Source organism: Salvia hispanica, chromosome 6 (assembly GCF_023119035.1).
Source record: "Salvia hispanica cultivar TCC Black 2014 chromosome 6, UniMelb_Shisp_WGS_1.0, whole genome shotgun sequence".
NCBI lineage: Eukaryota > Viridiplantae > Streptophyta > Magnoliopsida > Lamiales > Lamiaceae > Salvia > Salvia hispanica.
This window is the reverse complement of record NC_062970.1, coordinates 46,729,435-46,798,988: the sequence shown is the minus strand read 5'-3', so window position 1 is coordinate 46,798,988 and position 69,554 is coordinate 46,729,435. Positions and strand designations below refer to the sequence as shown.

General features: G+C 36.1%; 9 protein-coding genes across 15 annotated transcripts; 5 read left to right on the top strand and 4 right to left on the bottom strand.

The window, feature by feature from the left end:
- Positions 1-5,543: 5,543 nt before the first annotated feature.
- On the top strand, positions 5,544-8,699 carry LOC125192994 (UDP-glycosyltransferase 82A1). The gene is made up of 2 exons (XM_048090687.1): positions 5,544-6,096; positions 7,628-8,699. Exons 1-2 carry the CDS (start codon positions 5,637-5,639, stop codon positions 8,500-8,502), a joined length of 1,335 nt encoding a protein of 444 aa, XP_047946644.1. The 5' UTR covers positions 5,544-5,636; the 3' UTR covers positions 8,503-8,699.
- An 826-nt stretch (positions 8,700-9,525) lies between these two features.
- LOC125193087 (OVARIAN TUMOR DOMAIN-containing deubiquitinating enzyme 11-like) lies at positions 9,526-13,177 on the top strand. Of its 2 annotated transcripts, none has more exons than XM_048090815.1 (10): positions 9,526-9,713; positions 9,960-10,158; positions 10,921-10,994; positions 11,366-11,420; positions 11,541-11,615; positions 11,792-11,865; positions 11,957-12,005; positions 12,071-12,155; positions 12,767-12,823; positions 12,938-13,177. In XM_048090815.1, the coding sequence occupies exons 2-10, from the start codon at positions 9,982-9,984 to the stop codon at positions 12,979-12,981; spliced, it is 690 nt and encodes a 229-aa protein (XP_047946772.1). In that variant the 5' UTR covers positions 9,526-9,713; positions 9,960-9,981; the 3' UTR covers positions 12,982-13,177. The 2 variants fall into 2 exon arrangements, with proteins under 2 accessions (XP_047946772.1, XP_047946773.1); XM_048090816.1 differs by lacking the exon at positions 9,526-9,713 and adding an exon at positions 9,732-9,834 and having other exon boundaries at positions 9,961-10,158.
- A 2,790-nt stretch (positions 13,178-15,967) lies between these two features.
- LOC125193977 (protein PAT1 homolog 1-like) lies at positions 15,968-20,075 on the top strand. The gene is made up of 5 exons (XM_048091952.1): positions 15,968-16,221; positions 16,314-16,480; positions 16,678-16,734; positions 16,856-16,931; positions 17,384-20,075. Exons 1-5 carry the CDS (start codon positions 16,158-16,160, stop codon positions 19,465-19,467), a joined length of 2,448 nt encoding a protein of 815 aa, XP_047947909.1. The 5' UTR covers positions 15,968-16,157; the 3' UTR covers positions 19,468-20,075.
- Positions 20,076-21,955: 1,880 nt separating this feature from the next.
- Positions 21,956-24,731, top strand: LOC125194140 (transcription factor PHYTOCHROME INTERACTING FACTOR-LIKE 13-like). 3 transcript variants are annotated; one of them, XM_048092192.1, is made up of 9 exons: positions 22,000-22,085; positions 22,483-22,528; positions 22,782-22,874; positions 22,963-23,464; positions 23,542-23,634; positions 23,725-23,790; positions 23,871-23,936; positions 24,002-24,298; positions 24,478-24,731. In XM_048092192.1, exons 3-9 carry the CDS (start codon positions 22,798-22,800, stop codon positions 24,550-24,552), a joined length of 1,176 nt encoding a protein of 391 aa, XP_047948149.1. In that variant the 5' UTR covers positions 22,000-22,085; positions 22,483-22,528; positions 22,782-22,797; the 3' UTR covers positions 24,553-24,731. The 3 variants fall into 3 exon arrangements, with proteins under 3 accessions (XP_047948150.1, XP_047948148.1, XP_047948149.1); XM_048092193.1 differs by lacking the exon at positions 22,483-22,528 and having other exon boundaries at positions 21,956-22,085; XM_048092191.1 differs by having other exon boundaries at positions 21,998-22,528.
- Positions 24,724-28,299, bottom strand: LOC125194139 (polyamine oxidase 2-like). Its single transcript, XM_048092189.1, has 10 exons — positions 27,815-28,299; positions 27,355-27,470; positions 27,195-27,283; positions 27,000-27,113; positions 26,737-26,824; positions 26,529-26,614; positions 26,346-26,448; positions 26,027-26,124; positions 25,503-25,932; positions 24,724-25,312 (listed from the first exon to the last, which is right to left on the bottom strand). Exons 1-10 carry the CDS (start codon positions 27,849-27,851, stop codon positions 25,004-25,006), a joined length of 1,470 nt encoding a protein of 489 aa, XP_047948146.1. The 5' UTR covers positions 27,852-28,299; the 3' UTR covers positions 24,724-25,003.
- Positions 28,300-31,219: 2,920 nt separating this feature from the next.
- On the bottom strand, positions 31,220-36,555 carry LOC125194446 (auxin response factor 6-like). Its single transcript, XM_048092670.1, has 14 exons — positions 36,016-36,555; positions 35,807-35,919; positions 35,116-35,214; positions 34,966-35,022; positions 34,721-34,879; positions 34,553-34,637; positions 34,304-34,394; positions 33,950-34,114; positions 33,757-33,879; positions 33,598-33,673; positions 33,357-33,504; positions 32,151-33,268; positions 31,876-32,066; positions 31,220-31,612 (listed from the first exon to the last, which is right to left on the bottom strand). The coding sequence occupies exons 1-14, from the start codon at positions 36,071-36,073 to the stop codon at positions 31,408-31,410; spliced, it is 2,688 nt and encodes an 895-aa protein (XP_047948627.1). The 5' UTR covers positions 36,074-36,555; the 3' UTR covers positions 31,220-31,407.
- A 2,000-nt stretch (positions 36,556-38,555) lies between these two features.
- Positions 38,556-39,563, bottom strand: LOC125195577 (disease resistance RPP8-like protein 3). The gene is made up of 2 exons (XM_048093714.1): positions 39,311-39,563; positions 38,556-39,061 (listed from the first exon to the last, which is right to left on the bottom strand). The coding sequence occupies exons 1-2, from the start codon at positions 39,561-39,563 to the stop codon at positions 38,556-38,558; spliced, it is 759 nt and encodes a 252-aa protein (XP_047949671.1).
- A 4,881-nt stretch (positions 39,564-44,444) lies between these two features.
- Positions 44,445-49,546, top strand: LOC125194035 (late blight resistance protein R1-A-like). Its single transcript, XM_048092035.1, has 4 exons — positions 44,445-44,957; positions 46,801-49,050; positions 49,134-49,164; positions 49,254-49,546. The coding sequence occupies exons 1-2, from the start codon at positions 44,535-44,537 to the stop codon at positions 49,024-49,026; spliced, it is 2,649 nt and encodes an 882-aa protein (XP_047947992.1). The 5' UTR covers positions 44,445-44,534; the 3' UTR covers positions 49,027-49,050; positions 49,134-49,164; positions 49,254-49,546.
- Positions 49,547-50,604: 1,058 nt separating this feature from the next.
- Positions 50,605-65,866, bottom strand: LOC125194154 (putative late blight resistance protein homolog R1B-12). 4 transcript variants are annotated; one of them, XM_048092215.1, is made up of 5 exons: positions 64,713-65,866; positions 64,021-64,606; positions 62,878-63,608; positions 50,975-51,133; positions 50,605-50,887 (listed from the first exon to the last, which is right to left on the bottom strand). In XM_048092215.1, exons 1-4 carry the CDS (start codon positions 65,803-65,805, stop codon positions 50,976-50,978), a joined length of 2,568 nt encoding a protein of 855 aa, XP_047948172.1. In that variant the 5' UTR covers positions 65,806-65,866; the 3' UTR covers positions 50,605-50,887; position 50,975. The 4 variants fall into 4 exon arrangements, with proteins under 4 accessions (XP_047948172.1, XP_047948173.1, XP_047948170.1 ...); XM_048092216.1 differs by lacking the exons at positions 62,878-63,608; positions 64,021-64,606; positions 64,713-65,866 and adding exons at positions 52,256-52,835; positions 52,911-54,024 and having other exon boundaries at positions 50,605-50,895; positions 50,975-51,873; XM_048092213.1 differs by lacking the exons at positions 50,605-50,887; positions 50,975-51,133 and adding an exon at positions 62,373-62,639 and having other exon boundaries at positions 62,719-63,608.
- Between the last annotated feature and the right edge of the window lie 3,688 nt (positions 65,867-69,554).

Below are 69,554 nucleotides of genomic sequence, written 5' to 3'. Positions count from 1 at the left end.
GTGTAAATATTTCTTCTCAAATATCCACAAGGTTGATTTATTGTTTCTAAATTAAGCTTTGTTAACCAATGAGATTAGAGTGGTTGGCCTGGCCAATCACAAAATTTGAATTTCTAGCATATTGATATAGTAGTTATGATTTTAATAACTCCCTTTGAATTTTCTAGAAATGTCATTTGACCAAGAATATAGAGTTTATCTTAAAAAGTACTCCTACTCATTTATATATTTTGACTTCAATAGCCTTATACACACACACTATTCTGCAACATTAAGTGGGGGTAAAATAGTAACTCGCCTATATAGCATATATAATAACTTCATATGTAAAATTTTAAACTATGTGGTTGAAAACTATGTCAAATACAGTGTCAAAATTAAAGTCTTATACTCTACTATAAAATCAAACTTTTACGTCACTTTCAAGAATTGATTTAGTACCTCAAATTGATGACGAATATCTCAAAGTATATAAAATTTAAAGGTTACTTTATTATAAATTAAGTCGTGTTCAAAATATTGCACGCAATTATACTAGAATTGGACAAGTGTAATGCAAATTAAAAAATAACACGAGTTCAATCTAAAGTGCAACGTAATTTGTTTTAAGAAATCTTATCTTTGTTTTTAATATATAAATTTATATATAGAGACACTCAAATATTATGTTACATATTTTATATAACCACCCCTCGCGTTCAATTCACGTTTAATGTCATTTCTTTTGTTATATACATTTATTTTGATTATAATACCTCAAAATTTATTATTCATGTCAATTATCATACAAATTAATTAAAACACAAAGATCGTTATTCATTTCTCTATAATTTTGAATAAAATACATAAAATACTAAATTATAGTTTTATATAATTTATAATTTTATTGATGTCAATAATAATTTTTGTAAGTAGAATAAAAAATAAGATAAATAGGAGTAAATATGAATTAATAAATAAGAATAGTGTTTACAAATGAAATACTAGTGCAATAATTGAATTGGTCAAGTGATGAATCCAAAATAAATTGCATACATTTAACAAGCCCCAGTTTGGGGTTTGTATAACATTTGGGCTTATGCAAATGGAGCCCAAAATTAGTCAGAATAGAGAGTCCATTGATCCAACCAAGATATATACACTTTATTATGTTCTAACATTATAATTATAAAATATAAATAATGATGAATAGAAATCCAAATCATATGAGACATTAATCATTATATTCAATTTCTTGATGCTCCAATGTAGAAGAGGATAACTAATAACAACAAATCAAAAAATTGTAATCATTTACCAAGAATTTCCAAATTATAACATTGTCATTTACATTGAAAATAAAATTTATCATTTTAATATTTTTCAAGGGACAATGTCACATTCTTCTAAAATAAAATGATAGGTACAAAATATTAGAGTTGCCACTAGTAGAACTTTATTATATAGTATATTCTTGACAGAAGGCGGTACACAACAACATTTAATTTAAAAAATCATAGCATAACTATCACACCTCTAATTAAAAATTAATTTCCATAATTAAATATATAAATTTTATGTAATTTTTTATTTCTCAAGTGCACTGGTATTGATATTCCAGCCAATCACATGTGAAGGAGATCATTAAGATCAATATAGTTAATCATTGTCAGATTATCACAATCTCAACAGCCAATTACATCCAATCTTTTTTGATTATTTATCTTAAATCTGAGTCATCTGACGTTACGTTAATAATTAATTAAAAAATTTCTCCAAAAAGAGCTGTAACTCCAAAAGCTAATTAATAATATTGCTAGTAAAAACAAGAATTAAAATATATCATAGTATTAAACTTTGGTGGCAATGTGCCTAAACAATTCACCTTTTTTACCTTTTCATAATGTGTGACTACATAGTTTGATAAAGTGGTGAACTAAAATAACTTGATTCATTTGTATATGCAAATATAATATATTTCACATGCTACACATGAATTTGGTATATACCTTATCCCTTTTTCTTTATTTAGTGACTTCAAATACTCCTACGTATTACTCCCTATGTTACACAGTAATAAAGGCATTTCATTTTTTGCACTCATTTTGAAAAAATGATATTAAACAATTAAAGTGGAGAGAGTCTAAAATTAGAAAGAGAGTAATATAGAGAAGAGTCTTATCTACAATATTCTCTCTTTTACTTTACATTTTTTCACTTTAACAATTTATAATTATTTTTTAAAAATAAGTACGCAAAATAAAATGTCTCTATTATTATGGAACGAAGGGAGTACATTATTTTATTGAAATTTATCTAATGACGTTTGCAAGATAAAATTTCCATACTCTTTTCAATTTATTTAGAAACTAATACTACTACTTGAAGACTCATATATACTTCTCATATAGAACTATATAAATTTAGAAAGCACTGATAAAATTTTTAAAAAAAATCAAAATCAATTTTATTTTATTTTTTAAAAATTGCTTTCTCATTTAATTTAACCACACTATCATATAGTAGCTCATATAGCCACTATAGCTAGAAGTAGACTCTTCCTAGCAAATCCAAGTGTTACAACATCAAGTTGAATAATTTGATTAATAGTAATAGTAGTTTATGTATGCCCAATTTCTATCTTATCTACAAGTTCCCAAAAAGTGACAATTTTCAGTTGCTTCTCCACTTGCCATCATCTCATGAAAATATACATACACGTATATAATCTACATATAATATTGATGGAACTTTATTAAATCTTTATTCATGTTAGTTCCCATGATTGACAACATCATCCACCATTCACTTTCTAACTAACAAATCAAAAAAATAATTGGATATTTTTTCTTTCAAGATTCTCATTTCATCCAATGATATCACACTTCATGGATCTCGTTTCCTTTTAAATAATAGTCTTACTCGAACTCCAGCTCGAAATTAATAGAAAATAAACAATTAATTCGAATTCAATTAAAGTTTACTATTACAAGAATTGGTTGTTGATTAGTGTTATACCATGTGTTACATAAATATATACATTCTTATTAACACATTCGAAGTTACGAAAATTAATTAAGCTAAATGGTGGACTTTAATGTTCAATTTTGTCAAGAATGATACACGATCACATTAGAAAATTACAAGGAATCGTTCATTGGAATATTTATTTAAATCTAACGTAAAACTCTTTTGACTCGTTAGTTAGAAAGAATTATAGAATTATATCGTGCAAAGTGCAAACGTGAAATATTAATATCAACTTAAAAAACAATATTACAAATTTATAAATAATTTAAATTTTTTTTGCCCGCATGCAATTTTTTTTTTTTGATTAGTCAAAATGCTCGAGCCAAGAGAGGCGAGCTGTGGGTACAAACAGAAACAAAAACAACGGTAAACAGCAGGACAAAGAGCAACAAGTTCCTCCCCAAATAAAGAAAGAAAATAAAAACTACGGCAAGCAAAAGGTACCAAAAAACCACTATCAAGAAAGCCACGAAAAGCTTACCACCTAGCCTCAGGTTGACACGAACCTGTCCACTTCCGGACTTCCTTCAAATTATCAAGAGTTTGTCCGGACGAGAAGGGAAAATCGTGACAATATTATTCACATTATTTATAGTAGTGTAGTAATATCGGGGTAATGCTTTTAAAATTATCATGATATGTAAATACATCAATCACACACATAATTCTAAACAAATCAAAATCTTAATCCATTTCATTGCACATTCACAAAAATAATAAATAATAAAAATATCTCATAGTAATTGAGGATTAGAATGATACACGTCTAGAAGTATCAAAATGAGAGGTGCATATGCAAGTGTAGTTATTATAATGACTATTAATCAAGTGGTGAGATTACAAATCTTAGTAAAGTGAGACAACTAAAAAAAAGTGATTAACCTCTATATTATGTAAAGTTCAACCTAACACATGCATGAATCTATTTAGCGGCAAGAATCCTTTAAACATGAGGGGATCTGAAAATTAATTTTGTGATAATATTTAACATTATAAAGGTGAATTGATTAATGTAATTAATTTCAACCATACCTCATGAATTCCAAAATTGTGCACTATGAATTTGGTCTTCAAAATGAGCGAATGTGTAACTAACATTAGTTACAAATTATAAAAAACATTTAAATTGAAGAAATTGACTAAAAAATAGTAAATCTAATCGTTCGAACATTTCATCAAAAGTGTGCGATGATACCAAACACATTGTCAATGGGGCCTATTGTGTGAACTTACACTATGTACTACCACAATACAACGACTTAAGAAGCATATTTTAAGTAATACGATATTTCTCTTCTCTTCAACCTATAATAAGCATATTTTAAGTAATACGATATTTCTCTTCTCTTCAACCTATAATTCGAAGGTTCAAGTCATTATAGAGATAAATGAAGAATTATTGTTGATCAATAAAAATAAAATAAAATAAAACCTAGTCGGAGTAATATAAATTACCACCATCACAAAATGATTAGTGTATTATTAGTTGAAGGTGGGGAAAATTAAAAGAAGAGAAAAAAAGTTAGAGATAGTCTTGAAAAAATGGAAATGAACTAATTGTCGTGGACAAACCAATATAAAATTTATTGATTATGAATGAAGATAAGACTAGAAATCTCTTAAATAGATGGGCCATATTACTAGCAATTTATAGTTAAGATCATAAATGCCAAGTGGCCAATATAACTTTCTTCTTCAAGGTATCCACCGATGATGTTATTCTTCGTCCATAAAAAATAGTTTAATTTTTTATTTTTAAAAAAAAATAGTAGTTTTTTTTTTATTAGAAAATTTCTCTTTTATACTTTATTCACTTTTTTTCATCTCTCTCATACTTTACTCATTTTTTCCTTTTCCCTTTCTTATTTTACTAATTTCTCATTAAAACTCGTATCATACACAAATAAAACTATTTTTGTGAACGGTCGGAGGGAGTATTAACTAATTCATTAGCTGATTTATATAGCTTCAAAAGAAGAGAATAAACTACTATTAAGAATGAATGAGTTTCTTTTTCCACTCGACACATTTTAGAAATGAGTCACTCACCCTTAAAAGACCTTATAAGGGGGATGATTATCCCTACTTTTATAGGTGAGCTAGGATCGTTACCAAGTCGATGTGGTACAAGATTTTAAGAGTTTTAACACGCCCCCTCACGCCTGAGCCAGAATGACACATCGAACTTCCATCATGTGGGTAGACAAGAGAAGAAATAAAGAGATAAACTCCATCATCGACTTGGACCTGCTCTGATACCATATTAGAAATGAGTCACTCACCCCTTAAAAGGTTTTATAAAGGGGAGGATTATCCATACTTTTATAGGTAAGCTAGGCAGATCAATATGGGACAAGATTTTAAGAGTTTTAACGAACACGATCAATGATGAATTTGCGTCATCCACCTTAAATTATTGAACACATATATACATACATAAATAAATAAATAAATAGAAATTCCACAAAAGTAACACTGACACATGCATGTGTGTGTGATCATCTATATATATATATACGTAGTATGAGAATGATTCTACATCTGCAAGAACTCAATAACTCATCAACCACCTCAAACCCCCACCCAAGCCCAATTTGGTAATTTTGTCTCTCTGAAATCTTAAAAAGATGATAGAGAAGAAGAGTATAATTCTGATTCCATATCCAGCCCAAGGCCACGTCACTCCCATGCTCAAGCTCGCCGCCGTCATCGCCGCCCTCGGCCGCCTCCGCCCGGTGCTCCTCACGCCGGACTTCATCCACCGCCGCATCTCCCCGCAGATCCGCCCGGGAGACGGCGTACTCTGCCTGCCGCTCCCCGACGGCCTGGGCGACGGCGCCGCGCCCGATTTCTTCTCCATGGAGAGGGCCATGGAGGAGACCATGCCGCCGGCCCTCGAGCGGCTGCTCGGGGAGATGGGCGGCGCCGTCGCCTGCGTCGTGGCCGACCTCCTGGCCTCGTGGGCCGTGGAGGTGGCCAGGCGGTGCGGCGTGCAGGCGGCCGGCTTCTGGCCGGCCATGCACGCCACTTACCGCCTCGTGGCCGCCATTCCGGACTTGGTCCGGACGGGGGTCATATCCGAAAATGGTACGTTTTTATTTATTTATTTATTTATTTTGAAAAAAGTATTTTGTTGGAATTTTATGGTGATGAATTTATGTGTTGTACGATATTTATTGCATGTATAACATGTGTGAGAGAATTAAATACTACTAGGAGTACATTTTTTTTTATCATTTTTCGAGTGAAATAATATTACTTGGTATTAACACAAAATATCTTAATTTGATGATAATTTTTTGAAGATACATTCTAAGTGACACGAGGAGTTTTAGTGTTGGATAAGTATTGGTTTATCGATTTTTTTTGACACATAAAAGTAAAAGTTAGCAATTTTTTATTGTAAATATTGAATGAATGAAATAACTATTTTTCAAAAGTCGAAACGACACGTGTGATAAATGAAAATAAAACCATGTATATGAATGAAGAGATACTATTTTATTTTATAATCTAGTTTGACGGATAGAAACAGCTTTAACTTCTAAAAGTATATGTATATTTAGTTATGAGGTGCACTTTGGTTCTGTCAAAAATCAAAGCAAATCTCAGTCTTTAGATCCTTAGATTGGATGATTGTGATAATAATATCCGAGCTACAATATTATATTAAAAGCGTTATATTATTAGCCAAGCTACATTATTAGACTACACAATATATATTATTAGCTGAACTACATTATTAGACTACACCATCTATATTATTGGAAGATACTTAATCTAACGGTTATATCACAAGATCCAATGACTGATATTTGCTTTGATTTTTGACAGAATTTCACTTATTAATCTGATCGCGTCCCTTTAATCGTGTGAATATAGATACTACATAAAACTGTATTCTGTATGATAATTACAACTTAATTGTAAACTCCATATCTTTCAAATTTCTAAATAATAGGTTGAAACTTGAATCAGCTTGCATTTCTTCAACACTATTAATAAATATTAAAAAAGCACAGTGTTTATACCAAATCTCATTACCAAATTACCAATTGATCAAAGAGATCATGATCATATAACATGTGCTAGATGCACCACGTGATCAATCATGCTTTTTTTTAAAAAAAAATCAATCATAAATGTCTTGATTGCTCAACTAAGAAACATAATTGACATCATAATCTTCTAAACCTGAAAGTCATACTATAATAAAAAGTCTATTATCTGAACAGTTGATTTAATCTTCCCGATCCATCGATTGAAATAATTTCTCTTATTCTATATATATTCTGCTATTTTTGAATCATTAAGATTCTATATACATGTTGACCACGTATTCATGCGTATGAATATACCTATAAAATTATATTATTGAGTGAAGTACTCTGCACAACTCATTTACTTTAATTATTATATTCAAAAGAATTGAAGAAAAAGATCTAGCTAGATTCTGACCAGCAAAATTCTAGGCGAAATATGCGTATTGCAATTGAGTTCTTTGAGATTTAACAATAAATTTAATCAATATATGCATATGCTCGAAATTATTCATTTTTAGTCAAATATAATTTTATTGCACTATGCATTTAGAATTACATAGATTATGATGTGGCAGGTTGTCCAAGAAATCCTAGTGATCCCATTTCTTTGTCTTCCCACGAGCCTACATTGACTACAAGTGACCTACCATGGCTTATTGGTTCTTCAAAGGCTCGGATTTCAAGATTCAAGTTTTGGACTCGAACTATTGAACGATCCAAAACTCTCCAATACCTTCTAATTAACACATTTTCAGATGAATCTGAAACCGCAACACAACAATCGATTAAATTCGACATTCAAGACGTGCCCCAAATTCTCGAAATTGGGCCTTTGATCATGCAAGCTGCGACGACTCACGCTACCACTTTCTGGGAAGAGGACACTAGTTGCTTGGACTGGCTAGACGAGCAACATGTGGGTTCGGTCATGTACATTTCTTTCGGGAGCTGGGTGAGCCCAATTGGCGAAACTAAGGTACAATCTCTAGCATCGACGCTCGAGGCGTTGAGGAGGCCATTCATTTGGGTACTAGGGCCCACGTGGCGTCGGGGGTTGCCCGAAGGGTACACCGAGAGAGTGGCTTCCTACGGGAGGATCGTTGAGTGGGCCCCACAGGTTGAGGTGTTGCGACATCCTGCTGTCGGTTGTTATTTGACACACTGTGGATGGAACTCGACTATGGAAGCCATACAGTGCAAGAAGCCTCTCTTGTGCTATCCTATCGCGGGCGATCAACTTTTGAATTGTGTTTATATCACGGACAAGTGGAAAATTGGAGTCAAGATTGAAAGATTTGGAATTGAAGAGGTCAAGAATGGGATTAGAAAAGTGGAAGATGAGAAATTTAGGGGGAGAATTGAGAAGCTAAATGACAAATTATTTGGAAAGGAAGGGAGCTCCAAAGCAATGACAAATTTGTCTACATTCATTAAAGATCTCAATACATAAGTTAAAGTACCTATTGTAATTATATAATTGTACTATAATAAATGTATATTTAAAGGGTCTAGTTGTACACTTGTACTAATGTGTTTTGATTTTTGACCCATTTTGTAATTTTATGTCGATGTTCTTCGATTTAATGCAAAAGTTAAAGGATGTACTATAATTTTTCTTCATAAAATAGATTAGAGTTATTCATAACATATTACTCATTTTATAAAATAGATTAGATTCATTCATAACATATTACTCATTTTGTCAAACCCCCAAAGTTCAAAATTGAGGCAAATGTTTCTCTCCAATGTAAGTGGCTAAAACTTAAAACTCAATGCAATTATCTTTAGAGCATCTCCACCGGCGGACGTCGCGGAAGTCCGATCGGACGTCCGCCATTGTGGCGTCAGTCGGATGTCACGGTAGGACGTCCGAGTTAAAATTTAATTTTTTTTAAAAAAACTCTATAAATATGGTCGGACGAGGAGGAGTGAGAGCCGAGGGTTGTATTTCTCGACTTTTTATGATTATGTAATTTTAACTTAATTATGTTTTTTTTTTAAGTATTATGTAATTTTTTTAATGAAGTTTTCAAATTTTCCAATATTTCGTGTCGACATTTTAATTCTGTAAATTTTAATTCCGTAAATTAAATAATTGTGAATTTATTTTATTGCGGGAAATCCTAGTGGAAGTCCTACATTGGGCAGTGGGATGAGAAGTACTATTTTTTTATAGGTTATTTATTCAGTGCTTCTGAATTAATATACTAAATAGCTGAATTATTTTAAACTGAAATTTGAATTTAAAATCATAAATGTATACCAGACATAAGAAAGTTTACATTTTTAACACTTCTATTGGAAATTGAAGTGAATAAATAGAGTCCATTTTAATGTGACAATTAAATTCTACTTGATCGAAAATTTCGCAAGTGGATAAGAATAAATGCAAAAATTTACGTCAGAAACATTTTTTAGCCGCAGACTTTTCTCGAACATATGCACAGAATCATAATTAACACTGAAATTTAGGTGTGAGCAGTGAGACTTTATTGAATCACACAAGTCAAGAACATGAACTTCAAGAAGACACGCTTTATTCCTTTGTTTGTTTACTAAAATCCAAATCCATTTTTTTTTACTTTCCCTTACCTTCACTCCAAACAAAGTAATCGAAAGGAAAAGAAAGAAAAGAAAGGAAATTGAAGAGTGTTTTCTTTGGTAAAGACTCCTCCTTGAATCAAAGTTCACTTCTTTCTTGCTCTCTAGCTCAATTTTATCAAATTCATGCTTATGGAGCTTCTGATTATGCTTATTCTTGAATCTTACATCAAGATTTCATGTGGGTTTTCGATTTTGCTACTCTGGTGAATTGGTGATTTAGTGATTTAGGGGCTGAGTTTGTGAATTTGATTTGGTTGTTGGCTCTATTTGAATGGCTATTTTGGCGTTTGTTTTGATGTTGCAGTGGTGAATTTGGAATAGTAGTATGGGTGATGTCTATAGAAATGCAAATGCAAGTGCGAGCTCGAGCTCGAGTTTGAATAGTAGCTCACATGATACAGAGGATGATCACACCATTGCTGAGATATTGGCTGAGGAGGAGAAATTAAGCTATGATAATCACAAGCTTGGCAAACGGCTCTCTCATTTGGACTCGATTCCGGTGTGTATGATCACTGGTTTGGTTGTTGGTTTCGAGTTTTTGGGCGTTTCTTGAATCTTGTTTGTGTGTTTGACTCATTTCTGTTGTAATTGAAGTATGCATTCTTGATTTGGTGGTTTATGGGGATTTGGGAGTGGCTTAAATTCTTGGACTCGAACCTAGTGTTTGTTTAGCTTGTGTAGTTCTGCATTTCGGCTAGTTTTCGTTGCAATGTCTACTGATAGGTATGTATGTTTGTGCGGGAAGTGGAGTAGGAGTGGTGTGTGCAATTGTTTCTCGTGGCTAACTATGATTTGCTAGCAATGATATTCTGGTTTTCGTGAAGTGGATGGTGGTGTCTCGATATTGTTAAACTGGGATTCTTGAAATCGTTGCTCTGTATTATGCGTTTGTGTAGCTAAATTCTTGAGTTGAGAATTAGTCATCGGGAGTGGCTTAAGTTCTTGGACTCGAACCTAGTGTTTTTACAGCTTGTGTGGATCTGCATTTTGGCTAATTGTCGTTGCAACGAGTACTGATAGGTAAGTATTATGTTAGTGTGGGAAGTGCAGTAGGACTGTAGGAGTGGTGTTTGCATTGTTTCTCGGCTAACTATGATTTGATTGCAATGGTATGTCTCGTGTTCGTGAAGATGATAGTGGTGCCCCGGCATTGTTATACTGGGATTCTTGAAATCGTTGCTATGTATTATGCAATGCTTAAGTTGAGAATAAGTCATCGGGATAACCATGTGTCCGCTTACTTTGCTTGTTGTATTGGCAGCACACTCCTCGGGTCATTGGTGATATACCCGATCCAAATGATGCGACCTTAGACCATGAGAGGCTAGCTCAAAGGTTTTACTTCATCTCAACACTTGTACTATATTCTTACATCATTTAGTGGTAGGAGCCTTGAAAGTTAAGTACCCCAACTTCTACATTCTTGAATTTCTTCGACTTTCCAAACGAAGGAACCAAAAGAGTAAAATTCATAATATTCTTCGCTTCCTGCACCATCTATGCTCGATTCATACCAAATGTCAGATATCACACTTTCAGATGATGATGATATCTATATCTGTCATTTTCTAGATACTAGCGTATATGAAAGTCTCGATAATGAAATAATCAACTTGAACCCGAGGAAATGCTTATGATGTAACCACTTGGACTTCCTTGGTATCTTTACGTTATAGTTACCATTGTCTTTTTATCGTTCTCATCAGGCTGGCGACATATAGCTTAGCTGAAATGCAAATCGAGGGAGACGGGAACTGTCAGGTTGGCTACTAATTTTCAGTGTACATGTTTGAGTTTCTTACATTTTTCTTAATTTCTGAGTCTAGATATATATGTATGTAGTTTCTCTGGTTGTATCTGTAATTAGTCGCTATTTTCCAGTTTCGAGCCCTCGCTGATCAGCTGTTTCAGAATCCAGACTACCACAAGTTCGTAAGAAAGCAGGCTATCAAGCAGGTAAGTTTCATCCTAGTTTTGCTCTTCCTCGTTATCACGTTATGTTTTATTCTTCGTTAAAATTTCCAAACCTTTCATCTTGTCAAGTTCTTGTTTAGTTCAGAAGATGCAAAGCTGTGTTTGTTACATCGTTATGTCAAATACGATGCGTTTACAGTAGTCTTACTTATGTTCAGCTTAAAAGGCACAGAAGGCTATACGAAAGTTATGTCCCGATGAGGTACAAACACTATGTGAAGAAGATGAAAAGGTGTGATGTGCAGACGTTTTTCTCCTGGATTTCCTTGTACCGTGATATGAATCTCGTTGTGTCTACTAACATAACGTTACTCGAAGTGTAGGTTGGGCGAATGGGGAGATCATGTTACTCTGCAAGCAGCTGCAGATCGAGTAAGTTACAGTTAGACGCTTGATAATATTCGTTATACTCGAAACTTATTTTGGTATTTCCGAAGTTTGAAGCCAAAATATGTCTGATCACCTCATTCCGTGACAACGGCTACATTGAGATCCTCCCGAAGGACAGAAGCCCGTGCAGAGGTACGACACGTCATAACTTTTTCACCCGTGTGGTTTTCTACTCTTTGGCCATGGATTAGCTTGTGTTTATGTTCGAGTCTTACTTATTACTCCCTCCGTCCCGCTTTAGCAGTCCCATTGACTTTTCTGCCCTCTTTTTGTAAAAATGATAAAAAATAGTTAAAGAAGAGAAATGGTAAATTAAGAGAGAGAATAATATAGAGAAGAGTCTTATCTACATTATTGTCTCTCTTACTTTATCATTTCTCCACTTTAACTATTTTTTATCATTTTTACAAAAAGAGCGCAGAAAAGTCAATGGGACTGCTAAAGCGGGACGGAGAGAGTAATTAAAATGAAAATCAAGAACCGTAAAATGTACATGTGTCAAAACCAGCCCAGCCCGATGCTGGGTAAGGTCGGGCCGGACTTTGTTAGTCATAATAAAAATATTGGACCGGGCCAAAAAATTTGTGAAGTGGGCCCGGACCATTAAATTGGCCCTAGTCATCCCTTAGACCCGAGGGCATAGACATGAGGTTTGGCAGCTCTAAGATTAATGTCGTACACGCATATAAATTTAGACGAATACTATTAGATTTGAATTGCTTATCCGTGCTCGTTTTCTATAGAGTTGTGGCTAAGCTTTTGGAGCGAAGTTCACTATAATTCGTTGTATCAAGCGGGAGGTAACAATCTTCATCTACTATATATAGTAGTATATGTTTCTTTCTAGCTAGGATGCATTGGTGAGATCGAACTGGTGACCTAGTATCTAACACGAGTTACTCGGATTTCGACAGAGGTTCCTACACGAACAAGGAGGAAAAAGCATTGGCTCTTCTAAAGTTGGTTGAATCGTAAATAGAATTATTTCGCAACACATTTATACATACCCTTATACCTTGTGTAACTCTAGATGTCAAACCAAATTACTTTCTTCTTTTGATTTCTAAGTAATCTCTTGTTATCACTCAAATTTTCCCATAACTTATGATTAGTTATATATATACTTGGAACAAAAATGTGTTATTGGATTGCAACTTGGGCCCTTGACCCTTGTTTCTAAGTGTTAGAGCATTCGAAAGTGGTCAGTTCGGGCCGTCCCGGCCCGAATTTTCATGGGTCTTTGATTGCATAGCCAATTGCCCTAAAAATGAAATGAAAATTATTACTATCAACTTGTAAGTTGCTTGTCTTTGTCTTGACATTTGTCTTTATTGATTGGAACAATGTTGAATATTACTAAATTGGATTGCTTTTTAAGCAATAGAGGTTGGTTGCAATTGCAAATTGTGATAATTATTGTTGTTATTTTATTTCAAAAAAAGCTTATGCATTTTAAAGTAGCTTTAGTTTTATTCTACTTGTAGACCTAATTCTTATGATTAGAGAGAAAAAAATTGAAATGATGGGTTCTTTATAAGTATTGTGGAAAAACATGTCATGTGGCATCCCTTACATGTCTATATCAACAAAGTGTAGAGCCCATTAATCGTGCAAGAACAAATTAAGTGGTCCAATATTCTCATGAGTGATACAAAAATAAAATGTTAGTAACACCTTTTTTTTATATGTGGACCAAATAAGTTTGGGATTTATTAGTCGGCAATTTCGTTTTCATATTATTTTTGTTTCGTATATTATAGGCTATTATTTTAGCAATGGTTATATTCTTGTGTTTTGTAAAGTATAATCAAAATCATCAAATTTATAAATTAATAAAAATAAAATTTGACTAAAATACAATCGATCAATTATCAATTAAGTATTGATTTTGATGTAATTTGAAATTTTGATGTTACTAATCGTTAATAAATAGGTCTTGTGTGACATCTCGATTCTTTGTATATATATTTGTGATTTTTAGCACGTGTTACATGTTATGGTGTTAACGAGTAGATGAAATGCAATAATTGAGATATTTTCCCAAAAGAGTTTTATCTTTGTTACATGCTATCATTGATTATGATAATGTCTTTGATTTTATTTATTTTTCTATATAATTTTTTTCTATTCATTATCATATTTCATTTTCATATATAATATGATACCCTAGTTGATAGGTCACTTATGGATAATTGTCATTTTTATTGCTAATTGATTAACATGTTGTGTATATTAATGAATATTGAAGTATATTAGAATCAAAGTTTCATAATTTTCTGGACCACTTTGTCTTAGTTTTTCGTATTTTAATTGCCTTTTCAATCTATTTATTTATTCCATATTAATTCTTGTATCTCACTCACCTTAATATTTTGCTTCATGGTTCTATGACAAAATATAATTTTATAACCCAAAATAAATATAATTGTAAATAATTATAAAAATATTTATGTTTGGTTCGTGGGGTGCGTTAAAATGACAATACCTCTTAAAATATAACACCATACTACAATTCCTAGCCAATCAGTTGTACACGTGGACGAATAATTAGCTGCCATGTGACAACCATAAAAAATACTCAAGAATAAAATTCTCGGCCAATAGTATACAACACAGTATACAATAATTTTTTCTCGGCCAACAATATCCAACATGCTATACAATAATCTATAGATTGCTGTCTAGCATTTATACTATTACTGTGTAACGTTTATAATATTGTTGATACGTGATGATATGGTGTCACTTTAAGAGGTGTTATTTTAACACAAACGCTTCGTATTCTTAAAGTTATCAACCTTTGATTTAAGGTCAAGTCTTTTAGTTGTATATATATACAAAAACACTCTACATCTCTAGTCAATAGAAAATATCACAACAATTAAATAAAATCATGGGATGTCGACGTACATGGAAAAAAATACATTGATAATTCGAAAAATAAATATTTTTCATTTCCCCAAAAATCACAATAAAATAATGGACCCTAGATCAAGCGACAACTCAATATTAATGTATTATCATATAAATGGTCGGTAGTGTTACATGTCGAAGGATTGACAATATTAATTAAATAACAACACAAATCGCAATCATAAAAAACAGAAATAACTAAATCCCTTCGAATATAAATCAAGATTCCCCCAATATCCAAACACTATGCACGAAATTGTCGATTCTGATATTATAATTATTTAATTTATTGTGCTCATAATTAGTTTATTAAATTATTATATTAATTAAAAACGTACGATCACAAAATATAAAAAATATTTAAAAAATTATAAAGCACGAATATCGTAATACCCCTCCCGTCCGTGAATAGAAGTCTCGGTTTTTCATTTTGGTCCGTCCGCGAATAAGTGTCCCGGTTCATAATTACTATAAATGAACACATTCCACCAACTCATTGCACTCACGTATCATTTAAAACTACTCCATCTGTACCATAGAAATTGGCTCTTTAGGGTTGACACGAGTTTTAATGCGTAATTTGGTAAAGTAATAGAGAAGGAGAAAAAATAGTTGAAATTGTGTAATGGATGGTGGATCCAAAAATTAAAAAGTAAAAAAGAAGGAGAAAAAGATTACCATAAATGGATATGTGACTATTTCTATGGAATGGACGAAAAAAGAAATATGACTAATTTCTATAGAACTGAGGGAGTAATATATATGAGCGGAACTCATATTCCATTCACTTTCTTCCATCCACTTTTCTTAATATTTGTGAAAATCCGTGCTAGAAATGAATGAGACTCCTATTCGCAGACGGAGAGAGTATTATGAACGTGGATGAAAAAAGTCAATGTTAAATTCTTACTTACTACGTCTGCCCAATTAATACAATCAATTTTTTTTATTAATTAAAGATTAGATAATAAATTAATAATCTCTCTCTCTTCTTATCTTCTTCTCTGCGAATATACATACAATTTTTATATATACACCATTTCTCTCTCTCTTCTCTCTCTGTTACATAAATATGGGCACGGGCAACAGCTTACTGTTTGCGAAACAGTGACTGATTTCGTCGTCGGCATCAAAACCCTAATTATCGGCGGTGGTAATTGTGTTTTCAATTTCACAATTCATGCGATTGCAGCTAGGGTTTTCATAATTAATTTCGTGATTATGGAGAGATCTGGATGGAAGGATCTCAGCGACTTCACCGACCAATCCAGCAGCTCATTTTCTGGTTCGCGATTTTGTTTTTACCGATTTTGTTGTGGAAATTAGGGCGCCGAGCTTGGTGGATTGATTTTGTTGTTTGTGTATTGTTTGATGCAGATTCGGCGCGGTTTGATGCTGCGCAGTATACTTTTTTTGGGAAAGGTGCGGTGGATGAAGTGGAATTGGGGGGATTTGAAGATGAGGATGGGTTTGCTTCTGGAGTTGAAGGCAGAATTGGTGGGGAAGATGATCTCAATGAGTATCATTTGTTTGACAAAGATGAGGTGAGCTGTAAAAATGATAGTAAAAGAATTGGTTTGTTTTCATTGTGGAACTATTTTTATGATTGTAGATTGTACATTTCTGCTGGTAATTTATTAGTCATATGTAGATTTTAAGCTGTTTTGTTGGCAAATTCTTTGTTTGACTTTGAGCAATGAGTGCTTTGGTATTAATTGTATGCTTTTGTTCTTTTTTACAGGGATCAGGATTAGGACCATTATCTGAAATAGATGATCTGGCTACTACATTTGCTAAGGTAAGTTGCATTTGACTTGTCCTTCGGATCTTGTATGTAGGCGTATTCTGGTTCTTCGGATGCTTGTTCATGTATTGCTTTATGGAGTAGTATTTATTTATTTTGTTATATTCTTTTGCAGTTAAACAAAGTTGTTTCTGGACCTAGGCATCCTGGTGTTATTGGTGATCGAGGATCTGGATCTTTCTCAAGGGAAAGTATGTACTTATGACCTAGGTTATTTCGAATCATAAATTTTTAATTATGTGTGTTTCTTCACCCCTACCCGCTCACACTCTAGTCACCAAAGGGCCTGTTGTCCTTCATTAGATATGGTTTATTGCGGACTTTGTGAACGATACTGCTTTGCGAAGGAAGAATCTTTAGGACTTCATTGTTAATGTTACCCATATTATGGGAAATCAGATTCTAGGGCACTGCTGCTACTGTTGCAGCATGTTCATGTTGAAGTATGTTTAGCAATAACAAGTGCCATTTTCTCCATAGACAGGTCGTTGGTTTTAAATGCCGTGTGCCCATATTGTTCTCCTTGTGTTGGGAGTTTAGAACCATAAAAGTTCTCATTCCTTACCTCTCCTTTGTATTCTCTTTCGCCCTTCTATTTCATGAATTATCATACAATTTTGTGATTAATGTTTTGTCATTTCAGGTTCATCAGCTACTGAATGGGCACGAGAAGCAGATTTTCCCGATTGGGTTGACCATCACATGTCAGACTCAGAATGCTATGAGGAAAACAAGAGATGGTCATCACAGCCACATCGTTCTTCATTGTACCGCCAAGAGTCTACACCATTATATAGAACTTCATCATACCCTGAGCAGCAGCAAATGCTTCAACACTGTTCTAGTGAGCCTATTTTAGTCCCAAAATCAGCATTCACTTCTTTCCCTCCACCAGGATCACAACAAGCTTCACCAAATAGTGCTCATCGTATTAGTTTGTCATCTCTTTCTGGTGGACTTCAGTTGCCTTTCTCTTCTTCGAGCAACTCTTCATTAGCTAATTCTGCTCTCCATATGTCTGGCCTGCCACATGGATACCATTATAACCCAAACATGTCACGTTTATCCTCACCCAATATCTCACGTCACAATCAACATCAAAATCAATGGAGTAGTCACGCTGGTGTTCTTCATGGGGATCAGTCTATTCTCTTAAACAATATTATGCAGCATCAGTTTCAAAATGGGTTATTACCATCACATCTGCTGTCCCCACAGCAGCAGAGAGGACAACTTTCATTTCAACCATCATTAGCCCATTTTTCAGCATTACAGTCACAAATATATAATACCTACCCCTCTCCTGCACAGTTAAGCAAGTATGGATTAGCAGAAAAGAAAGAAGCAAAACCTAAATCTGGAAAGAGCAGACACTCTGTCAGATTTTCCCATCAAGGGTCTGATGCTAGCAGCAGCCATAAAAGTGAGATTAATTTTCCACAAATTAAATCTAAGTACATGACTGCTGAAGAGATTGAGAGCATTCTTAAGATGCAGCTTGCTGCTACCCATGGGAGTGATCCGTATGTGGACGATTATTACCATCAAGCAAGTCTTGCTAAGAAATCTGCTGAAACAAGGTCAAGGTTTCGTTTTTGCCCATCTCACCAGAAAGAACAATCTTCTCGTTCCCGTAACAGTTCTGAACAACAGCCACATCTCCATGTTGATGCTCTTGGAAGGGTTTGCTTCTCTTCAATTCGCAGGCCTCGTCCACTTCTTGAAGTTGACCCTCCTCCCTCTGCCTGTGGGGATGGTAATGCTGAACAGAAATTATCTGAGAAGCCTTTGGAAGAGGAGCCAATGCTTGCTGCTAGGATAACTACTGAAGATGGGTTAAGTCTTCTTCTTGAGGTCGATGACATTGATCGGCTGTTACAGTTCACTCAACCTCAAGATGGTGGGAGCCAGCTCAAGCGGAAACGTCATGTTCTATTAGAAGGATTAGCTGCATCTCTTCAGCTAGTTGATCCCTTGGGAAAAAATGGAAATGCTGTGGGTCTCTCCCCCAAGGATGATATAGTGTTTCTACGAATAGTTTCCTTGTCCAAAGGCCGAAAACTTATTTCAAAGTTTCTTCAGCTACTCATTCCTGGTAGTGAGCTGGCTCGAATAGTTTGCATGGCCATCTTCCGCCATCTAAGATTTTTGTTTGGTGGCTTGCCATCTGATGCAGAAGCAACTATTACCATCAACGATCTTGCCAAAAGAGTCTCTCTATGTGTTAGTGGAATGGATCTTAATTCACTCAGTGCTTGTCTTGCTGCAGTTGTTTGTTCCTCCGAACAGCCGCCACTTCGTCCAGTAGGCAGTCCTGCTGGAGATGGTGCATCAGTCATTTTGAAGTCTGTTTTAGAAAGAGCTACAACCCTGTTAAGAGATCCTCAGTTTGGCGGAAACTACAGCATCCCTAATCCTGCACTTTGGCAGGCTTCTTTCGATGCCTTCTTCGGTCTCCTGACAAAATACTGTGTGAGCAAGTATGACAGTATTGTGCAGTCGTTAGTTGTTCAGAATGCACCGAACACAGAGGCAATTGGTCCAGAGGCTGCAAAGGCTGTAAGTAGAGAGATGCCCGTGGAACTTCTTCGTGCTAGTCTGCCTCATACTGATGAGAGTCAGAAGAAGTTGCTACTGAATTTCGCCCAGAGGTCCATGCCCGTTACTGGATTTAATGCTCATGGTGGAAACAGCGGACAGATAAACCCCGAGTCTGTCAGAGGCTGAAATGGAAAATATCTGGAAGCTATTCTGTTGGCTTGTTCTTCATTTGAGCTCTGTTCCAAGTCTTGTTGTGACAGAGATTGAGACAGTATGTGTATATGTCGGGCAGATTTTAACGCCTCAAGATTCTATGTTTTAGTCTCTTCCAACTCCAAAGATCTCCTCCAACCAGACGGTCCACTCTGGCGGTGTCTCCTCCTCCTCTCTTTTAGGTCTGTGAAAGCATTTGTTTTCTGCTTCGTTTTTATTGTTATACTATCTTACATGACTGTGAGTTCATGTCGGAAGCTCTTGTATGCTTTTAAATCTAAAGAGCTTTCTTTTCTGTAACTCTGGATTGAAACCTTTGACTCTTAAGGGTGAAATGTACAGCCTAAGGTAAGGCATCGCCGGTGGTGGTGTTCGTTATATCTCTGTCAGTTTGACTTCCTCCTAATGTCTGTAGAAATTAGGAAAGTCGGTGGCGTCGTCAACCGATAGGATAGGGGTAGTAATGCAGGTTGGGAGATGGTTGTCTCAGAGGAAGCTTGTAATAAAAAAAACTTTGTATGTTGAATTTTCTAGGGTTCTACTAGCCCTTTTTTTACAGGCTCTGTAGATCTCTTTATGTTTCTCTTCCTCTCCCCTAAATTTGATTTTCTCTCTGATTTGCCCACATATATTGTGGAAGCAATGGTATGATGAACAAATGTACTTTAATTTGAATGGTTGTAGTTGTTTAGTTGTGTTTAGTTGAATACAGGGATGTGGATTTGCCTAATGTTTGGGCTTGGACTAGGATAGGACTATGTTGATATTTGGATGTAAACTTATCTCAGATGACATTTAGAAAATCAAATAAAATCAGCTGTAGCGCATATAAAAAATGCAGAGGAATGGAATTTGGCCAATCAAAAAGAGGAATAAAATAAATAAGAAAATATCTCAAGATTCAAGGACCAGAAAGAATCGAAAAGGAGAACAAGAAGTTCTGAATGAAAGTAGCAACTTCAGTACTATTTTTTTTTTGGTTATAAGAGGAGAGCCAAAGCTCTAGAGATACAAATGCTTAGGCAGCAATAGATCGAGAGACAGACTCACCTATCTTATCTAGCAGAAGTAGATGATCGACGCCTGCTGGAGGATCGTTTAGCAGTTGAAAGATCTCGTGCATCTTCAAACCCCAGTTAGCTATAAAGTATGCCACCCGGTTTGCTTCGCGATAGACATGTTTAACCTCTACATGCCACTCTTTATCAATCAAAGCCCAAATGTGTCTAACAATGCTATAGTTGCAGCCTTCATTCCTCCTTGAGTTAACCATGAGCACTACGGTGATATTATCACATTCCACAACAACATTTTGAAGTTTGTGCTTCCATGCAAGCTTTAAGCCATCGTATATAGCCCACAACTCGGCAGTCAACACACAGCTTTCCCCAAGGCGTCGGGCATATCCCAAAAACCACTCTCCGTTTGAGTTCCTAATGACACCACCAGCAGATGCTTCTTTTGTCGAGAGTTTAACTGCGCCATCAGTGTTCAATTTCCAGCAGCCCTGAGTGGGAGCGAACCATTGGATGAGCTTAGTGACTCTATTCTTAACAGTCTGCTTCTTAATCTCATTAGATCTAACAGCCCTTCCCCAAGCTCGACACTGAGCTATAATTGTTGAACCATTAAAGCTCGCATCCTGGAATACAATATCATTCCTAGAATACCATAATTTCCACACCACCAAACCAAATATGCAGCCCCAATCACCATCATCAGTTTTATTTTTATCATTAAGGTTTTCCATGAGCCAAATGTCAAAAGGCAGGGAGAAAAACCTGTTGCGTTTGTTGGGGGGAACGAGAGAGCTCCAAACACCAAACTGCTGCTACATTGGGACAAGAGCGAAAGATATGTTCCATATTTTCTTCACAAGCACCACAGGCCATAGCTGCTGCAAGATGAATCATCAGCAATATGTCTACGAATGAATGCGGATTTGAGTTTAGGCCAGTCCGAAAAATTAAATTTTTTTTCTTCTCTTTATAATTAATTTTCGTTATAGATACAATTATTTTATAGGATCAGCTAAATCGGGACTTTTGAAATTGTTTGAAAAATATAATACTATGAAATATCTACATAGTTATTTTTTCGTATTAGGAATATATTTTTTTCATTTTTCACTCGCCCCAAAAAAAATGGGGCCAACGAATCTAATCTTTCTTCAACAACAAAAGATATTCCCATCCGATCTCTATCTACTTTCTCAAAATTCTACACAAAATTCTTGATATAGTAATACTCACTTAACCCCAAATAGATAAGGTGTAAAGTTAACATACTACTAACAATAATTACTCCATTAAAGAAAGAATTATTAAATCCGCAGCCAAAAATCGGACAACTCCACGTGGCGAGCTGGGCGCTCATTTGTTGATCACACCTCTATCGAGATCGAAGCTGTAGATCTCTCTCACACACAGCTGTTTCATTCTCGCAGCCGGGCCCACGCGATCCAGCTTAACCAATCAAAACTTGGCTGATGCTGACATCAATCACTCTTCTTCCCAGCAGCTGCTGCTGCTATTTCTCTTTCAGAAGTGTCACCTCAGCACCTCTAGTGTGTGTGTTTGTGCGTGTGAAAGGTTAGAGTGATTCTTGATTTTGTGTGGCTAATTATCAAGATTCGATTTTTTTCGAGAAAAATATGTTCTTTTTTTCTTGTGTGTAGTGATGGTTGGTTGAATGTGTTCTGTTTTTTCTAGCAAAAATGTTTTCTTTCTTTTAAATGAGGGATTTTTTTGGTGGATTGTTTGTTGATTCTTGAACACTGAAATTGTTCTTGCTGGAGTTGCCAGAGGTTATCAAGATTCGATTTTTTTCGAGAAAAATATGTTCTTTTTTTCTTGTTTATAGTGATGGTTGGTTGAATGTGTTCTGTTTTTTCTAGCAAATGTTTCCTTTCTTTTAAATGAGGGATTTTTTTGGTGGATTGTTTGTCTGATTCTTGAACATTGAAATTGTTCTTGCTTGAGTTGCCAGAGGTTATCAAGATTCGATTTTTATTGGTCTTGATATCTTACCAGAGGTAATCTCAGATTTCCATAGCTTCTTGGTTCTTGTAAGAAACATATTGATCTATCTGAGAGGGAGAATGAGAGAGAGAGGGTGAAAAAAATCTGATCTTGAAAGAAATAGGTGATTGATTGAGTTAAAAAAGTGTGGATGATGGCAATCATAGCTGTTTCCTTTTTAAGTAAAACAGAATAAACTACTACTCCATTATTGATGATCTGACTTTTTACTACTATAAACAATTGATATTATTCATTCCATTTCAGGCAGAATTTTTAAGGTATGGATTCTTGTCTTCCTGATTGGAACACTGATGCTGGAGGTGAATTCCCTGTCCCTCTTCAAAGAAAACCTCTTGGGTAAGCTTTGTTGTTCGTCTCCGAACCCTAGACCTCGGTCTTTACACGTGATCCGTGGCTCGAATTCATCTTTTGCTTGTGTTTGCAGATTAGAGAATGAGTTGGTTGAGCTGTTGTGGCAAAATGGGGAGGTTGTGTTGCATAGTCAAACCAATAGGAAACAAGCAAAGCAATCACATGGTGATGGGGCAGTTTCATGGATTGATTGCCCTATTGATGAATCATTTGAGAGGGAATTCTGTGCTAATTTCTTGTCTGAGATCCCTCCATCCGAAGGCTTTGCTCCGCCTCCACCTCTGAGATTTGAGGTGCCCGGGAAAAGCCTGGAGTGCTCTGGAATGACTGTCGGGTCGAGCCATTGTGCGAGCAACCAAGTTGTGAATGAAGTTGACATGAGTTGGGCTTCTAGCTCTGGGGTCGGGAGGGCGTTAAACGAGGGCGTGGAGAGGGAGGCTCCCGGGCAGGCTAGGACGTCGGCCTCTGGTGGATCTGGTAGTAGTAGCCTGTGGAAAACGAGCAGCCTGTCGAATGAGACGAGCAGGCACAAGAGGAAGAGCCGTGACATGGATGAGTCCGAATGCCCGAGTGATGTGTGTAACAATCTTAATTTTTTGCTTAATTTTTAGCTGATTGATCTTAGGATTGAGGTTGAAAGATGGTTGTGTAGGCGACTGAGTCGGAGTCGGCTGCGGGAAACAAGGCAAAGATCGGGGCTGCTCGTAGGAGCCGTGTGGCTGAAGTGCATAACATGTCTGAGAGAGTAAGAATTGATCATAGTTTAGACAAAAATGGTCATTCTTCGTGTTTGTTGGGTCGATATTTTCATCTGCGTCGTTGTGTTTCCTTGCAGAGGCGAAGGGACCGGATCAACGAGAAGATGAAGGCTTTGCAAGAGCTCATCCCTCACGCCAACAAGGTACAACAAGAATTCAAGATTCTTGAAATGGACTGTGCCTATTTGGTTGTTTCGTTGTTTGAGCCCTTTCTCTCGTGCAGTCGGACAAGGCGTCCATGTTAGACGAGGCGATCGAGTATATGAAGGCCTTGCAGCTGCAGATTCAGGTAGCTAACTGATCTGGTGTGGATTATGATGAGTTTTTGGTTTCAATCTATGTTTGTTGTTGTAGTTGATGTGGATGGGGAGGGGGATGGCGCCGATGATGCTTCCGGGCATGCAGCACTACATGTCGCGTGTAGGGATGGGAATCGGGCCAACCATGCTGCCGGGGATCCAAAACCTAATGCGCTTGTCGCGCTTGCCCCTCGTTGACCAAGCTACGAACGGACCGAGCCAAGCTCCAGTCGGGCCTCATAAACCAATGCCGAACCCGGTTAATTATCTGAACCAAATTCCGACCTCGAGTTTTCAAGAGCAGTATGCTAACTACATGAACTTTCACTCGATGCAAAGTGCATCGCCTCAGGTGTGTTTCTCACACTTGCAATGCTTCCAGATGTCTACTCTGATGCCCATCAGAGCAGACATCTAGAACCATTATATGACTATGCAAAAATTTCAAGAATTCTTGCACCACAAAAACTCGTGTAAGATCATCTCGCGGCTTGAAGCTCATATCCAGTGGCATATTTGTAATTTTTGCAGCCGACGGACCTTTTCAACTTCGGGTTCCATTCGGCTCAGCCGAATCAGGGCAATGGGAACACTTCCGTTGGATGAGGCATATAGTCGACATGAAATCTACGCGTACAACTTATCGAAGAATTGGAGGATCGGATACGATAATCATTTGTGCAGATCATATGTGTTCCTGTCGTGTTTTCGTATTGTGTCGAAAATTGTCATTCTTAACTAAAACACACACATCTCCAAGAAATCCACACCTATCAATTAGCAAATACTCTAATCATAATCATAACCAGTGTTTCACAATATTGTAGTACAGTATATCATATCAAGTTTGATACATAAACAATCATATATAGGAACTCAGCTTAATCAAGAATCCATATTTCTAGACTGATTTCTACTGGCTGAAGAGTTCATCAACTGATACTCTGATCATTCGAACGAGGCGACCTCCCGGCTACCACAGTTTCTCACATAGCAATCAGTACCTCGTCCCAGCAAAAATCGACAAGGGAGTTCCACAGAAGCAGATGCGCAGAGCTTATAAACGCGAGATCAACAGTGGGACCGAAACTGGAATGTCCTCGCCCATTACAGACTGGAAGAGATCCAACTCTCCGTGGCGCTCCAAGACGCGCATCCTGCAGTCCTCAGCAGCCATCAAACCAGTCGAATATGCACCATGGACGGATCCCGGAAAATCTATACTTGTCGCTTCACCAGCAAAGAACAGGTTGTCGACTGGGACCCGCAGCCTCTCATACAGATCGTGGGATTTTCCTACTGTATCATAGCTATAGGAGCCCAATGAATTTGCATCCGTGCCCCAATGGGAAACGAGGTACTCGACCTGCATGTTTATATATGAACAAGAGTTTGTCAGGATCTCAAGAAATAGTAGAATATTTAGTGTTACATGTGAGATCATCCAAAAATCGGGAGGGGAGTAAAAAACTCGTATAATGCAATGAGGCGGTGAGAATTCAGTGAATTGCATATAGAATAGCATCAATGCAGAAATAGATAGAGCCAAAATATACCGGTTCAGAAGCATTTGGAAACATCCGTTGAAGTTGTGTAAAAGCAAACTTCGCAGCAGCCTCGTCAGGCATTTTCTCAATGTCACGGGCGAGTTGTCCAGAAGGCATGTAGACGAGGACCCGATGCCCTGTGGCCTTGTGGAGATTGAGAAAGTAGCTGCACACGTAAGAAGTTTCAGCAACAATCCCCAAGAACTCTACGTTTGGCCAAAAGACCGTGTCGAAGTGCAAAACTATCTTGTTCTCAATCCCGACTCCAATATCCCTGATTGCTTCTTCTTTCCATTCAGGTAATTTCGGCTCGAACTGGATGCTGTTTGATTTCAGAACACCAAGAGGAACAGCAATGACGGCAGCATCTGCCACTAGAACTCTTCCATCGTCTACTGTGATTTTTACTCCACTATGACCTCTGACGATTTTTGTCACTCTAAAAGTCGAACCAGAAAAAATAAACCCAATTTTAGATTCAGACTGTATATCAGAGAGGATTACTTATTAAAGCTAAGTGGATTGTCTGTTACCTGTGGCCCAAGCGGATGTCAAGACCTTTTGCAAGAGTATTTAAAACAGGAAGATAACCCCGGACCATGAGCCCATGCCCACCAGGGAGCAACTCTTCCTATAAATCAAATACAAAATCTGTTAATAAAAACTCTGATTCCTGATGATCGAACGAGCTAAAGTCTAGTTGCTAATTGCAAGTTGTTTATATGTTTATTTTGCCGATAAATTGTTAAGGAACTCATTTCATCACTAATTGAACATATTAACATGTACGGTAATAAGATCCTCAAGATTATTACAAAAGAACGAAATTTTAAGTATGAGCGAGTGAGTAACCTGATCCCAGCCTCTAAGTGAAATAGTATCGGCATCTGCAGCAAACCAGCCTTCCATTCGGCAGAGGTACCACTGTAACACCTTATGACCAAGACCTTCCAACCTACAAATTCCCCCAACCTCTTAACAATTGTCACAAGATCCGAAACAAATAAAAAATGCAAAATTTGGTGTATGTAGAACCTCAAGTCTGGTCTCCTCTCGAAAACAATTGAGATAGCACGTTGAATAGACATGTCTTCCCTGAATTCCTGTCTAATAACATCAGTCTGAAAAAGAAAAATGCAAACCTAATCAGAAATCAGAACAACCAATATCTAAAAGAGGCTCTGTGGAGTAGGAATGCTAAAAATTCAATTTACGCTATAAAGAGAAGATGGTCGTTACGTGCCTCTTTCAAGATGGCCTCAAATGTTTCGCCAACCTCTGCGACTAAATCTTGCGGAACTTGATTACCATCCTTGTCATAAAGGGCATAGCTGAAAAAACAAACAGTCACCAATCGTATCATGAATGTAAATAACACAAAAAGATGTTCAATTGATCGAATAGGCAAACAGTAGTTGAGGTCAAATGCTTTCTCAAGTTCAAATAACAGAGGTCGCGTATGCACTTAAATGGGCACAATGAAGTTGCGATGGAAAAAAATCGAACCTTTCTAAATCATGGTCGTACAAAACCGAGTTATCCCCACTGGTCCGGTAAAGTGGTAGTCCCAATCTCCCAATGAGCGAAGCCAATGGGTTCTCATTGCCAACCCCATGTAACCTGAACAAGAATACATCAGTTAGCGAAAAGTAGCATACAATGCCTGCAACATGAAAATGCGTACGAGCAAACATCAATTACCATGAGGCACCCAAGTCGATAGGGAAACCAAACGAATAATTCGTATGAACACGGCCACCAATCCTATTCCTAGACTCCAACAAGGTCACCTGCAAAATCACTTCCTTCAGCACACGTATCCTCAGCCACGAAAACAGTAACCGAAGCTCTGCATATATACCTGAAACGAGGCATCATGAAGAGTCCGTGCAGCTGTAATGCCGGCAAAACCAGCTCCTATGACGATAACTGATGGAGAGGCTGCCGATTTCCTCTCCAAGCTTGAATCACAAAGATCTACACAGCGAAAATTTACTCAAGTAAGAACCTTTTAAAAAGTACATAGATTTCATATAAGACTGCATTTGTCACAAAACTAACAAATTGCTTTTTCTAATTTTCTTCCAAACAATTTATACACTCCTATAAAGTAGAAAACAACAAGCATATGTCATCAACTAGATTCCTCCCAAACCATTGAAATTAGATAAAATCACTCAAACCAGACGACTTATGAATTAAAAAATACCATAAATCCAGCTAAAACAACACTAAAATACTCTAAAAACAGAGCTATTATAACAATTAAAATAATCCAGTTAATCATAAGCGATAACTACAAAAGCAAAAAACACACTTACTGGATCGCAATTGGCGATTAAACCTGCTTGGATCCATAATTCAACAAACAATGGAGGCCGCGATCGCTACAGAGGGAACAAATGCTACTACTGCAACTAAAATTACTCGCGAAATCGATCGATCTCAACCTCGATTGGAGCTTGGGTAATCTCAACAACAGGAGGAATAGTAAAAAAATGTTTTTTGAAAAAAGGTGAATTGAGGTGATAAAATGGTTGGAATTCGACGAAATACCCAGCTTGACCAACCTTCTCATGCGTCTTCCCAAATCGATCAAACCCCCAAAATCGGAGAAAAAATTGAAAAATAGTTAACCAGAAACGAATGGCAATCGAGATTCAATATCTGCAGCTATGGAGCTTCGATAAATTCGTCGAGATTTTGCAGAAAAAGGGGAAATGTTGCTTAAAAATCCGAAATTGGGATCGAATTGAAGTGGGTTTTGTGTATGTGGAGAGAACAGCGAAGATCTGATGGATTATTTATAGAGTGATGAAGCTGCGTTGTGTATTTGATTTCTTGTTTTAGAATAAACTTTAATTTGATTTTTATTAGGTAAATAAAATCATATTGTATGTTTGAAAAAAGGGAAACGAATTTATTTATTCCATTCATGATTTTCCTATTGTAATTGGATGCCATATTTATTCACATCTTAATGATGGGTGGGTAATTAGAAGATACTATAGTATGGATGGAGTTTGAAAATTGAGAATATTATAATTTGTGACAAAACATACTTAATTAAGATTCACCAAATTAGAAGATATTATGGATGAATTTTGAGATTATTATAATTGGTAACAAAACAATGTTAATCTTAATTCACTAACGTTCAATGGAATTTGATTTGACCATAAAATTGACAAATTTTTCACTTTAATAAGTACTCCCTCCCCTCCGTCCCAAATATTGTCCCACTTTGATCCGACACGAATTTTTAAAAATATAATGAAAAATGAGTTGAACAAATTATGGAAATGTGGGTCCATTTTTTACATAGTTTTATGTGAGTAGGAATGTGTTAATGGAATATGAGGCCAATTACAAAAAATGGTAAAAAATGAAATGAAACAACATTTATGGGACGGACAGAAATAAAAAATGGGACAAACATTCAGATTGACGGAGGAAGTATAATTTATATTGAAAGTAAAAAAGAAAAATACTTTATATTGATAACATGTATTTTTAATTGTAAAAGTAAATGTTTGGGCCTAACTGACTTTAAATGGTGTCACTTATATTATTTTATGAAAGTATTAATAAAAAGTTAAAGATGACGATGTGATCACTTATATTATTATATGAAAGTATTTTTTTTTCTTTTAGAAGCAAAGATAAATAAATAAAATATAAGAACTCACATTTTAGATTTTTTTTAATTGTATAACTCCAAGATAGATTACTTTATCTACCCTATCAAAATGGGAAATAAATAATTTGAGAATATAATTAAATTATAAAATATATGATTAATTATTTGATAAGATAATCAGACAAATTCAAAATTAATCAATCCATCAAAATAAAAGATGTAGTAGTATTGTTTTATCAATTTATCATATCGTATTCACAAGGTTAACCATCAATTTTTGTTTGTCCTACTATTAAATTTGATTACTATGTAAAGTGACATTCATTATATAATATGGATATTTATATTAATATTAAATTAAAACCAATAAAATTGACAACGTGAAATCGAATGAAAGGCCGTCGGTGATGGTGGGGACCTTATGACTGTCGCTTTCACAAACCAAAATAATGTGAAGTAACGAACCAACTAAAACATGTGACGCAATAGCCCCATCTCACACGTGGCTATAATCACCTTCATATAATTATTTAATTATTGATTTTCATGGATATTTTCGTTGTCTTGAATGTCAAATACAAAAATAATAATGTCAGGATAATTATTGACTTTTTAATTGAAAATAAGACATTTCATTATTGAAATGTCAGTTTTTGTTATCTAGTTACTATGCATCAATAAAAGTTATTAGGGTCATATTTATTAATTTGAGAGTGTTGATTTTGATTTGCATTTTGTATGTTTGCTTATTAAGAGCATCCATAGTGGATGCCCGATCTCACGCCCGATCAGCCGAGATCGGGCTCAGGCATGATCGGATATCCATTGCAAGTCTTTGACATGCCCGAGGACGACCGAGAGTTCGGTTGCGTCCCATCTCTCGCCCGATCCATCGGGCGTGAGATCGGGCGCCCATTGCAGGCCGATACCCGAGCCCGAGCCCGACCATTTTCTGTTTTTTTTTTTTATAATTATTTAAACCCTAATTAAACCACTACAAATACTCTATTTTTCTTCACTTTTCACACACCAAATCTTTCACTTTCTCTTCTCTATTCTCTCAATATCCACACTTTCAACAATGGATCCGAGTCAATTAAATTAAGTAATGTAGTTTCACTTTTAAATAAAGTAATGTAGTTTTTTTTTTGTATTTGTGGTGTTTAATATAATATGTTTTGGTATTTTAGTTTAATTAAAAATAAAATTAAAAAACAATGATTTAAAATTGAAATGAAAAGTGGATAAGAGATAGGGCATCCACTAGGGCTCTACCATTGCAGAAAGATAGGACATGCTGATATGACAACCACTAGGGATCTCACTAGGGCTTTTACTAGGGCATCCGTTGTGGATGCTCTAAGCATATGACAAAATTATTATATTTGCTAAAATGCTTATTCATTGTGCTTCATACCAGTAATATTGTTAACACTAATAATTAACAAATATATTGTGAAGGGCAAATGATAGTTATATTAGTAGTACAAGTTATAAATATAATATTTTTTGGTAATGTGTAGTGGGATCATATTAAGCAAATACTTAGAGAATAAAAGATCAGCAACAAAAATTCTAGATGTTTAATTGAATAAAGAACAAAAAAAAAAAAAAAAAAAAAACGGCAAAAAGTCTAAAATCAACCATATTTATAAGTAGATATTATTTGACTATAACTCGATGCAATAGTTTTTCGAATAGTCTAGAATCATGTGCTGTCTTTGAAAAGTCTAATAATGTGTCACAAAAGTTATTTCACTTATATTGCTGCACGTTATCCATTTGGTTTGATACTATTTTACTAAATTTCAACACCGTACTATTGTAATAAAATCCATGAAAATTAAGGGATGTCTTATAGTATCATTTTTAAATTTGATAAATTTAGAATAATTAGTATGAATATGCTTATAAATTTGTGTAATTTACTTGCTTATAGTTATAGTAGATGTTTTCATTCCATAATGTTTTTCCCTTTAAAATGTACTATAAATAGAGATTTAGTTCCCTTTAATCTGTCATTTTATTCCATAATAATGTTTTTCAACATCACCAAATTCATTTTTTCCATATACATATATCTATGTAGTAATAAAAGTCTACATTTTTTCCTCATTTCAAATTGCAATAAATGTTCTTAAAATTCTTACAAAGTAGCCCTAAGAAGACAAGGATTCACCATATAACATACATACAGCAAGCTTACATACCCTCGGCCTTTTCGGGTAAGGCCGGGGGAGAAGGAACTCAAGAGGACGACGAGCAAGCTTTCCATCAGTATTCGAGAGACCCTACGGATGGTATGCCGTTCAAGCCACTTCTGGAGTCCTTCCTGCTCATGTAGTCGTCGCAGCTGTTGCTGCTGGTGGAGAGCCGATGATTTTGGGCCGAGCCTGGAAGATCGAGGCCCTCTTTGCCCATTTGCTGCACTTCAAGAGGTGACAGTATCTTGATGTACCACACGCTGTTCACGAATTCCCTGCGATGCAAACGACTAGATGCTTAGGTTGTCAAGAAACACGAAAATGTAGAATGTAAAGGCTCCGTAGAATGTAATCCCGAGGCGGCCTAGTGGTGGACTGGGTGAATTTTTGGTCGAAAGACCAATTTTGAGTCACACCTATTCCGGTTAATCACTCTTTTATGTGATTCGCAGACTATATCACACGTGTGACATGCACCAAATACGATGAAAATATCGTATGATAACCGAAGGGGTGTCGAAGAGAGATGGTTACTTACTGCCAAGGATCATCGCCGAGGAGAAGAATATCGTTCTCTCGGTCAACGAATACAAGCTGCCAGCCTGATCTCTGAGGATCTTCCAACAAGCCCTCGAGTCCAAACATGCGAGCAAGCTCGCTCCGCAGCTCAGAATAGCTGCTGAATTTGGAGATGTCGAGTGACCGCCCGAAAGACCCCGACTTGTGAACCTATAACATTGAAAAATATGCAAATCAGCAGCAATTGGATCAGAGTGATCGAGAAGACGACAATGTGCACCTCATGCTACTCACCTTTACAAAGGCTCTCGATGTCGGGTTTGTTTGGTCCACGTTTTCCGAGGACTGCATGTAACCTGACTCGTCTACACAACTGGAGGAAGTCATGTCCGAGTTGGGAGGAAATTCAGTGCCTGGGCCACTTGGAAATGTGGGGTTCGCATATGCCATCGACAACGAATCGTTCTCATTTCCGTTGTTTCTAAGGTTAGACATACCGGACTGCATATTAGCTGACGAGTCCGTACCAACTCCGAACATCAGATTGTCGTGAGAATGTGCCACACCTTGGAAATCCGAAAATTCTTTACCATGGAACGGAGGCAGCAAGGCCGAAAGGCCCGAGACCTTGGAATTAGGCGTCACCAGCTCTTCCAGATGGGGCACTCCGAAATGAGAAACCTTGGAAGGAAGCTGCGGGTCTAACGCTACTCGTTTTGCCAGGGAATGAGAGAGGAGAGGATGAGGTCCGTTCAAGTTCATGTGTGGAGATGTTCCTTCGCCGGAAAATGAGCTTAGAATACCCTGCATTGAAGAGTTGTTAGACGAAGCCATATGATTCCCGATGAGGTTGGAGAAGTTCTGTAGCTGGCTCGTTGACGACAAGGCCTGCACGGGCGTGAACTGAGATTCCGAAGTCAATCCCATCTGCAAGCTAGCCGGACTAGATTTTTTCATCAGCTGATCTTGAAATTGAGAATTCAGCTGTTGAGGCGTCAGCTGCTGCTGAAGATGATTGATAAACGAATGACGGCCCTGCAGTTGTTGATGCAACATCTGAGCCTGAGAAACGACGCTGCTTTCCGGAAGGTTCTGCAGGAAGCTCGGTTGGGAATGGGGCTGTTGCAGCATCTGATTCTGTAGCAGTGAAGCGGAGATGTTGGGGGCGTTTTGCTGAAATTGGAAGGACTGATTGAGGATTTTCGAGGGATCTAACGACCCTGCGTCCTGCATTGCAGCGGCCGCCATTACTTGGTGAATATCGGGTTGTAAACAGAGATTCGAATTGTCTATCCTCGGCAGCATCCAAGGGGATACGCCCTGAAAATTTAGCGACTGAAGGCCTTGATTCCCGACACCTCCGGGGAGCCATGGCATCGGAAAATTCATACCCATATCGCCATCTTTAAGACCTGAACGACGAAACATGAATAAAGTAGGATCAGATTAATGCTCGATCGAAGAAGGAATAACTTTTCAACGTCTGTCGATAAACCAGACCAGGAAATGACGGAAGTCCAGCTGGCCACGGTCGCTTCAATCTGAGGGAAAACGGAGACGGGTACATGGGAAAAGTTGTCAGAGGTTCAATCTCCCACAATGAAACTCTAGGCTGTCTCTCCCCTGCAGTCGACTCGTCCCAACCGACCTAAAAACGAAAATACACGACACCACAACTTCAAAAAAATTTATCCAATTTTAAATTGATTATTAGATCAGAGTAGCTTAGATATGTCCATACCTTCACCGAGCGCCAATGTGAGCTTGGCCAACGAACCGGATCCAAATCACTGATACCCGTTATTGTACCCATATACCTAAATATCCCAAATTCAAGGAAAACATATAAAAAGAAATCTGCATAATGGAAGAGGAGGAAACGAAAAATGAAAAGACGTACCTCCGGACACTCGATTCTTCAGTTTCAAAAAGCATCCTAAAGCGCATACCCACAGAAACTCTCGTATGATAAACTGCTTTGGCATATTTTGCGAGAGGTATCACAAACTCCGATGGACTCGCCCTGAAATTTGTAAACCCGAGAATTTGAAGCTGGATATTGCCTAATACGGTAAGCAGTAGCGGAAATTTACCTGGGATTGTAGAAGATGGTGAACGGACTATTCGTAGCCGCAGCATGGGCAGCAGCAGCAAGAAGCCCAATGTGCATACTATCGCTCGACAGCACTGATGAAGGCATGACAGTTTGCGGTCGACTGGCACGCCGAATCCCCAAAAACATTTGGTTGTTTTCGTTCCTACAAAAAGAGTCGTGACTGTAGTTACAAATGGAAATAACCTAAATCTAATCCACTATGTATGAATTTTCTAAATTTAGAATATTATCCTTCCAACAGCAACTTTTATTGATTATCTAAGGCTAGTAGAAAAATCGATTGAAAGCTCGAATGACAAAGCGAAAGCCTAAAGAGCATAAAGCTGCATACCAGATGAAAATAACAGAATCTCCGGCAACTAGTCTCTTTGCACTCACAAACACGCTCCAACCTGTTGTTAAGAGATGCCTCTTCGGCTGACCTGGAAAAGACGAGATTGGAGCTTCATAAGTTGGCCGTCACAATAGCTACAACATAGATAAATCACATTGTCCCGATATCGATTATAATTAGGAAAAAAAGTACTATAGCCCCTTTTCGAACAAGTTATTTCGTACAAATAAATATCTGACAACTCACCTCGAAATATATGCCTGAACTTCCACTCGTTTCCGTGAAGATCCTTTGCGATTAATTCTTGAACCGGAGGGGTTTGAGAATAGTCCTATACACGCAGTAAATATATAGTTCAAATATAGAAATTTATGACGACCAAAAAACTGGATGGCGAGGCACTAGTAAACCTACGAGAGGAGGAAAAACTTTTTCAGCTGCTCGACGAGGGACAGAAAACCCTCCATGAGTGCTGGTGTCGCTAGCAGTCAGCGTCTTACAGAAATAATTCGTTGGCTGTTTGCTTGGAGTGCCGAGTTCTGACGGTAGTAGGCATATGTCCTTCTGCTCTTGCTGACCAAATAGCAAACGACAAACTAATGAACAACAAAATAACGAAATCAAGAGCACGAATATAAATAAGTCTAATAGTAAATTACAGGGGTAAGCGGCTGCAGAGTCATTTGAGCGTAGACTTCATCGGTTTCAACATCTGCCTGCAGTTTAGAAAATCAAGATTTTAAGAACCAAGCTTTCGATAAGATTTTGAAATGTAAAATCATACGATGACGGTATAGTACACAACTTACGTGCATGGTAACATTGTGAAGTTGGCATATTAGTTGCGGTTGCAAACCGGGATAGTTAGGGACAGCGCCATCTACTTCCTTGTTGGTAGAGGCAGCAACCTGGACAAATACCCCAAATGTTATGAGACATTTGATGTAACCCTAAGACATCATAAGTCCGATATATATCAAGACATAGGACTGTAACACTTCAAGAAAACGAATTTAAAAGTTCGATTTCAGGCAATCCCAATCAATGCTTGCCTATGTCACACGTCCAACAAAGCAAATATGGTATCTTCGAGCAAAAACTACTTGCCTAAAGTAACTACAAAGGCTCCACGAACAGGTCATCGTAAAATTTACGAGAATAATCGCATTGTGCAACTCACCAATTACTTGGAAAAAGGGGGAACATGAAAATACATGCTGATTCACTACATAAGCAACTCAAAGTGACGGGGTTCCAATTCGGTCTAAAATCCTTTAAAATTCATCGTTCCACTACTCTATAATTGATTATGCATCACACTAAGCTATCGGCTTTTCTATACATAGAATTCAATTAGATTTTCCGACTACATCAATAAGCTACAAGCTCGGAAATATCATATAAATCGAAAAAAGCAGTGCATACATATCCTAAAGGCTAACATATATCAGCTCCACAGGTAAAACAAAAACTGCTTAAACTGAAAATTCTTCACAAAACCTGCTCACTATGGCCTTGAGGGAAGTAAACCACCCGGCTCCCGAGCTGGGGAAGCGACACCAGAGGGCCGGCACACGCGTGCCACAGCTCCGAATTCAAGCATTTCTTCTCCCCTGCCAACACAAGCACAAAACAAGAAGCTGAAACAAAGCATTTCCATGAAAAATACAACAAACCCAATGTGAATTAAAGCAAACAATACAGCTTACCTTCCTCAGCCTGATCATTAAATCCAGTATTAGTTGAAGAAGAAGAAGACAACCTCATATTGCAAAAGAAGAAGAAAAAGACTCAATTTTTATTTCCTAAAATAGAACTACCAAAACTAAGGGCTTCAAGAAAAGAAAGAAGCTTAGCCACTCAAGCTCATCCCAACCCCCCCACCATCCCAAAATCCCCCAAAAATGTCAAATTTGTTCATCCCAACTCACACATACCTCCAAATTTGCAACCCCTTTTTTCAATTTCCCCCAATTTAAAGTTGAATACAAGCAAATTGCAAAGTGAAAACAAAAGGTGAAGGAGATCTTGAGGTTAATTTTTTGGTTGGGACAAAACCCTAAAGAAGGAAAAGAAGAAGACTGGTCCGAGGTATAAATGAGGTAAAGTTAGTAGTGAGTGAGGGAAAAGCAACTGATCTCTCTCTTCACTTCTCTGTGAAGCTCTGTGTGGAGCTAAAATGAACCAGCAGATCTTTAATGAGCTTTTCTCCTTTTTTTCGTATATTTAATATTTAATTCCAAGAGAGAGAGAGAGAGCTTGAAGAAGCAGATGATCTAAAATTAAAGTATATACATTTAATGCAATTTTGTCACCAAGTTTGATATGGAATTCACATTTATTCTATTTTGAGATTTTACTTTGATATCATATACTCCCTCCGTCCTTGATTAAAAGTTATATTTTTTCATTTCGATCTGTCCCCAATTACGAGTAACACTTCAATTTTACTATAAATAGTAAGTAGGTCCCACATTCCACTAATTCAATTCACTCACATTTTACAACAAAATCAATATAAAAAATGGGTCCCACATTCCACTAACTTTTTCAACCAACTTTTTTTTATATTTCTTAAAATCCGTACCCGGTTAAATTGTGACTCCTAATCGGGAACGGAGGGAGTAATTTATATTACTTTTATTTGGGTTTGTGAAATATTTTGATTACAAGATAGGTTATATACATAGATGATTTATGTTAAATAATTTACAAGTGATGATTTAATGAGCTTGATGATCAATGATTTAAAATTAACTTCTTGAAATTTGAAACATTTGCAATTGTTCTGGTTCACTGAATCTATTTACTATAGTTTTATGAAATTTTAAATATTCATCAAATCAAATGTGTACTTTGTAGAATAAAAAATTGATTTATTCATTGTTAGGTAGTTGGCCCAAATAAATAGGCTTTCTTTTTCTCATGCAAAATGAAGGCCCAAAAGATTTTTTCCAATATTTTGATCTCACTTTATGTAATGGGCCATAATATATGATCTTGATTGAAATAATAAGCTTATCATAAATATCCATTTTGCAATTATCTTACTCCATTTTACTTGAAATAGAACTTCAGTTTTAATGATCCGTGGATTTATAATTGATAAAACTGAACCTTCATTCAAATTAGTCTCAAAATGATTTCATTTTGAAATGACAAGATACTCCCGTTGTCCATGATTTATATTTCAGTTGAATTCGACATGAGTTTTAAGAAATATATAGGAAAGTGGTAGACTAAGTTAGTGGAATGTAGGTTATATTTTTATACTACTCTTACTTTACTCTCTCCCCACTCTAATTATTTTATATTATTTTTTCAAAACGAGTGCGGAAAAGAAGCGAGTCAAATATCTTGGGACGAAGGGAGTACTAGTTTTCTAGTAGAATGTGGAGTTTACTATCTAATATCGAACATAGTAAGTTGGGACTTTAAACTGTGGAGGTTCTAAAATTATTTCGTAGGTGGAAGGATTATTATAGATCAAGATACTTTTCTCTGCGTTCATACAGAATTATCAGAAAATAAATTATAGAGAAAAGATATAAAATAAAAAGGACATTCTCTTGTAAAATAAAGCCAACTATAACATTGTTCCATACTCATTTATTTTCGTGTGTCCACATTCATTTAATGGGACATACCGCCCATAACGACAGTACATATTTTAATTCATTTAATATTTTCATACAAAGTATTAAATTTAATAGATAATAATAAAAATAATCATTATTTATAATTAATATGCCACATAACTCCTATACATTATGACATAATTTGGCATTTTATCGCTTGGAAGACATCGACACATGCATAGTTCTTTGTGAATTTTGTTTTAAAATTTTAGATATCTATATCATTTTTTTAAGAAAATCCTAGAATTATTAAAGGAAAAAAGTGAAATGGACTAAAAAAGTTTTGTTTAATAAGTTAGTGAAGATATAAAGCAAAAGAGAAAAGAAAATAATATAAGAAAGAATAAAGGGGTTGATTTTTGAAAAAAAAAAGAAAAATGACTTAATTACAGTGACACGAATGTAGTAGTACTACAAGTTATGGGCTGATATCCACCTCTAATATGTTGGAGGTTAGACTTGAATTTCTAATCTTTGTTGCAATGCGTTTTGTAGTTACCATCTTAAACTTCCTAAGATACATCATCGACCCAATCTCTTTCGGGATGGTGTTCAAATGTGGACAGTTTTTTATTTCTAATTGTCGGAGTTTAGGGTTTAGGGTTTAGGGTTTAGTGTTTCGACATTTCACCTTCTCTAACATGTAAATTTCTAAGATTCCACAACTCACCAATGCGAAGGACCTTAAGCGAACGAAGCCCATTGTGTTGGATCACCATTTCCCGACTAATGTATGCATTCCGCAGTTTGAGGCGCACTAGGTGGGGCAGCTTCTTCAGTACCGGCATGGGGTCTTCGTCAAGACAAGTATTTACCAAACTCAAGTAACGAATACGTGGAGGGAAATGATCCGCACTTGGTAAACTAGATAGGCGTCCATCCAGTTTGATAGCTTTGAGTCTATGCAGAGCAACAATCTCATCCAAACACGACACGCTTCTGAAACGATACCCTTTCAAGATAAGGTGATCAAGAACCCGATATTTCTTCAACTTAGCAAAGTTCTTGCCTACATCCAAGTTTTCATCAACTTCTTCGAAGCCCAATTTTTTGAGACTAGCCATCATCTCATATGCCCAATCATAAATAGAGGTGTAGGCTAGGGACTCTAGCTTGCCTATTTTCAAAGGCTTTCGGCATATCACATCAGACCAGGGACGGATTCAGGAATGTAAATGGAAGGGGGCAAAATTATATGTACAGATAATTTGAGAATTTAAGAAGGGGCAAATATAAAGAAATTTTACAAATTTTGCAAAATTATGAAATAAAATAGTAGTACTACATATCAGTATATTTGAGGATGGGCATTTGCCCCACCTAGTAATACATTACATCCGTCCCTGCATAGACATGTGGAGATTACGAAGGTTTGCCATTTTTCGTATAATATCCGACACCTCTAGCATAAAGTTTAGAGCTATATCAAGTGTCTCAAGCCTCTTCAATCCCCTCAACGAGTGTGGGATCTCTTGTATGTAATTGTTTCTCAATCCCAAGTATATTAACTCGGACAATGTGCCAATAGTTTCTGACAAAGTCTTCACCCCAAAATCTTCTAGGTCGAGTATTTTGAGTAGCTCAAAACTCTCCCAGTAAGACGGGCCAGCATCATCCATGGAAGGTGAGAGAATTAAGGTTTTTGTTGCCTTGACTCGTGGAATGATTAAACTTCTCTCTGTCGCATTGGATAACACGATGACGAGGATTCAACAATGGTCTACTATTTCCATTGCTTCTTAAGATCTCAAAGCCCATTTCCTCCTCTGCTTTTTTTATGGATAGCATGTGAAGCACGGGATTCATGCGACACTTTTTTACTTCAAATCTATTTGGAAACTCATGCACGACTTCAATAATGGATTCTTTAACTAAATTGACACATTGTTCTTCACCCATATGATGTTCCTCAGGTGTCCTTGGTATGTGTACTCCACTTGCTGTCCAAATTTGTTCCAACTTTTCTTCCCTTATTACTGCATTTTCCTTAAAAAGGGACATATGCAAGAAATATGGCTTGAGTTCTTCATCTAATCTATGATACATCGGTTCCAATAACTTCAACGATTCGCTCAAATCAACTGAATCGAAAAGTTCTTCCCACTTCACCCCTAAAAGTCTTTGTTTTGCTTTCTGCCTTGCAACATCTATTATAGCTAACGGCAAACCACCACATTTTTTCAACATCTCCTTCTGATACGAGATATCTCTATGAATATTCTCTCTACCCTATTATTTAGTTAGTTATTAATTTAGCATATCTTTTTCATATTTTCCCATATATCTCTTAGTATCTTTTGTGTTGCTCCTTAAGTTAGTATCCCTATTATAAATAGGGCTATTGTTATCATCATTATTCATTCAAGAAATATCAAATTATCTTATTTTCCTTTTATCGTGTTTTACTCTCTTTGTTTGGTTTGATCGACGGGCAAAGCTTCCGCGACTACCGTTTATCCCTAAATTTGACGCCAGAGTGATCGTGGGCAACAGCTCCCGCGACGTTCGACGCAAATTATCCGAGTTAAGGAACTTCACCCTTAACACCTTCCCCTTCCTCTCCAACTCCTTTGAGAATTTGTTCTATCACTAGTAGATTTATCAATCGTTTCCAAAAACAATTTCCAGCTCTTGTCAGAATCCAAAGCTTTGTGAACCATGTAGAGAACCAAATTCATACCATCATAGCAACTTGTGTACAACATTCTACTCCCATAGTCTGCTCCTGAAAAGCATTTTTCATACAAAAGAAGACTCAAAATTGTGAAATTTGGATAATAATAATTAGACTATTTGAAGACATACATACCTTCTTGAAAGCCTCTTAACAAGGTAACCATTTGCATTCCTTTTAGCAAGTTGTCAACAACTACGAAAAATCGCTTCCCTTTCAGGTGATGGCGAAGCATCTGTCGTAAACTCCGGTTATCCTTTTCCTCCAACAAGTAATCTCTCTCATTTAATCCCTTCTTTCCTAACACCATCTGTTGTATGAGTTCCACAAGCACCTCTTTATTGCTCATGTCACTACAAAAGGACACCCATGCACGCCTCTCGAACCAGCCAGTGATGGCCTTATGGTTGTATACCTGTCTGGCAAGAGTTGTCTTTCTCAATAAATCGTTTTTGTGGGATTTTGGAGAACATAATTCAATGCAAAATAACATTTAAATAGGTACTCCCTCGTTTCACAGTAATAGAGACATTTCATTTTCTGCACTCGTTTTGAAAAAATGATACTCCCTCCGTCCCATTAAATATGCAACATTTGCTTTTCGGCACGAGATTTTATGCAGTGTTGTTTTGTGAGTTAATGGAGAGAGAGTAAAAAAGAGAGAAGAAAAAGTAGAGAGAGTATTGTTACCTTTTATAGAAACGTTTCATTTTTAATGAGACAGACCAAAAAGGAAAACGTTTCATTTCTAATGGGACAGATGGAGTATTAAATAGTTAAAGGGGAGAGGGAGTAAAGTAAGAGAGAAAATAATATAGAGAAGAGTCTTATCTACAAAATTCTCTCTCTTATTTTAATTTTTCTCCACTTTAACTATTTATAATTATTTTTTCAAAATGAGTGTGTAAAATGAAATGCCTCTATTACTATAGAACGAAGGCTGGTTAATGATGGATAAATCGTGGAAGAGCAATCATCTGAATTGACTTTCGATTAAATTGAGCCACGGAAATTCGTAAAACAATTAACTAATCACAGTGAGGCCAGTTGATTTTTTGAAAATTTATTTATCTAATTAAATAGAAAAAGAAAAATGGTTAATACAGAAGTATTTTTTTCAGACTTAGGATGTTGGCCCAAAAAATATTCTTTCGCATGCAGAATAAAGACCCAGATTAAACAACTTAGTTAGATTATATCCCAATTAGCCCAAAGGAAAATTTCTATATTTTGACCCAATTTTTGGTAATGGGCCTTACTATATATGATCTTCTCAGGGGAAAATTAATTATCCAACTTTAGAAAATTAGAAATAATTAATTTATATATTAAGCATAATAATGATAAATTCACTTTGCATTTTTCTTATTTTACTTGTAAAATTAAGACTTTAGTTTCAATGATCCATGAAACGGATCAATTGAACCTCCATTTTAAATTGTACGCAAAACTATTTCAGTTTGAATTGATAAGACATTGAATTAATAAAGAGAAAAAATAAAATAAAATAAAATGAAAAGGACATTCACTTTTAGCACAAAGCCATGAGAAGCATAATTATTAAAAATTAAATAGAAGATAAAATAAAATCATGGGAAGCATTACCACCAGCACAATGTTTCAAGATTGCCCTATATATAATGCTCAATTTCCATAATTTGAGTTAGTTTTTCTTGAGAATTCATCAAAACCATAATAACTTCACAAAACATTGTATACATATATATTTTCCTTTAAACTCAACTTTATGCATTTGACTTTTAGAAGTTGTGTTTTAAGACATGTACTAAGTACTTTAATTTCAATTAATTAGGAATTGTCATATGATTTCATTCTTCAATCTGTTAGTAGGGTCTAATATAACAACAAATCCAACTTGATAATTAAAGAAATCGAATTGATCCCTAAAGTTAGCCATCACAGCTGGCCTTTCACGTTCACAAAGATAAAAATGATTTAAAAAAGACCATTGACTAATTAATGTAATACAGTAATTAGTTCACATTTAACCACTTGAAATTTAATATGGTACATCTATAGACTGATTAGTTTTGTCTTATAGTGATTTATTTTGTGGGATTAGTTTTCAAATGAAACTAATGAATTAAATTAAACTAGATACCAACTCAAACTTAAATTATTCATTAATAATTTTAACTTGGTCTATTGCATAAATTAGCTTTCTAATACTCATATTTTTATATTTAAGCATTAACAATTTATCCAAAAAGTATAATAAACGTTCGTATTCATATGTATAGCATATTAAACTCAACCAAAAGTTTGACATTTTATGTATTGACAGCCTAGCTACCGATGAATGAAAGCATAGATATTGTAAAAATATTCAGAGTAATTATATTATTGAAAATATAGTGATGTGGTAGGGTATGAGTGACATTAATATTTGTTTTATTTAAATAAACAAATATCAACTTGCTATTGAATATTGTATCACATGAATCTATACTAAATATCACCTGTTTAAAGACACCATAACTATTTTTTTGATATATAAAAGTTTTTAGTTATATTTATTCACAAACCCAATATATTGTGAAGTCAACGGACCCTTAATTATGGATTAATTCAAATAAGTAATCTGATTAATACGTTGTAGATAAGAATCATGAGACTTTACACGCCTTCACATATAACAACCTTATTACAATAATATTATATTTATAATATTTAAATAAAAAAAACAAAACCACTATACATAAAATAACAATTAAAGGACCCACATTACAAAAGTTCTAACCTTATAACATTGGTGAATACACTATGCTACTTATTGGTTAATTTGACTAGTTCAAAACTAATTAAAGATCGGCATGTTTATGATTAATATAGATCTGCTAAAATAAAAATTAAGAGTTATTCTCAACTCTAAGATGGTAACGATAAATGGTGGATTCATAATGTTGTTGAATGAATTCGTAGTTTATGTTTGATTTCACGAAAAATGTTTAATTTTTGAATTTATACATTTCAGAGCAAAACATATCCCACATATAATTTGTTCGTAATTTCTATATTAAAGAGGTTTTAGCTCAATCCTTCTCTACAAATCTAATATTTTATTTTGGATATGCTTATTTAATTATGTAAGTAACCATGTGCATTGATATTGCAAATTAGTACATCACATGCTAAGATGCTTTGTACAAATTAATTTGAGCAAATAATAGATTAAATTTAACCCATTGTAATTAAGGATCTATAAACTAATTACTCCGAGAATCTCCATAATATAGCCCGGATCGATACGACGACTTCCTTTGATCTTATACCTTCAGATCTCACATCGGACTCAATTAAAATTAAAATCAAGTAAAATTTGTATTTAGTTTCGAATAAAAGGAAGACCGAAAATACATAAAACAAAATAAAATCCAAAAATTAATATCCGGTGGCAAAATTCCATCGTATATAATGGTGTAGCAATGACATTGAGTCCTCAGTCCCCGTTTCGCAAGTCCGGTGCGAATTTCAAGAGTGTCGTCGGCTAGAACTGTATCACATCTTTTTTAAAAAATAAAAAATAAAAAAATTAACTCCTATATGAAGGAGGATATTATATATAAACTCCTAAGAAAGGAGGAAATTAAACTGTAAAAAAAAAATTAACTTCTCCCGAACTCGGCACCTCATACATTGATATCTAAGCTCCTTGCCGCTAGGACAAATGCTCTGGACTAGAACTGTATCACATCTTAAGATGCTTTAATTTGTTAGTAATTTAAACTCCACTAGATATGAATACGTGTGAAAGCTCAAAGTAAATTGCACTTATTTATATATACAAGAGTGGAGAGCATTGTACATAAATGATGCCTACTTCTTCCCACTCCAGCAAATAAAAAAGAGAGAGGCAAAAAAGCAGAGAGAGGGAGTGAGACACAGAGAGACAGAGATGGCGGACGCAGCAACAGAGTTCCTGCTGAACAACCTCAAGGAGCTCGTGCTGCACCAAGCCCATCTAATCAACGACACGGAGGGCAACGTCAAGAAGTTGGAGAGCGACCTCCTCCACTTCCAAGCCTTCCTCAAGGACACAGTGAAGATGAGGAAAGGCAACAACAAAATACAGCTGATGCGCAAGGAGATTCACGATGCTGTTTACGACATCGAAGACATCATTGATGCATTCGTGGTAAAGAACAGAGAAGCAGGGTCGAGTAGTCGTTTTATCAGAAAAATCCTGACTGGCCACAAAAAGCTGCTCAACCTCAGCAGCATTGGGCAGACGGTGGACGCCATCAGCGGCCGAATCACACAGTTGAGGAATGAAATCAACCTCACCACCCACGATGACAAAAATGATACACCTTCTGAGGTAACCCTCTCATATTATCATATGCTTTTTAAAACATTTAGGTACATCTATGATTAGGAAAACAATTACTTGATCAAGATTCAAGATGCTGTTCTCTATGAGTTAATGCTGTGAAATATTTAGTGCAAATCGAATGTTATTTGGCATAAATTTAACTTGGCACACGTGGACTATTTGCACCAGTCGTTGTGGTGTGCAACATCCCAGTACACTTGGTACGAGGGCGTTGCGTGCCACAACTGCTACAAATAGTCCGCGTTAGTACCCACCTTTTAATTTCAACCACTATCTACCATGACTATGGTTAACTTTTCTACCTATTAGCAGTTTGGTAGGATAGTTGTATGACCAAAAATGACCTAAAATGTAAATATAAACAATTTAGTTTGGGTGCATTTCAACACAAGTCATTGCCTCTAGTCTCCAATGTGTTTTCCTAAAATGTTAATTTCTCTTGTAACTAATGATAGCTCTATATTCATCAAGCTCTAATGAAACTATTCTGTATCTTATATTAAAAACTTTTGTTTTACCATTTTCATCTCAAGTCTTTAATATTGTCACATGTTAATTTTCTAAGGATGCGATAAAAGAATTCAAGCTAGAATGAATTTAGTGGCGGACATACATGGTGTGATGGAGGGCCACTAGAACTCCCAACAATTTTATCGTTATGTATATACATTACCCATAAAATTGTGTAATCTAGTACTCCCTCCATCCCAATAAATATGAAACGTTTGCTTTTTGGCACATGATTTTATGTAGTGTTGTTTTGTGAGTTAAAGAATAGAGAGTAAAGTAAGAGAAAGGGAAAAGTAGAGATAAAGTTATTTCTATTTCAAGAAACGTTTCATTTTTAATGGGACAACCTAAAAAAAAAACATTTCATTTCTAGTGGGATAAAGGCAGTATAAGTGCAAGTTGCTTTTTAGAATCGGTCTTAGAAAACTTCTTTTTTAGAAGCCTGAGTTTGAATCCTAATGCGTAATAGTTTAATTCTTGTGTTATATGGTTTGGGGGCCCAGTGTAAAATTTCTAGATCCGCCACTTAAAGCAAATAGACTATCTAAATTGAAAACAAATCCTCTAACTCAAAATCGGCTCAATATACGGAACCTTCCTGTGGGCGTCTTACTAACATTCTATTTCTAATGTCTACATTAAATTCTTGACTTATCAAATTCAGAAACCTCGAGATTTCATCATATTTTCGCATCCCGCAGTTGCTCCAACTTGGATTGCAAATCTTTTATTCATCGCCAAGGATGGCCTCTTCCTCTTCCTCTTCCTCTTCTTTATGTTCCTTGATACCCCCGCAGTTGATCCAATACAAGATGATGTCATCTTCTTCCTCTTCCTCTCAATCTTCCTTTCCTTCTTCATGTTCTTCGTGTTAAGTTCCTTGTTACCGTCTTCTATTATGTTCCTTGTTACATTCTTCATTTCCTATTCATCTTCCTTGTTAACCCCACATAGTGACATGACAATGATGGCGTCATCTTCTGCATCTTCTTCTTTATTACAAACCAAACATGAACACTCGTTCAAAAGACTAGCCAGTTAGGAAGAGATAACCTATTTGGTCTATAAATCCAACCAATTGCTCTTCATAACCGATGTGGGACATTGGTGTCTGACATTCATCTTCTTCTTAACATTCTTCTTTGTCCTTATCTTGCTCTTCTTCATTATCTTTGATCAAAGATAATTTAGTGGAATGTTCCAATTGAGCTGATTATGAATGTTTGAGGGAGTCGTGGCATAGTTCATGTCCTATCTAACCATTTTTCCATAATAAATTATACAAGTATACTGAACTCAAAGTAAAATTTTCAAACAGCCTCGACCACCAAGAAAGGACAAGAATGTGGTGGGATTTGCAGACGTGACCGAAAGCCTCATACGCCGTTTGAGTCAAGAAGCCGACCGTCTTGATGTCATTTCTCTGACTGGAATGTTTGGGCTAGGCAAAACGACGCTGGCATGGAAGATTTATAATGATCCTCAAATCATCTTAAAGTTCCCTACCCGCATATGGCTTACTGTTTCAGCAGAATTCAAAGAGAAAGATATCTTTCTACGCATCCTCAGCCAATTTACCACTCTAGACGCCGACATGCGCGCCAAAGATGGCGATGAATTAGCTGATATTGTATCCAATTATCTCCAGATGGGCACTTTCCTAATAGTGATGGATGATGTATGGAGCATACCTTCTTGGGAACGACTTAAAAAGGCTCTCCCGTTGCAAGAAAAAAAAAGTAAAGTCTTACTCACCAGTCGTGAAGAGACTGTGGGAAGCCATGCTAGTAAGCCAAAACCCTTCGTGCCATTGCGTGCCTTTGAGCCAGAAGAAAGCTGGGAGCTGTTCCGGTTGGAGGCACTGGGCAAGCTCGATTGCCCTCCTCAACTGGTAAAAGTCGGGAATAAAATTGCAAATGATTGTGAAGGATTGCCACTTGCGATAGTAGTCATAGGAGGCATCCTTTACGAGTTATCAGACCCAAAAAATGTGTTTGCAACTAAAAGGAACTGGATTAAAGTGTCGGAAGATGTGAACTCATATCTCAGTGAGAAGGACCCGCTAGAACGCATGACAAAATTCATATCTTTGAGTTATGAGAGTCTACCTCACTACTTGCGACCTTGCTTTCTCTACCTAGGGCTGTTCCCAGAAGACTATGAGATTTCAGCTTCGAAATTGATCCGCATGTGGATTGGAGAAGGGTTCATACAACAAAAGGATCCGCGTATTCCATTGGAGGAGGTCGGACAGAATTATTTGAAGGATCTCGTTAGTAGAAACTTAGTCAAAGCTCTCAAGTTTAAAGCTGATGGTAATATTAAAATATGCCAGATTCATGATACCTTGCGTGAATTCTGCCGCATTGAAGCTGCTACTGAAAACTTTCTCCAAGAGATCAGGCTCAACGAACAAGGGCAATGTGTGCCTCCCATCTCTGAGTCGTGCCGCCGTCTTTCTATTCATTCTGATTACAAACGCTATATCTCATCAAAATCTTCTACTCCTCGTGCCCGCTCATTTGTTTGTTTTTCTAAGGAGCGCTGTGATGACCTGTCTGGGAGAGACTGCACAAGCCTCATTAAAGCCTTTAAGTTTCTCAGAGTTTTCGACATTCAACCCTTGATATTGAAGGATATCGATACAGACCTCTACACTTTGATTCATATGAGGTACATTGCCTTGTCCACCACTTTGTCGATGCTTTGTCAAGATTTCAACAAGATTTGCAACATGCAAACTCTTATCATCAACACCACATCTCCTACCCTCAAAGTTAAAGCCAACATATGGGAGATGAGGTACTTGAGGTATTTTAAGACAGATGCCTCTGCAACCTTGCCCTCGGCCAAGGACGGTGATTGTGCAAAGGAGCTTCAAACACTCGGCTTAATCTCCGTGGAGAGTTGCAGAGGACTTCATGAGCGGGCTCCCAATCTGAAGAAATTGGGCATCCGTGGGAAACTAGCCTTGCTTTGCGACGAAAAGGGACCTTTTGATAGTGTGAGGAAGATGAGATATCTGGGAAAGCTGAAACTAGTAAACGACAAGGCACAAGACACGGAGCAACTGAATTGCCTACCAAAAGTTGATCAATTCCCATCTGGACTCACAAGCCTCACACTGTGCCGGACTTCACTCAAATGGCAAGAAATCTCTATTCTCAGATCGCTCCAGAAGCTTGAGGTGCTCAAGCTAAAACAACAAGCCTTTATCGGGAACACCTGGGAGTTAGAAGATGCTGTTGGAGGTTTTCCGTCTCTTCAATTCCTGCAGATTGAACACACAGATTTAGCTTTCTGGCAGGCTAAATCTCATCACTACCCGAAGCTTAGAAGCCTTGTGCTCAAGAACTGCGACAAGCTTCGTGAAATTCCAGTTGATCTGGCTAAAGTAGAGAGCTTCAAGATGTTGGATTTAACTACATGCACAGATGCAGTTGACGCGGCCAGGAGTATTGCTGCTGAAAATGAAAATATATTTGGCAAAGAATCTGATTTCAAGCTCTCCATCTTTCCACCTCCTCCTGCTCCTGTGAAATGATCAAGATTCGTTTACCATTGGCAGGTGAGTTATCTTTCAAACCCCAACTTAATCTTTATAATTTCATGTTATATACTCTCATATCGATTATCACTTGTTTAATGCAGCATTGGTCACACATTTCAAGCTTCTAATCAGGTAGAGTTTTTGTAACCTAAACTTTTTCTACATCTTTTGTTACTTTTGTTGGTTTCAGTGGTTGATACATAGCTTGCATTCATTCACAGGGTCTGGTGCAATGTGGCTCGCTTGAATAACTGCTGCACTTGGCTTGTTCTTATGTTGAACTGTTTCCCTTCTTCGAATAGTCGAGCATGTTTGCTCGGATTTAATAAATGCCGCACTTGATTCGGCTTGTACGCTGAACTTGCAAAACATTGCCTTGTTGTGTTGTTACTTGTATTAGACCTGATTTCGCTCTTTATGGCGGATCAGATCATTTATTTTTCCCATCTTAATATGTATGTGTTCATTATGCACATTGGAGATCATTTATTCCCTATTGTGATTGTTTTGTTCATCATATCTTCATATGGAATATGATTGTTTCTGTTTTTCTTAATTACACATTGAAGCAAGAGGCATAAACATGGAATATCATGATTTTCATACTTTAACAGATCATGGCATAATCATATACCTCCAACAGAATATACAAGAGTATTTGGTTTTACTAATCTCACAAGCTATTTAGTTCACATAATTAAGAATTTTGCACCTTTCAATTTTATTCAGAATTTCTTCCCAAATCAGACTAAACTCATCACCAATTCAAGCAATCATTCACCAAATCCTAAGAGAGAGGATGAATTTCCCTTAATTCAAGCAATCATTCACCAAATCCTAAGAGAGGGGGTGAATTTCCTTCAATTCAATCTACATTTTGAAGCTTAGAGAAAAGCAATGTATAATGAATTCATACCTTAATTACACATGATTTGAGTTGATTTGGAGGTCTTGGAACCTCAAGCTACAATCCTTCATTGATAGAAGATGGTGGATGTGCTGTGTGAAGTGTGGGGGTGCACGTCGGAAGTGACGAAGCGACACGGCGGCGTCAGCCGTCGGATAACAGAACAGCGGTGGCGATGGCGGTGTGGGAATTGCGGAGAGAAAAAAGTGGTCTAATTTTGACTTTTGAAATTAACTTTCAAAATTTATTGGGCTGAAATTGGGCTCTTAATTTCTATTATCCTCTTCTTTCCTTTATGTACTCCATTAAGCCCATTGTTTTTTTTTTTTTTTTTAAAATCTAATCATACTTGTATGTTAGCATTTTAACTTAGATATTTAATTTTCATACATAATTCTAGTTAATTGATTGAATTAAAATTGGGCTATTGGTAGCTACTCCCTCGTTCCATATTAATAAAGTCATTTTGCCATTTTGGTACATTCCATAGTAATAGAGTCGTTTCCCTTTTTAGTAAAAGTCAACACATTTTTTCACACCTGGTTTACTCTTTCTTACTTTTTTCTCTCTTCATCTCTCTGCCTCTTTCATTTTGCACTTTATCCTCCCTTTACTTAATATTCGCGGGATTTTCTTTGTCAGGTTCTTTCTCAAGTTGTACCACGAGAGCCGAATGGCATACAATTTAGGATTAGACGTCATTTTCATCGACAATCACACGTCTGAAGACCTTTAGAGTGTTTTCAACAAACATTTTTAAGTACTACCAGAATATGCCGAATGACAACATTTCATGTCCAAATCAAGAAATACATAAACACAAATCAAAAAAAGGAAAAAAGACACAATAAAACACAAAGGTGATGCTTCTCCAGAGCAGAGCATAAAACCTTTGATTCGAATCTGTGATCTTCATATCCACCATATCTCAGCTTCTTGTCAATACACCTAAAAAACTAAAACACAAAAATACAGTTTAGCTATCAAATTCCTTTATAAAAAGAATATCTAAGTAGGAGAATCAAATCGGTTAACCTTATATCTGCCGAACTATAAGGACTCTGCCATAGTCCTCCTCCTGCTTGTCACGGATCCTTCTGGCACACTCGAGAAGAGATTCGTTTGTACGATCAACCTCGATCAGCTTAAGTTCTAAAATGTTACCCATGTCTTCCGAAATCTTCTTCAGCTTACCACAACGATTGAGCACTAGCCGCTTCAGTGCTGGGAAATGCTCCTTTTTGGTTTTCCAAAACTCCAAATCAGATTCCTGAATTAGCAAATATTCCAGTTTAACAAACAAATCCTCTTCTTCTTCTTCATCATCATAATCATCATCATCATCATCGCTTTCTTCTTTAATAGTGCTCCACGCACCGCCTTCAAAGGCATGATCTCTCAGTTTGAGCACTTGAAGCTCGGGCAGAGCAGAAATAGCATTCATATATTCCCAAGGGAATCGCCAACCGCTCAAGGTTAACTTCTTCAGCGTCTTCGGGAAAACAGGCTTAGCTTTTTTCTCAAGAAGAGAGCCTTTCTTCACAACTAGTGTCAGCTTCTCAAGTTGAGTCAAGAGAACAAGATTGTGGAGCTGATAGTCTTCATTTCGGTATTTGTCTCCAAAATAAGTGATTGCCAATTTCTTCAAATTGTAAAGTAATCTCATCATCTGTTCTGTACATATTAGCTTCTTCACCACATTCAGTGTAAGCAGCTCCTTTAGAGCGGAGGCCGCTCCTTTTGGATCGGGCAGAAGATCAAAAGAGGAGACAAGATAAGTCAGAAGCGGCATCATCCAGATCTCCAGTGGTAGATTCACGTTGTCGTTTGAGTGATGCCTCGGTCTCTTGCTAGGACGAATTATCAAAGCGCGAAGATTTTGAAGCCTTGATATGGCGTGCGGAACCTCCATTGGACACCCGAACGCTAGGTACCTGTTACAGTCCACACATAAAAACTTATCCCAAAAGACTTGCATGTGTTATAAAAAAAAGTTCATTTAGTCTATAAATCCAACATCAGTTGCCTTTACAACAATTGACCTCTCCCCCACCAAAAGTCAACGTCCTTGTTGGTCATGACAGATCTTTGCCATAACACCATTTTGAGTTCTTGTTGGTCATGGCTGGTTCACTCAGAGTCAATTCTAAAATGAGCCTCTCAGTGAAACCACCAATGTTACAAATAAAACAAAAGAACTAAACAAAAAAAACTAGCTTAGTAGGAGAGACAACTCATTTAGTCATCTATAAACAACACACCAACTGCTTTCAGTCTTTCATAACTGATATGGTACATAAGAGTAAGTAACGGTACCTCAAATGAAACAGCTCGAACACGGGAGCTGGGAGTGAGTACGAGTCAGTCTCCACCACATCCAGCACTCTCAGCAACTTGAACTTTCGCAGTGCAACTAATGAGCTCTCACTAGGCTGGAAGGTCAAACATGTACGCAGCGTTGAGGCGTAAGCTCTAGCAAGGCGCGTAAGATCCGGATGACCAATACTCAGCCGTCGCTCATAGTTCTCATCTAGAGCCTGTGATATGGCCATATCACGGACCATATTATGTATGGCGCAGCTTTTGAATTCGCCATTGGGCTTGAGAGCCGTGATCAAAGGCAGATTTCTCCTCACAAGCTTGTACAAGTAATCTTTAGCCTCATTTTCGTTTCCAAAGAATCCTTCAGCTATCCATAACTTGATAAGCTTTGAGATCCGGATCTCGTGATCTTCTGGAAAGCCACCCATGTATAAGAAACACGGCCTCAAATCAACAGGTAGATATGTGTAACTCAACGCAATTCTCTTTCCGAACTCAGTAGTACTCTCAACCGCGGATTTCACATCTCTTGCAATGTCAGCCCATGCTTCCATTTTCGCTTCTGATAAGATACCTGAAAAGATATATGAACTAGATTAAGATATATGTCTACGCAATATTGATTATGAATCTAGATCCGTGTAATTACCTCCAATAAGCACGATCGCAATGGGCAATCCTTCACAACCATCAACAACTTCCCACACGATCTTTTCCATATTTGATTCAAGTTCCCTGTCTCGAAACGCCTTTTTCTTGAGGAGAATCCAACTATTCTCAGGACTCAAGAGCTTCATCTTGTGAGGAGAGGAAGAGGTGACATAAGAAGCCACAGTCTCATCCCTGGTGGTGATCACAATCCGACTCCCGTCACACTTCCTGGGGTCGCCAAACGCCTTCCTTATGTCGTCCCACGCCTTGGCACTCCACAGATCGTCCACCACAATCAGGTACTTCTTTAAAGTCAAGATCCTCTCTAGTTTCTTCTCCACTGTCTCACTTTTGTCTACAAGAGTGTCAGAGATCTGTTGCTCCAAGGCATACAGAAGCTCCCCAAAAATGTTTTCTACTTTATAATTATGAGACACAACGATCCAAGCGCGGACAGGAAACTCGTTGACGACGTCCTCATCGTTGTAAACAGCTCTAGCCAGAGTGGTCTTCCCAATCCCGCCCATCCCCGTGATGGGGATGATTCGGCGTTGGGACGTCGGCTGTCCACAGAGCACATCTTTAATATTCTTCAAGTGCTCCTCGAGACCAACCGTGTCAGTATCAACATCAGGCTGGGACACCGGGGCGGACGAGCTCATCGTCGTTGCTGGACGCAAACCGTGCTGCTGCTCCTCTTTATGTTGGATCTCCGCCATCTGTTGAGCGATGGGGGATATTTTCGCCATCACTATGTACAGCTCACGGAAATCGTACAGAATCTCTGTACGATTGCGTGGGCGGCCGACAGCGGCCATTTTCTCGGCCTGGAGGTTCCAGCAGTAGTGCTCGTAGATGAAGTGCTCCATCACGTCTTCCGCTTGGTTGGCGGCGTTCGTGACGGCTGTTTCGAACCTCGCTGCTTCCTTGGGATACCTTTCAAGGAACCGTTTGATGAATTCGATCCGTGCAAGAAGATCTTTAATCTGTCGCTTTCCTTCATCGGAGATAGGGTACTTTTTATCATCGAGATTCAGGATTCTGTCTATGGCTTGGATGAGCGAATGGCAAACAGCATAAGCCATATTTTGCAGAAGAAGAGAGGAAGAAACAAGTTTGGATTTATGAGTTTTTTATGAGAAGAGAAAATTGAAAATAAATTTCAAATTAGTCTCATTATTACCCGTGCTGCTTCTGTCCCAATTAAATTGAGTAAAAAATTTTGGAAATAAAGATTAAGAAATTTTGTTGAAAAATAAGAGATAGAAATAAATTAAAGTATGCAATGAAATAATCGGATAAATTAATTATTTGCTGCAGCACTTCTCAATAAATTGCTTTAAGAATCTCGACACCATAAGTCTCCTCTAATTATAATTATTACTATCCATTTTCACTTTTTACTAGCTAAGATGACTCATTCCTTTAAAGAAAATAAAAATATCTTTATTTTCTCTATCTAAACACAAAAATAAAAATATATAAAATCTAGTACAATCTTAGGAAGGAGTAACTGAAGGAGTACTATATTGGATAGTGTACACGTAAAACGCCTAATAGAGACATTGATGGGGATTAAAAAATTAATTAATGAAATAAATATTGATTTCATAAGAGTAATTAGTTGCGCAATATCATTGAGTTTAGAAAAAGTGGGATACCTGCTGAAATAATAAGTTGCTTCTCATAAAACTCAGTTTTCCACTCTGTCACACACTAATTATGCAAGAAATTAATATTAGTTGCTTATAAAATAGTTTACCACCTCAAATTTTATATTGTTCCAATGAGAAATTAAAAAATTCTAACTCGATATTGACGAAAGTTAATTAGAAATTGGTAAACTAAGAATAGGGGTAATATATTAAATTTGCATGTTGATATTAATTTATTTACATAAAACAATGTTGATGTCTCTTATAACCTGATTATTAATTATTATAGAAGCGTAATATATTAAATTTGCATAAAATAAAATAAATCATTATTTGCACTTTAAAAATAATTCCAACGGCAAGTGGTTGAGTATTAAGTTTACACACAAATAGGAAAAACACGTTACTCCATTTGTCCTCAATGAATATGCACTTTGGGTTCAGCACGAATTTTAATGCAAAATTAGTAAAATAAGAAAGGGATAGAAAAAAAAGTAATTAGGCCATGTTTGGTTGCCAGGATTCTGTCTGGGAAAGTAATCTGATTACATAAATTTTAAATTCCTGTGTTTGTTTCAGTTTTTAATCAAACTGGGAAAGTAATCAGAATCCGAGAACAAGGAAAGTTTATATAATTTTCCAGGATTCTGAATCCTAGCTTTTCTTAGTTATTTTTTTTTCAGTTTTAGGATTCTTACATGTTTAATACAATATATTATTATTATTATTATTATTATTATTATTATTATTATTATTATTAATTAGAATGTTTTAAAAATAATTTAAAATTATAAATCATATACTACTTAATTTTAGAAAATAAATAACTATGATTAAAATTATCATAATTATAACTTATTTTATAATAATTCATAATAATAATTAATAATTTATTAAATAATTAAAATATAATTATATAATATAAATCGTATGATAAATAATTATTATTTTTATAAATTAATAATTAATCAATAAAGTCATAGTGTAGTTTTCATTTATTAAATTTAATCACTTATAACACCCTTAAATATTATAATTATAATACTAATTATTATTATAATAAATGAGTATAATATTTTAAACTATAATTATATGTATTATTTTATATTATGATAGAATTCATATTTAAACTATCCATTGTAATAATAAATAGGGGTGCGTTATAATGATAACTCATATTTATGTGATAACCTAATAACCCTATCATTTTATGGGTCAAAAGTATCATTTTTACTAAAAATGATATTTATACATGATAAAATGATATTTTTTCAGCATACATAAAATGATACTTTTAATCCACAAAATGATATTTTGTTCTATAAAATGATACTTTTTCGTCCATAAAATGAGGGTTATTAGGTTATCACCATAATTATGGGTTATCATATGATCACATCCCATAATAAATATAATAATATAATTATTATTATCTGTAATTATTAAAAAAATTATATTATTATTCTTTTTTATAAATAAAAAATAATAAGTATACTTTTCGCTTGGTGTTTAAATTATTATTAAATTTAAAATCTTGATATTTTTCAAACATAGGAAAGTAAAGTTACTAGGAATCATATTTCCGGGATTCATTTTCCCAGGAATCATTTTCCATGCCAACTTTACTTTCCCGTCAACCAAACATAGCCTTAAAGAATTGTTAGTGGGTAATGAGTCCCACCTCATTAGAAAGAAAAGAGTTTCCAAAATTAGAAAATACATATTCTTGTGGAACATATTAAAAAGAAAAAAATGCATATTCTTGTATAATAGTATATTTTAAAAGAAGTTGAGGTGTATGATCAATCATCTTAATTTTATGATCATTAAATACATTATCTTGAATACAAATAGAGACACATCTTTTTAAGTAATGTCAACAATGAGGTGCAGAAGAGCAAATAGCAATCACATAATTATAAGATCATTAAATACTTTCCGTGGAATCTCAACAACAATTTTACATTTTGGAAGTCAACAACAATTTTACATTCTACTATGAAATTGTGCTACCGAAATTATTAAAGTAATTTAGTACGGTTGGCGTTGCTATTTTTTAATTACAATATTAAATTTAACGCGATGCAACTGTAAATATGAACATGGAATCTTTAGTCTTAGATATAAACTACTACTAAACGGCATTAGATTATAAATGGGAAGCTCCTTATCATCATGAGGGGAACAATAATGATATTTTATAATTGTGAAAATACATGTATATCCACTAACTATTTCTATCGAATTTTAATAGTACTATAATAAAATAAGTTCAAGTTTAAATAATTAAACCCCACATGCCAAGCAGCCGATGAGAAATTCTTTTTCATCAATTTTGCTCATTTCTTTTAATTCACTTTTTTTTAAACTTATTTTCAATTTTAAGCAAGGTTGGACACTTGTCATCATATTGTCCAATTTTTAATTCTTAAAGGAGTACAAAGTTTGCACACACTATAATTACAATTTCCCGACCTTAGAATTTCTTAGATAAAATTCAAGTACAACACTATAACACTATAATTAGTTTGAAAACAATCTCCATCAATCTAATAATCAATTATATAGATTTTATGATTTAAGTTACTTTTGATTATATTAAAGAAACAAAATCAAATTTAAAGATAAATAACTAAATTATAGCAACTATATAAATTAGTTTTGATTCTACGTTTATAGATTTATTTTGATTCTAATATATCATTTAAGTTAATTTTTTACTCTTTCTATCCCAAAAATGTTTTCCACTTTATGATTATGAGACACAACAATCCAAGCGCGGACAGGAAACTCGTTGATGACGTCCTCATCGTTGTAAACAGTTCTAGCCAGAGTTGTCTTCCCAATCCCGCCCATCCCCGTGATGGGGATGATCTGGTGTTGGGACGTCGGCTGTCCACACATCAAAGCTTTAATATTCTTCAAATACTCCTCGAGGCCAACCGTGTCATTATCAATCTCAGGCTGGGACACCGGGTCGGACGAGGCCGTCGTTGCTGGACGCACGTCGTGCTGTTGTTGGATCTCCGCCATCTGTTTAGCGATGTGGGATATTTTCTCCATCACTACGTCCAGCTCACGGAAATCGTACAGAATCTCTGTATGATTGCGTGGCCGGCCGACAACGGCCATTTCTCGGCCTGGAGCCACAGACACTATGACCCCAGAAAGAGATGATTTTAGTATCTATGATACAGTTACTGATACATATATTAAAACTGCAAATGAGAAATTAATTACAGTTGTTGGGTTGGGAACCATTGATATATCTCCTACTCCGTTTATCGAACTGTCTACATGTTCCTACATTATCTAAGAGATTGATGTCTATTAGTCATGTGACTAGAGATCTAATTGTAAATGCATCCCACATTTTGTATATTACAGGATATTCAGACGAGGTGGATTCTTGGGCGTGGCACTGAGAAGCAAGGACTTTACTATGTGGACAAGATAGCTCAGCGTGGCAATGTGATGCTGGCTCACGGATCCACGAAACAAGAAATTCGGTTGTGGCACGGAAGACTAGGACACTCTTCTCCTGTTTACTTTAAACTTCTTTTTCCGAACATTTCAATTCCTACTGATTTTTCATGTGAAACATGTGCTTTGGCCAAGAGCCACAAACAGTCATTTAAACCAACAAACACTCGTATGAATTCCATTTTTTCCTTGATACATTCTGATGTGTGGGGTCCCGCACCAATTACTGGTGATGAAGTTTTCGATATTTTGTGATATTTGTGGATGATTGCACTAGAATGACTTGGATATATTTTTTAAAACATAAATCTGAGGTTGTCGAAAAATTTATCATTTTCTATAAAATGATCCAAACCCAATTCCATACCACCATTAAAACCCTTAGGTCAGATAATGGGAGGGACTTCGTTAACAGTTCGATGACCCAGTTTTGCAAAGACAAGGGAATGATCCACCAAACATCTTGCCTACACACCAGAATAAAATGGGGTCGCCAAAAGAAAAAACAGAACAATCCTCGAAATCACCCGAGCCTTAATGATCGAATCCAAAGTACCAAAACATTTTTGGCCCGAAGCCATAGCCACATCTGTCTACCTCATGAACCGACTTCCTACAAAAATCCTCAACAAAAAAACCCCACTTGACGTCCTGTCCACAAAAACCAATGTCCCTCAACACTTAACCCTTTCCCCAAAGGTCTTCGGATGCACCGTCTATGTCCATATCCTGAAACACGAGAGAACCAAATTGTCGCCTTGTGCAACCAAATGTGTCTTCCTTGGGTATGGGATAAACCAAAAGGGATACCGATGTTTGACCCCCACACTAAAAAAATCACCACCACCATGAACTGTGACTTCTTAGAAACCGAGTTCTTCTACCACACCCACTATATTAGTTAGGGGAAAAGTGGACCAGGTAGTTCGTCAGACTATCTAAGTTGGGTCGTGCCACTTCCAAACTCTTCGATTGAGGATCTAACAGAACCAGTTGTCGTTGCTACCGAGCAAGTCTTACCGCAAAGTCATCTCATCCGCGATCCCCAGATCCTCCTCCAATGATATCCGAGGTAATTTCTGAACCAAAACCCAGTTTCTCCTAACCCTATGAGTACAGAAGAGGAAGACAACACGGTGGATAGTGATACTGGGAAGTATATTCTTCATCATCGAACTACAAGAGGAATCCCACCTAAGAGATATTCTCCCGAAAAGATTGGGAAAATGAGTCGTTATGGAGTAGCAAACTTTGTGCAAGGAAATTTGGCGAAAATGGCTAGAGCATTTGAAGCCGCACTGTATGAAGAAGAAGAAGAAATTGTATAGTCGGCAGAGGAAGCAATGAAACACAAACATTGGAGGGATGCTCTAATCACGGAAATGAGGGCACTTATGAGGAACAATACGTGGGTGAAGGGCCAGTTGACTGAAGGAGTGAAGATAGTTGGGTGCAGATGGGTGTTCACTATAAAGTGAAGGTCGGACGACACGATAGAAAGGTACAAAGCTAGACTCATGGCAAAAGGATACACCCAAACCTATGGTATTGACTATGATGAGACTTTCTCACCTGTGGTAAAGATTAATACTGTGAGAGTGTTGTTTTCTGCTGCTGCTAACAAGGATTGGCCACTTCACCAGTTCGATGCGATTAATGCCTTCTTGCATGGGGAATTACAAAAACCAGTTTTCATGGAGCCTCCACCCGGTTTTACCAGTGAATTCCAGGTTGGAGAGGTGTGCCAGCTGAAAAAGACGTTGTACGGACTTACGCAATCTCCGAGGGCATGGTTTGGGAGGTTCACGGAGGTGATGAAGAAGTATGGATACAAACAGAGCAATTCTGACCACACACTATTCATCAAGAAAAGAGAAGGTAGAATTACATGGCTGATTATATATGTAGATGACATGATTATTACTGGAGATGATAAAGAGGAAATAACAGAGCTCAGGAGAAACTTGTTTAATGAATTCGAGTTGAAGGATCTAGGACTCCTTAAGTACTTCCTGGGAATAGAAGTGCCAAGATAAAAAAAAAGGGGATCTTCATGAATCAGAGGAAGTACATACTCGACTTCTTGGCAGAAGTTGGGACGATGGATTGTAAGCCTGTAGACACCCCAATGGTCCAAAATCATGGATTGTAGATGAAAGAGGAGGCGAAACTGGTGGCAAGGGGAAGATACCAAAGGCTAATTGGGAAATTGATTTACTTATCTCACACGAGGCCAGACATTGCCTACGCGGTGGGAATAGTGAGTCAATTTATGCATGCACCGCAAGAGGAACACTAGGAAGCGACAATAAGGATAGTCCGATACTTGAAGGGTACAACAGAACATGGACTCCTGTTCGAAAAAACAAGGACACTTGGAAATACATGGATTTACTGATGTAGATTGGACGGGTAACCCGAATGATAGGAAATCCACTGCGCGATACTTTACCTTTGTTGGAGGGAATCTTGTGATATGGAGAAGCAAAAAACAGAAAGTGGTAGCACTATCTAGCGTGGAGACTGAATTTCGTGAGATTAAGAGTGGACTGACTGAACTACTATGGCTAAGGAGGCTTCTGCGAGAATTAGGCTTGCACTCATCTCAGACGTGCAAGTTATGTTGTGACAACAAGGTGGCTATCAGCATTTCGGAGAATCCAGCCCAACATGATCGGACTAAACATGTCAAAGTAGACAGACACTTCATAAAGGAGAATATTGAGGCAAAGATAGTGGAGATGCCATATGTCAAATCTGAAGATCAGCTGGCATACATCCTTACAAAGGCGGTGAACTCGAAGCTATTTCGAGAAGTGTTGTATAAGTTGAGCATCGGAAACCCCGTCGCTTAACTTGAGGGTGTTGGAGAAGATTGCACCATATTAGACTGGAGATACACGAGAATCATTCCTTACCAAAGATAGAAAATTTCAATCAATGTAATTAAGTTAATTAGGTTTACTTTGTATAGGGGACCTTAGTATTATATAATGGTACTGTGTATAATGATAATTATCAAGAAATAATACAAACCCTTTCTACTGATACTACTTTTAACATAATGTAGTTTGTCTACAAAGACGGTAGACCAAGTTATTTGCACATAAACCAAAGGGTAAATGCAAGAAGAAAAAAAATATACTCAACTAACCAGATATATATCAACTTCAGATTATGGATAGATGTCAAAATTTTGGAGGTCAAATCTGTTTTTCCAACCTTTGATGCAACGTGTTTGGTTGTTACCATCGTTAAATTTTGCAGTTCAGGCATCCTCTTAATCTGTTCCGGGGGCGTCTCAAGAAGTAGACAGCTATTGATTTCTAGATTCCTGAGACTCGACATTGCACCATTAACAACTTGTATCTTCTCAAGATTCCACAACTCGTTGATGCTAAGCACTTTGAGCATGGGAAATCTGCCTTGTTGGATCACCATTTCTTGACCCGTGTATGCATTTCGCAGTTTGAGGTACGCTAGGCGAGTGAACTTCTCTAATGTCGGCATGGGGTCTTCATCAAGACAAGCATTTACCAATGTTATGCGCATAATCCCTTGAGGTATATTATCTGGACTTGGTAGCCTACCTATGCGCCCATCTAGTTTTAGCGTCTCGAGACTTTGTATAACACCAATTTTGTCCAAACATGGCATGCTTCTAAAACGAAACCCTCTTATGAAAAGATTATCAAAGCTTGGAAGCTTAGCTAGTGACGCAAAAAAATACATCTGAGTTTTCATCAACCGCTTCAATGCCCAACGTTCGGAGGTTAAACATTGTCTTCAATTGCGACGCATCATATGCCCAATCATAAATCAAGATGTAGGTTTGGGTCTCCAAATTCTGTAGGGCATCTACTTTCAAAGGACTGGAGCAAATCACATTAGACATGTGGAGATCACGAAGACCATCCATTTCCCATATAATATCCGGGACCTCCACCATAAAAATCTGAGCTATATCAAGAGCCTCAAGCTTTTTCAAAGCCCCCAACGAGCGTGGGATCTGTTGTATGTAATTATTTCTCAATCCCAAGTATCTCAACTCAATCATTGCTCCAATTTCTTTGAATAAAGTCTTCAACCCAAAATCTTCCATGTCAAGTATTTTGAGTAGTTTAAGACTCTCCCAATAAGACGAGCTAGTGGTCTGACCGTTAGTATTTTGACGGAACTGTAAATAACAGGACCACTTCGACAATGTTTTCATTTGTTATAGACCTGTTTATCAAAAAGTTAATATTTTAGATCTAATTCGTATTTTGGTCATATGTTTATGACCAAAATTGACCTTTACTCAATTAAAATTGATCTATTGGTAAGGATAATATCTTGTATATGCTTTATTTCCAAGATATGATATGGGATTGTAGATTGTGTCCCTGCATGATATGCTCTATGTTTGAAGACCTTTCGACTGTTACAAACATTTTTTAAGTACATAAACATAAATCTAAAAAAGGAAAACAAGACACAAAATAAAACACAAAGGGTGATGCTTCTCCAGAGCAGAGCATAAAACCTTTGATTAGACCTTGATCTTCAAATCCACCATATCTCAGCTTCTTGTCAATACATCTAAAAAGCTAAAACAATAAAACACAGTCTAACTATCCAATTCCTTTATAAAAAGAAGATCTAAGTAGGAGAATCAAATCAACTAACCTTATAACAGTCGAACTTGAAGGACTCTGCCATAGTCCTGCTCCTGCTTGTCGCGGATCCCTCTGACACACTCGAGAAGAGATTCGTTTGTACGATCAATCTCGATCAGCTTAAGTTCTAAAATGTTACCCATGTCTTCCGAAATCTTCTTCAGCTTACCACAACGATTGAGCACTAGCCGCTTCAGTGCTGGGAAATGATAACTTTCAGTCTCCCAATCCTCCAAATCAGATTCCTGAATTAGCATATATTCCAGTTTAACAAACAGTTCCACTTCTTCATAATCACTCTCTTCGTCATAATCGTTCTCATAGTCAAAAGTGCTCCACGCACCGCCTTCAAAGGCATGATCTGTCAGTTTGAGCACTTGAAGCTCGGGCAGAGCAGCAATTGCCTTCATATATTCCCAAGGGAATCTCCAACCACTTAAGGTTAACTTCTTCAGCGTCTTCGGGAAAACAGGCTTAGATTTTACCTGAAGAAGAGAGCCTTTCTTCACAACTAGTGTCAGCTTCTCAAGTTGAGTCAAGAGAACAAGATTGTGGAGCTGATAGTCTTCATTTGGGTATTTGTCTCCAGAATAAGTGATTGCCAATTTCTTCAAATTGTAAAGTAATCCCATTATCTGTTCTGTACATATCAGCTTCTTCACCACATTCAGTGTGAGCAGCTCCTTCAGAGCAGAGGCTACTCCTTCTGGATCTGGCAGAAGATCGAAAAAGGAGACGAGATGAGTCAGAAGCGGCAACAACCAGATCTCCTGTGGTAGATCCACGTTGTCCTTTGAGTGTTGCCTCAGTCTCTTGCTATGATGAACTAACAAAACGCGAAGATTTTGAAGCCTTGATATGGCGTGCGGAACCTCCATTGGACATCCGAATGCAAGGTACCTGTTACAATCAAAACATGAAACTTATCCCAAAAGACTTGAATGTGTTAGAAGAGAAATTTCATTTAGTCTATAAATCCCACCCCGGTTGCCTTACAACCGACGTGGGACAATAGGTTCCGTAACAATTGACCCTCCCCCCTTAAGGCCAACATCCTCGTTGGTCATGACAGATCTTTGCCATACAACCATTCTGAGTTCTTGTTAGTCATAGCTGGTTTACTCCGAGTCAGCTCTAAAATGTTCGAGCGTCTAAGTCAAAGCACCAATGGACCAATGTTACAGATCAAACAAAAGAACTAAACAAAAAAAACTAACTAGCTTATTAGGGGAGAGAACTCATTTAGTCACCTATAAACCACACACCAATTGCTTTCACAGCTGATATGGTACACTAGAGTAAGTAACGGTACCTCAAATGAAACAGCTCGAACACGGGAGCTGGGAGTGAGTACGCGTCAGTGTCCACCACATCCAGCACCCTCAGCAACTTGAACTTTCGAAGTCCGGCTAACGAGCTCTCACTAGACTGGAAGGTCAAACACGAGCGCAGCGTTGAGGCGTAAGCTCTAGCAAGGCGCTTAAGATCCGGATAACCAATAGTCAGCCGCCGCTCATAGTTCTCATCTAGAGCCTGTGATTTGGCCATATCACGGACCATATTTGGTATGTTGCAGCTTTTGAATTCGCCATTGAACTTGAGATCCGTGATCAACGGCAGATTTCTCCTCACAAGCTTGTACAAGTAATCTTTAGCCTGATTTTCATCTCGAACGAATCCTTCAGCTATCCATAACTTGATAAGCTTCGAGATCCGGAACTCGTGATCTTCTGGAAAACCACCCATGTATAAGAAACATGGCCTCAAATGAACAGGTAAATATGTGTAACTCATGGCAACTATATTTCCAAACTCATTATCCTTCTCAACCGCGGATTTCACGTCTTTTGCAATATCACCCCATGCTTTTGTATTCGCCTCTGCGCTTGATAAGATACCTGAAAGATATATATATGAACAAGATTATGATGCAAAGTCCACAACAGGTAAGTTCTCTATCTACTGTGCTCACATACTTAACGCAATATTGATCAGCATAAATACCTCCAATCAGCACAATCGCAAGGGGCAATCCTCCACAACTGGTTGCAACATCGTATGCGATCTTTTTCATATCCGGTGCTAGATCTCTGTCTGGAAACGCCTTATTCTTGAGCAGACTCCAACTATTCTCAGGACTCATGAGCTCCATCCTGATAGGAGTACTAGTAGAGCTGACATCTTTAGCCACAGTCTCATCCCTGGTGGTGATCACAATCCGACTCCCGTCACACTTCTTGGGGTCGCCAAACGCCTTCCTGATGTTGTCCCACGCCTGTGCGCTCCACAGATCATCCACCACGATCAAGTACTTCTTCAACGTCAAGATTCTGTGTAGTTGATTTTCCATTGTCTCACTTTTGTCCACAAGAGTGTCAGGGATTTGTTTCTCCAAGGCATATAGGAGTTCTCCAAAAATATTTTGTGTGTTATACTTTTGAGACACAACGATCCAAGCTCGGACAGGAAACTCGTTGATGACGTCCTCATCGTTATAAACAGCTCTAGCCAGAGTGGTCTTCCCAATCCCACCTATCCCCGTGAGGGGGACGATCTGGCGTTGGGACGACGGTTGTCCACAGAGCACATCTTTAATATTCTTCAAATACTCCCCAAGTCCAACCGTGTCAATATCAATATCAGGCTGGGACACCGGGGCAGACGAGGTAGCCGTTGCTGGACGCACACCGTGCTGCTGCTCATCCTCCTCTTTTTGTTGGATCTCCGCCATCTGTTGAGCGATGGGGGATATTTTCTCCATCACTCTGTCCAGCTCACGGAAATCGTACAGAATATTTGTACGATTGCGTGGGCGGCCGACAGCGGCCATTTTATCGGCCTGGAGGTTCCAGCAGTAGTGCTCGTAGATGAAATGCTCCATCACGTCTTCGGCTTGGTTGGCAGCGTTCGTGACGGCTGTTTCAAAACTCGCTGCTTCCTTGGGATACTTTTCGAGGAACTGTTTGATGGTTTCGATCCGTGCAAGAAGATCTTTAATCTGTCGCTTTCCTTCAACGGAGATAGGGTACTTTTTATCATCGAGATTCAGGATTCTGTCTATGGTTTGTATGAGTGAATGGCATACAGCATAAGCCATATTTTGCAGAAATATCAAGTTTCAAGAGAGGAAGAGCAAGTTTGGATTGTTGGGTTTTTGATGAGAAGAAAATTGAGAATAGAGTTATTATTACAGCCCACTTTCCTTTTTAGTTTTTGGATAACCCGTTATTAAAAAAAATAGTGAACTCTTTATCTTTATTTTATTCTTTCTTTTTAATTTATTCTCTCTATCTAATGCAAAAAAATGAAAGTGTATAAAATCTCTAAGGAAGGAGGAGGAGGGAGTACTATATTAAATAGTGTACACGTAAAACGCCTAATAGAGACATTGATGGGAATTCAAAAATTAATTAATGAAACAAATATTGATTTAATATTAGTAACTAATAGAGACATAAAAAAATTAGTTGCGCAATATCGTCGAGTTTAGAAAAAGTGGGACAGTTTTCCACTCTGTCACACTCACACATTAATTATGCAAGAAATTAATATTAGTTGCTTATAAAATAGTTTACCACCTCAAATTTTATATTGTTCCAATGAGAAATTAAAAAATTCTAACTCGATATTGACGAAAGTTAATTAGAAATTGGTAAACTAAGAATAGGGGTAATATATTAAATTTGCATGTTGATATTAATTTATTTACATAAAACAATGTTGATGTCTCTTATAACCTGATTATTAATTATTATAGAAGCGTAATATATTAAATTTGCATAAAATAAAATAAATCATTATTTGCACTTTAAAAATAATTCCAACGGCAAGTGGTTGAGTATTAAGTTTACACACAAATAGGAAAAACACGTTACTCCATTTGTCCTCAATGAATATGCACTTTGGGTTCAGCACGAATTTTAATGCAAAATTAGTAAAATAAGAAAGGGATAGAAAAAAAAGTAATTAGGCCATGTTTGGTTGCCAGGATTCTGTCTGGGAAAGTAATCTGATTACATAAATTTTAAATTCCTGTGTTTGTTTCAGTTTTTAATCAAACTGGGAAAGTAATCAGAATCCGAGAACAAGGAAAGTTTATACAATTTTCCAGGATTATGAATCCTAGCTTTTCTTAGTTATTTTTTTTCCAGTTTTAGGATTCTTACATGTTTAATACAATATAGTATAGTTTTATTATTATTATTAATTAGAATGTTTTAAAAATAATTTAAAATTATAAATCATATACTACTTAATTTTAGAAAATAAATAACTATGATTAAAATTATCATAATTATAACTTATTTTATAATAATTCATAATAATAATTAATAATTTATTAAATAATTAAAATATAATTATATAATATAAATCGTATGATAAATAATTATTATTTTTATAAATTAATAATTAATCAATAAAGTCATAGTGTAATTTTCATTTATTAAATTTAATCACTTATAACACCCTTAAATATTATAATTATAATACTAATTATTATTATAATAAATGAGTATAATATTTTAAACTATAATTATATGTATTATTTTATATTATGATAGATAATTCATATTTAAACTATCCATTGTAATAATAAATAGGGGTGCGTTATAATGATAACTCATATTTATGTGATAACCTAATAACCCTATCATTTTATGGGTCAAAATATCATTTTTACTAAAAATGATATTTATACATGATAAAATGATATTTTTTCAGCATACATAAAATGATACTTTTAATCCACAAAATGATATTTTGTTCTATAAAATGATACTTTTCGTCCATAAAATGAGGGTTATTAGGTTATCACCATAATTATGGGTTATCATATGATCACATCCCATAATAAATATAATAATATAATTATTATTATCTGTAATTATTAAAAAATTTATATTATTATTCTTTTTTATAAATAAAAAATAATAAGTATACTTTTCGCTTGGTGTTTAAATTATTATTAAATTTAAAATCTTGATATTTTGCAAACATAGGAAAGTAAAGTTACTAAGAATCATATTCCCGGGATTCATTTTCTCAGGAATCATTTTCCATGCCAACTTTACTTTCCCGTCAAACAAATATAGCCTTAAAGAATTGTTAGTGGGTAATGAATCCCACCTCATTAGAAAGAAAAGAGTTTCCAAAATTAGAAAATACATATTCTTGTGGACAGATTAAAAAGAAAAAAATGCATATTCTTATATAACAGTATATTTTAAAAGTAGTTGAGGTGTATGATCAATCATCTTAATTTTATGATCATTAAATACATTATCTTGAATACAAATAGAGACACATCTTTTTAAGTAATGTCAACAATGAGGTGCAGAAGAGCAAATAGCAATCACATAATTATAAGATCATTAAATACTTTCCGTGGAATCTCAACAACAATTTTACATTTTGGAAGTCAACAACAATTTTACATTCTACTGTGAAATTGTGCTACCGAAATTATTAAAGTAATTTAGTACGGTTGGCGTTGCTATTTTTTAATTACAATATTAAATTTAACGCGATGCAACTGTAAATATGAACATGGAATCTTTAGTCTTAGATATAAACTACTACTAAACGGCATTAGATTATAAATGGGAAGCTCCTTATCATCATGAGGGGAACAATAATGATATTTTATAATTGTGAAAATACATGTATATCCACTAACTATTTCTATCGAATTTTAAAAGTAGTACTATAACAAAATAAGTTCAAGTTTAAATAATTAAACCCCACATGCCAAGCAGCCGATGAGAAATTCTTTTTCATCAATTTTGCTCATTTCTTTTAATTCACTTTTTTTTAAAACTTATTTTCAATTTTAAGCAAGGGTGGACACTTGTCATCATATTGTCCAATTTTTAATTCTTAAAGGAGTACAAAGTTTGCACACACTATAATTTCAGTCTCCTCACCTTAGAATTTCTTAGATAAAATTCAAGTACAACACTATAACACTATAATTAGTTTGAAAACAATCTCCATCAATCTAATAATCAATTATATATATTTTATGATTTAAGTTACTTTTGATTATATTAAAGAAACAAAATCAAATTTAAAGATAAATAACTAAATTATAGCAACTATATAAATTAGTTTTGATTCTACGTTTATAGATTTATTTGATTCTAATATATCATTTAAGTTAATTTTTTACTCTTTCTGTCCCTTAAATTTTTAAAATGGCATGATTTCTAATGTACAATTGATAAAATAATAGAGAGAAAGAAAAAGTAATGGGAATTTTGTTTAGTGAATAATTAATAATCTTACCTTATTAGAGATGAATTTTTTTTTTTCTAAAATCAAAAGTGCATAAATTTAAGGAATATACATACTAAAATAAAATTTAGTTTTATTTTTAAAAGACAGATTAAATATTTGTCTATATCTTACGTTTGGATTTCAAATAAAATATTAGTTCTTCTAAATTGATTGTATATTTTTCTTTTTTAGTTCTGTTTGTTTTTAAAATTTGAATAAAACAATAAACCAAATTATATAGTATATATATTAATTTTTTAATAATACAATTATTTTAATAATATTATTTATGATACATAAATTTTCAGCATGGACTAATTAGTTTTTCTAGTTCTATCCCACCGATATTGAATGGACCTTATAACTATTAACAGTGACTTGGATCCTCCATTAAGAAAATTTTGTCTTCGCCACTTCTTACTAGTTTAGTCTTATGGAAAGAAGCATATGTCTAACCATCCAAAGCATTGTAGCTTATGTCATCAACCAGGTCACAAAAGGTCACAATGTCCAAGTACTATTGCTACTATGTACAATAATCGGGTCATGAATCTCTTGGCTGCATTATTG

Bases quoted from the DNA above. Each gene is read 5' to 3' on its own strand.
- LOC125192994 (XM_048090687.1), top strand. From the start codon at position 5,637: ATGATAGAGAAGAAGAGTATAATTCTGATTCCATATCCAGCCCAAGGC. The intron at 6,097-7,627 runs GTACGTTTTTAT...ATGATGTGGCAG, and splicing joins GGGGGTCATATCCGAAAATG to GTTGTCCAAGAAATCCTAGT.
- LOC125193087 (XM_048090815.1), top strand. From the start codon at position 9,982: ATGGGTGATGTCTATAGAAATGCAAATGCAAGTGCGAGCTCGAGCTCG. The intron at 10,159-10,920 runs GTGTGTATGATC...TTGTATTGGCAG, and splicing joins CTCATTTGGACTCGATTCCG to CACACTCCTCGGGTCATTGG. The intron at 12,824-12,937 runs GTAACAATCTTC...GGATTTCGACAG, and splicing joins TTCGTTGTATCAAGCGGGAG to AGGTTCCTACACGAACAAGG.
- LOC125193977 (XM_048091952.1), top strand. From the start codon at position 16,158: ATGGAGAGATCTGGATGGAAGGATCTCAGCGACTTCACCGACCAATCC. The intron at 16,222-16,313 runs GTTCGCGATTTT...TGTTTGATGCAG, and splicing joins ATCCAGCAGCTCATTTTCTG to ATTCGGCGCGGTTTGATGCT. The intron at 16,735-16,855 runs GTAAGTTGCATT...ATTCTTTTGCAG, and splicing joins TGGCTACTACATTTGCTAAG to TTAAACAAAGTTGTTTCTGG.
- LOC125194140 (XM_048092193.1), top strand. From the start codon at position 22,798: ATGGATTCTTGTCTTCCTGATTGGAACACTGATGCTGGAGGTGAATTC. The intron at 23,465-23,541 runs GTGTGTAACAAT...ATGGTTGTGTAG, and splicing joins AGTCCGAATGCCCGAGTGAT to GCGACTGAGTCGGAGTCGGC. The intron at 24,299-24,477 runs GTGTGTTTCTCA...TAATTTTTGCAG, and splicing joins TGCAAAGTGCATCGCCTCAG to CCGACGGACCTTTTCAACTT.
- LOC125194139 (XM_048092189.1), bottom strand. From the start codon at position 27,851: ATGGATCCAAGCAGGTTTAATCGCCAATTGCGATCCA. The intron at 27,284-27,354 runs GTATATATGCAG...GTGATTTTGCAG, and splicing joins TTCATGATGCCTCGTTTCAG to GTGACCTTGTTGGAGTCTAG. The intron at 27,114-27,194 runs GTAATTGATGTT...ATTCTTGTTCAG, and splicing joins ATCGACTTGGGTGCCTCATG to GTTACATGGGGTTGGCAATG.
- LOC125194446 (XM_048092670.1), bottom strand. From the start codon at position 36,073: ATGAGGTTGTCTTCTTCTTCTTCAACTAATACTGGATTTAATGATCAG. The intron at 35,920-36,015 runs GTAAGCTGTATT...TTGTGTTGGCAG, and splicing joins TAATGATCAGGCTGAGGAAG to GGGAGAAGAAATGCTTGAAT. The intron at 34,115-34,303 runs GTATGCAGCTTT...CTCTTTTTGTAG, and splicing joins GATTCTGTTATTTTCATCTG to GAACGAAAACAACCAAATGT.
- LOC125195577 (XM_048093714.1), bottom strand. From the start codon at position 39,563: ATGGATGATGCTGGCCCGTCTTACTGGGAGAGTTTTGAGCTACTCAAA. The intron at 39,062-39,310 runs GTAATCTCCACA...CTTTGAAAATAG, and splicing joins ACGAAAAATGGCAAACCTTC to GCAAGCTAGAGTCCCTAGCC.
- LOC125194035 (XM_048092035.1), top strand. From the start codon at position 44,535: ATGGCGGACGCAGCAACAGAGTTCCTGCTGAACAACCTCAAGGAGCTC. The intron at 44,958-46,800 runs GTAACCCTCTCA...ATTTTCAAACAG, and splicing joins AAAATGATACACCTTCTGAG to CCTCGACCACCAAGAAAGGA.
- LOC125194154 (XM_048092215.1), bottom strand. From the start codon at position 65,805: ATGGCTTATGCTGTATGCCATTCACTCATACAAACCATAGACAGAATC. The intron at 64,607-64,712 runs GTATTTATGCTG...TATATCTTTCAG, and splicing joins TGCGATTGTGCTGATTGGAG to GTATCTTATCAAGCGCAGAG. The intron at 51,134-62,877 runs GTAAGCTGAAGA...TCAATCGTTGTG, and splicing joins GCTAGTGCTCAATCGTTGTG to GTAAGCTGAAGAAGATTTCG.